Source organism: Phodopus roborovskii, unplaced genomic scaffold (assembly GCF_943737965.1).
Source record: "Phodopus roborovskii unplaced genomic scaffold, PHOROB, whole genome shotgun sequence".
Lineage (NCBI taxonomy): Eukaryota > Metazoa > Chordata > Mammalia > Rodentia > Cricetidae > Phodopus > Phodopus roborovskii.
This window is the reverse complement of record NW_026125391.1, coordinates 14,137,310-14,209,398: the sequence shown is the minus strand read 5'-3', so window position 1 is coordinate 14,209,398 and position 72,089 is coordinate 14,137,310. Positions and strand designations below refer to the sequence as shown.

General features: G+C 39.5%; 1 protein-coding gene across 1 annotated transcript; it reads left to right on the top strand.

The window, feature by feature from the left end:
* Positions 1–27,043: 27,043 nt before the first annotated feature.
* On the top strand, positions 27,044–44,817 carry Polr1f (RNA polymerase I subunit F). The gene is made up of 4 exons (XM_051175102.1): positions 27,044–27,332; positions 29,825–29,966; positions 43,367–43,575; positions 44,133–44,817. The coding sequence occupies exons 1-4, from the start codon at positions 27,079–27,081 to the stop codon at positions 44,515–44,517; spliced, it is 990 nt and encodes a 329-aa protein (XP_051031059.1). The 5' UTR covers positions 27,044–27,078; the 3' UTR covers positions 44,518–44,817.
* The last annotated feature ends 27,272 nt before the right edge of the window (positions 44,818–72,089 follow it).

Genomic DNA, 72,089 nt, shown 5'->3' with positions numbered 1-72,089 from the left:
GTCGTAGCCAATGAATTCCAGGACGGAGTCTCAGAGTGGGTGATGCACAGGTCTGCCTTAATGGACAACATGCCTAACTCAGTGTCTCTTTTCTGGACAACTGCATAAGTCATACAAGTAGTTACTTAAACTGCAGTTCAATTTGTCATACTTGTCAGTCTGAATTATGTTGAGGTTTTCCTTGTTCTCAGCTTAAACACCCTAAGATTTCTGAGCTCTTTTATTTTTTCTTGCTCACGCCCACTTTGGTGATACAACCTTGAACATTTTGTTATTGCCAGAGCATGAGAACAGTACTCATGGCCTGGGCTGAAGAGGTAGCAATGCTGGTGTTAGGGAGAACTATTTCTGTGTCTAGAGGCCCTGGACTTAGCAAAGTCTGTCGAAAGGTCGCCCATCTCACATGGCCTAGAGCTGAGCAAAAATTTCCTCCATGTAATTTCCTTGGGCCTGTTGAGAATTCATTTTCTTACAAAAGTGCTTCCCAAACTTAGAATAGTGCTAAGCAACTAAGTATTATCTTACACTAGAAAGAGCTCATTTAGAAAACAATGCATTTCCCAGAAACCCAAACAAAGTGCTTTAAATAAACAGTACATGGAAAAACTCTGGTGCTAACATCAGGCTTGCATCCAACTTCCTTCCTGCACATCCTCTCCTTTAAAGGTTGGACGTGATGGTCTTGAGGTATTCAGCAGGTATGACACTCAGATAACCTTTGAGCTTGTTCTGCAGCTGGTTTATGGGGAGGAAGCCCACTGAAAAGCTTATAAGAAATGGGTCTTTGTGGGGGGAAAAGCACAACAATAATTTCACAAGAGAATCTGTGGTTTTTCGATAATGTAGGTTTTAAATGCTATGAGGTTGAGGTACTATCTATTCAAAGTTCTGTTCCCCTTCCTGTGTGCTGAGACAGAGTGTCTGGGCCTTGAAGTATCATGTTGAGACCTTAAGGGGGCTTTTATCTTCACCAAAGGAATCAATTATGTTCATTCTCTGGTAGTGACTAGGGTAGTTAAGTAGACCAGTAGGTTTTATAGTAATTCCCTTCAAAGACTGAACCCGAATGACTTTCCTGTCTAATTCTAAAGGTAGCAGGAAATAGAAATTGGGCAGATGTTCACATTTTCTAAGTAGTCAGGGTTTCTGAGTCTTTGAGTCCTATTGCCTTTTCTTAGTTAAAGGAGTAGTAGTTTTTTTTTTTACTTTTGGCTGAGTAGTCCCAGATACATAGAAAAACATTTTATATGATTGATTCAGTAACACCATAACAAGTAAACCAGAAACCAACCCACTCATTCCAGGTGGTTCAGGATGCAGAATTTCTGAGCTCCACAAATAATCAACAAGTAGAAGATGCTTTCAGTTGTGTACTATGTCTCACAAGGACATTTCCAGGAAGAGGATGACAGACACCCCTGGTGCATTCATCTTGGCCCCTCAAGTAACTAGGCTAGTCTTGAACACATCAGACATCACTATGTAGAAGGTAGGTAGCTCTAGGGTAGTCCACAGCTTCAAAAATCAACCCATTATGTTGAATGTTAACAATTTTTTAATTTAAAATATTTTTATTTAATTAAAAACTTTTTTGTTTCTTTTTATTTACTTATTTATTTTATTTTATTTTACATGTTGATCCCAGCTCCCGTAGGAATAGAAGACAGAAAAGAGAGAGAGAGAGAGACAGAGAGAGAGAGAGAGAGAGAGAGAGAGAGAGAGAGAGAAGAGAGAGAGCATAAAAGAGGAAGCCATTATTGGTTTGAAGAGAAAACTGAACCTAAAGAAATGTCTAGAGACCTACAAGACTGACTTCAACTAACAATTTGAGCAATAGTGGAAAGGCTACCATAAATGCCCTTCCCTGATAATGAGATCAACAACTATTTTAAAAATTTTTATGTATGCAGGGCTGTGCATATGAATCCAGGTGGCTGCGGAGACCAGACACACTGCATTCCTCTGAAGCTGGAGCCCTGGATGATTTTGAGGAGTTACATGATGTGTGAATGCTAGGAATGAAATTCCAGTCCTCTGCTGGCCCATCTCTCCAGTACTAGGTTGCTCTACTTTTAATGCAGCTATGTGGCTCTTTAAGCCCCAGGTGAATAGCGCTGTTGACATCCTCAGGCTGATGGGAATTCCCCATCTTGGAGATCATACCATCTGCATTCTTTTTCCTGAGCTGGACAGCCTATAGCCAATGACTGATGGATTCAGATAGTTAAATGTTTATTCACCATCAGACAAGTGCATATTAGACCATTATATTTATTTATTAATACATGCAAGCTGTTTTCAATTTTGTCTGCTGGGTGGAATTAGGCATAATAACTTAAAATTATAGATTTAACCAAATTATAGATTTGAATTAAAGGCAACTGCTTCTAAAATTCAAGTTGAACTCCAGGCCATCAGAATTTTCAACAAAGAAATAACATTGATAATGCTGGGCTAACACTTCAGATGTTCTTATTCTATTAGTAGGCAAGGAGGACCAACAAAAGTCCCCAACTTTGCTTCTTCTTCCTCCCTTGAATCCCTTTCCCCCCCTGTCCTCCCCTAAGATGAAAAATGGCACTGAAGACAAAATATCTCTTATGTGTTTTGATTCTTCTGGAGTCACCCATACTCCTGTAAATAAACCCTCACCCATACTCTCATAAAATAAGATCAATAACTCAAGCTGGACTTGGGTATAGAATTTTATTGGAGTAAAGTTCTAAGGTTAGCATGTAAAGTTGAATGGGTAGACAAGAGTCCACTGTACTATCTTTGTGTATAGCTATTTACAGAAATAATTCTTCCTTTAAAAATATATACTTATAGGATAATATAGTAATATTTCTACTTCAGTTCAAAAACTATGGTCTAGAGAACCATTTTAGGCTGTTCAGTGTTCTATTGAATACAATTAAAAATGTAGATGTGGTAATTTTTCAAAAAAAAGCAAAATGATCTCTGGATGGAAGGACTTTGAATGGCTCAAAGATTTAAAATAAAAAGGGAAAGGACTCATTTGTTTTCTGCCCATAAGTCTTGCCTTATGGCTGTAGTAGACATGGGAATGGTATTCTTAAGTCAATGCAACAGAATGTAGAACCAGGAATAGATTAATATGGCCCACTAACTCTTAGGGGCAAAGGTAAATTCATTGAAGAAGGATGGCCTTTTCTGTACATGCTGCCAGAATAGTGAGACATCCCTAGGCAAAAACATGAGCAGCAACTACAATGCCACACTTTACAAATACATTGGGTCAGGGACTTAAATTGAAGCTGTGAAATTACAGTAAGAACACAGGAGAAAACCTTGAGTCTTAGGAACTGACAGTGGAAGGATAATCCACAAACACAAAACCTAGGAAATGAGACTGATAAAAACTAATAACTTGCTTTGAGAATCCCTGAAGAGGTGAAAAGGTAGCCAAAGACAGGGTGAACAGGACTCCAAACCACATGGAATATACAGCTCCTCTGCCTAGGATGTTTGAAGAGCTCATATTGCTCAACATTAAAAAATAAACGTGAGAGACTGGAGAGATGCTCAGTGGGTAAGTATGCCTGGTAACAGTCACTACAACATGAGTTGAGATCTTAGCATCCATATGAAAAGGTGGGAGTGCCTGTGTGTGCCACTGTAACCCTGGTGTGTTCCAACTTCCTCCTGTCTCACCTCACCACCTCTCTCTCTCTCCCACCCTCCTCCCCCACATCTTTGTGTAGAAAGGAAGATTGCTGGGATTTTCTGGCTACAACCTTGCCCCAGTTTCAGTGAGAGACCCTGGCTCAAAGGTATAAGGGAGACAGAGATAGAGAAGGGCTCTAACAGCCTCCTCCTGCCTCAGTTCATGAACAGATACATGCACCTGCACACACACATATACACCCCCCAACACACATATGCCACACACACACACACACACACACACACACACACACACACACTAGAGCTGGGGGCATAACTCAGTGACAGAGCATTTACCTATTGAGTGGCTTTGACCCTTAGTACTGTAATAGTAGCGAAAGAAAGCAAAAAGGAAGGAAATCCAACAAAACAATAGAACCAATTAAGAAAACAATTGATGTGACAGATATTTCCCTGAGGAAGATGTGCGGATGGTAAATAAGCACATTTCAGCTGTTAAAGAAGTGAAAGCAAAAATAACAATAAAGTATTATACATCTGTCAAAACAGATAGAATAAATACAGTGATGGCCTAGATGTTCAATGAGGAAATGGGAAAAAACTGGGTCCCTTGCACATTGCTGGTGGGAATATGAAGTGTTTACAGGTGCTCTGGTGAAAGGTTTCTTACAAAACTGTGGTTACATTTTTGTGTATCTACCCTGGAGAAACTGTAATTTATGCTCACACAAAAACCTTTATGTAAACACCCATGACATCTGTATTTGTGATAGTCAAAAAGCTGGAAATAATGTTCTTTAGTGGGTAAATGGTTTGCATTATCTGTCAGGACTCATGAAAAGAAGTCCATACCATCTTGCTGAGGGCTCTTAGAGCTCAAATCTGTCTTATTGTCCATAAGACATCAGCTTGGCAGCTACAAGATGTTCTGGCCTTGGTAGGGAATGTCTCTTATCTAAATAACAATAGGTTTGGGCCTTTGTGTGGTTACTCTTGACCCTGAAGGCTGGATGACAGGTGTGGCTACACAATACCTGGAAGATTAAGGGAAGTAAGTCTCTTTGCCCCTTATACATGATGATAGAAGTCTTCTGCCGTTTGTCCTCACTGTTGGTTGAATACATAAAATAGGGTATGAATAAACTTGGGGCACATTCAGTATGGATTGAATCTGCCCTCCTGACAGCTACCTTGTGTCTGTTCTTAACCCTTTTTAGCTAGCCATTCTCTCATCCACACATCCCCACTCAGGTATGAACCTGGGGCAGCTCGGCTGGCTCTGATTACAGTCCCGCTTCTGACATATGGCGCCTGAATGTGGGATTGAGTACTGGGGGCAGAAGTGATGGACACTTCAGAGGAATAGACACGTCAGGTGTACAAGTGTGAAGAGAGTGCTTAGAGAAAAGAAGTGAAGTGTGGTAAGTGAACGTTGTAAGTCAGGAGTAAAATTGTATATAATTGTAGAAATAGGACACAGATAATTGTATGAAGCAGGAAAATATTAGTCAGATGATAAAGAAGTGAAATGTGGTGAGTTAGCCTCTGTAATAAAAATGCATAGAATTGTAGATGTGAAACAGAGAATTATTAGCCAGATGATAAAGAAGTGAGTGAGTTAACCTTGAGAGTAAAAATGTATGTATATATATGTGTGTGTGTGTGTGTGTGTGTGTGTGTGTAGATATGAGACAGAAAATTATTAGTCAGATGGTTGTATATTTACTTCGGTGTATTAATAGCCAGGAGAGCTGGAGTAAAGCAGAAGCAAATACAGAAATTTTTAGAATTTTAAGTTTTACAAGGATTCTTCCCCCTTGCAGAAGTCACCGCCTCAGCTGTCTCAGAGCTGCCCTGGGGCTTGCGAAAGCTAAGGTGCAGCTCTGAATATGTGATAGGTCAGCAGGACCTGTGGGTGCCAAGAACTCAGAGTTGCTGCAATGGTGGTTGTTGGCTTTTCAAGCAGCTGCAGCCACAAGTGATCTGGGGTGGGCCAGCCCTGGCCCAGGGGGCAAAGGTGAGTCAAGGCCTCTAGAGGGCCCAGTCCCTGGAGGGAAGGGCCAAGCCTAGACACCCTCAGTCTTAGGAGCTGCTACTGTGGCTGATGCCAGCCAGGTGTATGGAAAATGCAGATTAATGTAGCCAGTCAGAAACTGTTTTAAGACCTTATGGAAAAAAAAAGGTGACATAGATAAAATTGGAGTTCAGATTTTGGATGCTCATATACTCATAGGTGAGCTATAGCTGCTGTATTACAAGAGATTTTAGTTTAGGACATTTCATTTCAACAAACTAATCATGGCCCAGGGAAAAGGAGAGCTGAAAGATGTATGTATGCTTTATATGTATGGCATGGCCACATGTGTGTATGAAGTGTGATAGTGAATGCATGAATCCTAACAAAAGGAACTACTTGAATTGCTTTGGATATAGTCAAAAAGGGCACATGGTCAGACAGTACCTTAACAGGAAAGGTTGGTGCACAGCTGGCTCCCAGAGCGGGTTGGCGGGAAATGGTGTAAGTCAGCATGGCCTAGAGCCAAAGGAGTCTGTATGGATGGTTCAACAGAGTTTAGCAGAGGAGACCATACAGAGATTCTCTTACTTTTGTGATTAAAAAGAAATCAGGGAAATGAAAATTAATACAATGATTTGAGAAAAGTTATTGAGAAGAAGCCTCAGGGAACTGCATCCCTATTAGGCCCCACCTAGAAAGGTGTCTGTGTAAATGCAAGTAAGACCATGCCAGTTAATGAAAGCTTTACAGGTAGGATTAGAAAAGACTATTCACAAACTTTAAGTGATTTTCAAAAGTTATTTGGGACATATGTTATATTCTAAAGAAATTAAGCCTCAAATATTAGAAATTAGGAAAGATAGCTTCAATCTTTGAATGATTTTCAGAAGTTATTGGAAGATTTTCAGTGTTTATATACTTTTTTTAAAAGCATTTACTGAAGATTTGAAACCTTTATGCAAAAGGAGACAGTGATCCCAATTCACCTAGACAATTAACTAATGCGGGTAGACAAGATCTCCTACAGTTGGAGAATGCAATCCAGCATCAGAAAATATGCTATATTGACTATGCAAAACCATAGGAGGCTTATATACTTCCCATGTAGCACAGCCTGACTTCTGACTTATGGCAAGGGGACCATTATTATGGTTGCACCTACCTGTTTCCCCAGCCAAAGTGGGTAAACATCCTTATTATGAAGCAGTAGCTTGTATGCTACAGAAGTGCTGTGTGGAATCTAGGAGATATTTTGACAGAGAACCAAGAATAATACATGTTCCCTATACCAAACAACAAGCTGATTTCAAAACAGTGGTTCATAGGCAATTGCTTTTGCTCAATTTCGGGAGAAAACTGATAGACTGTTACAATTTGCACTAATGCATGCTTTTATAGTCCCTAAAACTGTAAGGAGTAATCCTGTAAAAATGCTATGTTAGTTTTTAGTGATAGTTCTTCTAATGGGAAAGTGGCTTATGTTATTGATGGTAGAGATTATGTAGTACAGACAGCTCCAGCTTCAGCTCAAATAGTCGAGTTATGATATTTTTTTCAGCTTCTAGTGAATGATTCATTTAACATATATGGTAGTCATTATGTTTTTAGAGCTCTTCAAGCAATACAGACAGTTCCATACATTGGAACTAGTAATGATCAGGTTAGAATACTGTTTGAGCAAATTCAAAATGCCATTCATCAAAGAAAATCACCTGCTTACTGGCCCACTGACTGAAGATAATGAGTCTGCTGATAGATTAACAAAAATGGTCGCTCTATCGCAGGTAGAACTAGCTCAGCAGTCAGATAATTTTCATCAACAAAAGTCTAAGAAAGCGATTCAATTTAACTAGAGAGAGAGCTCATCAAATTGTCAAACAATGTGATGTGTGCCCACAATATTTACCTATTACTATTTTGGAGTAAATCCATGAGGCCTGCTTCCTAATCATTTATGGCAAGTGGATATTACTCATTGCAGAATTTGGTAAATTAAAATATATACACGTGGCAGCACCTATTCAGGCTGCTTAATGGCCACTGCACAAACTGGAGAAGCCACTAAGCATGTTATAAGTCACTATTTAAAATGTTTTGCTTAAGTGGAAGTTCCAAAAATTATAAAAATAGGCAATGGATCTGGTTATACTTGTAAAGCATTTCAGCAATTTTTCTCCCAATGGAAAATTGATCTCAAAGCAGGCATTCCTTATAATCCTCAAGGACAAGGAATTGTGGAGCGTGCCCATAGCTCCTTGAAAACACAAATTTAAAATATAAGGAAAGGGGAGTTGTGCCCCAGTCTCCACATAATGCACTAAATCATGCACTCTTCATTTAAAATTTTTTGAATATGGATGCATGTGACCAACCTGCTGGCATGATGAACTCGAGCCAGATGGAGGGATCCTTGCACTGGATTATGGAAAGGACCAGACCCTGTGTTAATATGGGGTGGAGGGCATCTTTGTGTCTTCTCAAGGAAGAAAATGAGGCTTGGTGGCTGCCAGAATGACTGTGAGGTATGTGGAGCAGAGGAATGACAGACCTGTGACTACCAGAGCCTGCCCAAGTGAGTCCAAGTGAGAGGTTAATTGAAATTATGAGAATTGTAATTCAATAAAATAGACAAACCTTTATCCAAACTAACCAAAGACAGAGAAAAAAAAAACCTTCAAATTAACAAAATCAGAAATGAAAGGGGGCATGCAACAATAGACACTGAGGAAATTTAAAGACTCATCAGCTCATAACAAAAACCTGTACTCCACAAAATTGGAAAACTTTAAGGAGATGGACAATGTTTCTAGATAAGTAACACATACCAAAATTAAATCAAGAATAGGTAAACAACTTAAATATACCTGTAACCCATAAGGAAATAAAAACAGTTATCAATAGTCTCCCAACCAACAAAAGCCCAAGCCCAGATGGATTCAGTGCAGAATTCTACCAGATGTTCAAAGATCTAATACCAATACTCACTAGAGTGCTCCACACAATAGAAACAGAAGGAACATTGCCAAACACTGGTCATGAGGCTATAGTTACCTTGACACTCAAACCACACAAAGACACAACTGAAAAAGTGAATTACAGACCAATTTTCCTTTTGAACATAGACGCAAAAATGCTCAATAAAATACTGGCAAACCAATTCAAGAACAAATCAGAAAAATCATCCACCATGACTAAGCAGGATTCATCCCAGAGATGCAGGGATGGTTCAACATACGAAAATCCATCAATGTAATCCACCATGTAAATAAACAGAAAAAGAAAAACCATATGATCATCTCATTAGATGCTGAAAAAGCCTTTGACAAAATTTAATAACCCTTCATGATAAAGGTCTTGGAGAGATCAGGGACACAAGGAACACACCTAAACATAATAAAGGCAATATACAGTAACCCAATAGCCAACATCAAACTAAATGGAGAGAAACTCAAAGCAATCCCACTGAAATCAGGAACAAGACAAGGCTGTCCACTCTCACCATATTTATTCAACACAGTACTCGAAGTTCTAGCTAGAGCAATAGGACAACGAAAGGAGATCAAAGGGCTACAAATTTTTAAAAGAAGAAGTCAAACTCTTGCTATTTACTGATGATATGATAGTTTACATAAGTGACCCCAAAAATTCTACCAGAGCACTCCAAAACTTATAAACACCTTCAGTAACATAGCAGGATATAAGATTAATTAAAACAAAACAACAACAACAACAACAACAAAAAACAGTAGCCATTCTATATACAGATGACAAATGGACTGAGAAGGAAATCAGAGAGACATCACTCTTTACAATAGCCACAAACAGAATAAAATATCTTGGGTGTAGCTGTAACCAAACAAGTTAAAGACCTGTATGACAAGAACTTCACATGTTTAAAGAAAGAAACTTAAGAAGATAATCAGAAAATGGAAAGATCTCCCATGTTCTTGGATAGGTAAGATCAACATAGTAAAAATAGAAATCTTACTAAAAGTAATCTACAGATTCATTGCAATCCCCATCAAAATCCCAGCACAATTCTTCATAGACCTTGAAAGAACTTCATATGGGAAACAACAACAACAACAAAACCCCAGCATAGCCAAAACACTGGGGGCATCACCATCGCTGACTTCATACTTCATACTCTACTATAGAGCTATAGCAATGAAAATAGCTTGGTATTAGCAAAAAAAAAAAAAAAAAAAAAAAAAAAAAAAAAAAAGACAGGTAAACCAATGGAATCGAATTGAAGACCCTGATATCAACAAACACACCTATGAACACTTAATTTTTGACAAAGAAGCTGAAAATATAAAATGAAAAAAAAATCACTTAATTATCCTCTGAATGAGAAGGCAAGTAATTCTGATACTCCAAGATAACACACTCATCTATCTACTCTCAGATGCTTTCTCCTTGAGGCATGAAAATTTATGTTGAATTTTATTTCAGAAGACAAGCGCAAAGAGGAATGGGCTTAATATGAAAAATAATTACCATGCTTAAAAACATCTCTATTCAGATTTTTCAGTTACAAAATTAAAAGAGAATGCCCACGGGCTCATTTCACACTGAATGGATTTCTTTCTCTTATCCTGACCTCTCAAATCACAGAGTAATAAATCTTTGCTTTCTCTAAAGCACTTAACTCTCCACATGAGCTGTTCTATGGATCTAGTAATTTTGCAGCACAGAACATATGTGAATAAATCATGGATTCTTCAGCTTATAATATGATATAATGTCTACAAAGTTTCTGAATGTCAGCTTGAATAAGGAATTGTCTTTTCTCAACCTCATTCACAGATGATTATAAAAGAAAACTACTAATTTCTTTCTTTGAGATGCTGTGTGAAGAAATTTAATTCTATAAAAGACTTTTGTGGTACTATAGATGGGCTGTGAGTTTTCCTTTTTATTCATTTAAAAGCTCAAGTCTTATGTCCTTTTGTTTCCTGAACTTGGTACCTAGAACCAATAGCTATCTACAGAAGACTTTTGGGTGACTGTCCAAGCAGTGAGATGTCTCTGTCAATTCTAGAGTTTATATATTACCCTTCTGTGGTCTTTGATGAAGTTGAAGACAGATAGTTATGGTTTCATTAGTTATGATAAAGATAAGTTACATATAAAAGTTTAGACTCACAAAGATAGGATAGATGATAGAACATTTTCTTAATATTTTGCCAAATGTTAATGGATTAAATATTAACTATAGTTTTTACTTGACAACTTTTGTTACATATAATTTTACTATGTTAAACTAAAAACCTTTATTTTTATTTAGACAGAAAAGAGGAGATGTCCTTCTGTAAATATGTTTCTCTTATTAGTTGATAAATAAAACACTATTTGGGCCAGTAGCCAGACAGGAAGGATAGGCAGGACTACTAGACCAGGAGAAGAGGAAGGCAGAGAAAGGCCTTGAAGAGATGCCATGCTGCCCAAGGAGTAACATGCAGGATGATGGGTAACCCACAGACTCGTGGCAATACATAGATTTATAGAAATGGGTTAATAATTAAGGCAGAGCTAGCCAATAAGAAGCCTAAGCCACCAGCTACCAGTTTAATAATTAATATGCCTCCGTGTGCTTATTTGGGGCTAATCAGCTATGGGGCCTGGTGGCCCAGAAACCTCCATCTTCACCTCTGTCATCACTATGGGAATGAACTTTTCTGTATTGCCCTGGTGAGTTCACCCATTGCAGCAGTGAGCAAGGGGCTGAACCAGTTCTCCTGCTTTCATGTCCTCAGGATAGAACCTGTCACACCTACACCTCCAGGGTCAAGTCTACTGTGTTGCCCAGTCATGGCGTAGGGACCATTCTTCTGAGTGCTGCAGCTGATGAGGGGCAAGGCTAGCTTTCCCACTCTTATGACCTCAGGACCAGCATGTGAGAAGCTGTCATATACTCTAGAATTCCTTTCAGAGTTTGAGAGGGTGACAATGCACAATGAGTGTCCACATTTAGCTATCATGGGTGACAAAAGAAAGCAATGTTCTCACTTTGCATATAATTTCCCAAACATGGGAAATGTAATGATTTCTTCCCTTTTTCTTCTTCAGTCAGAATCTTGACAGTGTTTGGATAGGCTTCATGTTAATATAAATTTCCATAATCAAACTACCAACCAGAATGCCCACACTGAAGATGGGTTGGTAATCTTCATCAGGAGTTTAACCCTAGGCAAAGTAGGAGATTAGGTTTTGATCGAGGATAGCATTAACTCTGTAATTTATCTAAAAATGCTGTGAAGAAAAGTCACGCCATGCAGCAAGGCTCACATAGGAGGTTAATTTGAAGAGGAAAGAGAAAGGGGCAGAAAGGAGGGCAGAGAGCAGTCCCTGGGGGGAAAGTGGCAGAAAAGAAAGAGAAGGAGAAAAGAGGAGAGAGAGAGAGAGACAGAGAGAGAGAGAGGGAGAGAGAGAGAGAGAGAGAGAGAGAGAGAGAGAGAGAGAGAGAGAGAGAGAGAGAGAGAGAGAGAGAGAGAAGTAAGGTCCACCTTTTAAAAATCACAGGTGGTGCTCTTAGTGGCTGCAGCTGAGGATATAACGTGTCAGGACCCCAAGGGCAGGCCAGTACAGATGCCTGAATACTAACAGTTAAGAACTTAAGACCTATAGTGAGGCTTTTTCTGACTGGTGTAACTTAGTTTTAGTTTTGGTGTAATTTATGTTTTCCTCCTGGTGTGAGGTAGTCCCTGATCCACAAAGGATCTTACAGTAACCATAGATTGGCCTGAACCTTGTCTTGTGTAAGGGTCAGAGGCTGCGGGAGGGTGGCATCATCCTTAGTGGTTTCTTCTCATTTTAGTCGTGGTTTAGTTCTAGATGAGGACATCCAAGGCAGCTATAAAAGAGTTCTCTGTCTCTCTCTCCTTTCATCTCTCTCTTTTCTTTCTTTTTACCCCTCCTTCATTTAAAAAAATTATCTGATACTAAATCGAAGCCTCCACATCCTGGAATGTAGACTGAATTAAGGGCCCCAGATGGCTTGTGTCTCTCTTCCACCCAGCCTGTAGCTCACTTTCCAAGGCAATTTCCAGCAGAAAAGAAATGAATCCTCAGCATCTGGAGCTGTCCTTCTGTTCTCCATTACCACATATGCAATGAGAAAATTACCTCAGGGTTTTGAAATGTTGAAATTAAGTGGCAGAATTCTCAAAGTTCACTGCTCTGAAGAAATTCAGCATGGAGATTTTCAGGGAAGGCTTGAAGTAATTCAGTTATGACAGTATCCAAAGGCAGTGTTCTGCAGAAGTCAGGATCAAAGGGAATAATTGTTGGGAACGTCTTTTCTATTATTATTCTCAGCTTATTAAATACAGCAGAGGCACCAAGAATTTGGCCCTTAGTTTAGACCTTATGCTTTCTTAGAATAAGAGACTTTTTTCATGAGAAGAAGTCTTGCTTTACAAAACATCACTAGGAACAGTGACATATTCAAAGTGAAGTTGTCTTAAAAATTAAATGTATTGTATGTGCAAATTAAAAAACTGAATATACCTCTGTCTCATCAAAGTTCAGTGAACTTCAAGGAAGAGGGGCTAGAAAGGTTTTTTAGAACTGCAGGCTGTTGATAACTACAAGGAAACAGTGATTTCTAGACACAGTGGGACAGTGTCACATATGAACTCCCAGTTGTCCTGAAAGCATGCATAAGACCTGTGTAATCACAAGCTAGACAAAATCCCAGCATGTAGAGGGGAGTTGGAAATGAATTTCCACCTCTAACTGAGAAGCTATTAGCATTTGATGGCTGCTAGGATAGGGAGAGTTGGTTTTCTTTAATGGTGTGACCCCTAGAAGGTCAACCACAGCCAAGAGTATTTAAACAACACAGATTGGACTCAATGGGTTTAAAAATAAAAATTATGGAGAACAGGAGATTAGGTGGGTAGGAAGGTGGGGTGGATCTGAGAGGAGTTGTAGAAGAGATGATGAATATGACCAAAATACATAAATGTTTTGAAAAAGCAATAAAATATTTTTTAAAGCTGAAACTAGCTGGGCAGAGGAGGTACAAACCTTTTATTCCAGCACTCCGGAGGCAGAGGCAGGTGGATCTCTGTGAGTTTGAGGACAGCCTGGTTTACAGAGCAACTTCCAGGACAGATAAAGCTGTTACACAGAGAAACATGTCTCAAAAACCAAAAATCAGAACACAGTCAATGAATCTAAAACTATTTGCTTTTATTTTGGCTCCTGACTTTACTTACAAGGGGTGATTGAAATAGTCATGTGTGCATATGAAGGAGATATGTGCACATTTCTCTAGTTATTTGACATAAGTATACACAAAGTAGCTATGAAAATACACCTATAGCACAGAAAAATGAGTGGGCATACTTAAAGTACATTTCTACTAAATAGTTTAGGACAATGATTTTGACAGTTAAAACTTACCAACATGCAGGAAAAGGATCAGTTGAAATTGAATTATTCCATTAGTGAAAGATTAAATTTAATTATTCTAGAGTTTAAAATGTCTAAAGTCAGTTACAGAATCAGTCATGAACATCATCATACATGACTTACAAGCTTTCAGATTTGTCTAGTGGCTTTTACCAAAAATTCTGCAGGGCACAGTTCCTTAAAAAAAATTAAACACATCCCAATCTCCCCCCCCCATGCCCTCTGCTTGAGGCGAGTCTGGGGCCAGCTCAGGTCCAACACCACCATCATTTCCTTGGAACTTCCTTGGTTGGCTCTGCATCTTGTTTCCCTCTACACCCTCTGCTTGAGTGGACCCTCTGTAGGACCGTCTGGAGCCTGCACTCCTCTCAGTTTTGGCCCACCTAGGTCATCTGCTTGAGTCTTGGCCCCCTTAACCCTCCACCTGAGAGAGAGCTCAGACCATCCAAAGTTACTGATATTGAAGTACTTCCTGACCCACCTACACACACCTGGAAAGGAGAGTAGAGACAGAGACCACACCTGCACCCACTGGAAGAAGGGATGGGAAGACTACAGCACAAGAACACATTCAACCATAGAAATACCAATATGACACCACCAGAATCTAGGAACTCTACACTAACAAGACCTGAACATACCAACACAGATGAAGCAGAAGAGAATGACCTTAAAAACAATTTAATGAAAATGATAGAGGCCCCCAAGGAGGATATGAGACAACCCCTTAAAGAAATGAAAGAAAAAAACATACAAAATTTGGAAGAAATAGAGGAAAAGACAAACGTTAAAAAAAAAAAAAACTGCAAGAAATCAACAAATTTCTTAAACAAAGCAAGGAGAGCCAAAAAAAAAAAAAAAAAAAAAAAAAAAAAAAAAAACCCAAACAAAAAAACAAACAAACAAAAAAACCCCAACCAACCAACCAACCAAACAAACAAACAAAAAACCAAACATATAAAGGAAACAATTCAATCAGTTCAAGACCTGAAAACTGAAATAAATAGATACAATAAAGAAAACACAAACAGAAGGAATACTGGAAATAGAAAAGCTGGGTAGATGATTAGGAACTGTAGATGTAAAAACCAACAGAATACAAGAGATGGAAAAGAAAATCTCAAGCACTGAAGATAAACTAGAGGAAATATATTCAATAACCAAAGAAAATCTTAAATCTAACAAATCCTTAACATAAAATATCCAGAAAATGTGGAACAACATTAAAAGACCAATAATAAGAATAATAACTTTAAAAGAATGCAAAGAAGCCAAACTCAAAGGTGCAGAAAACATATTCAACAAAATTATAGAAGAAAACTTTCCCAACCTGAACAAGGACATGCTTTTGAAAGTACAAGAAGCTTACCAAACACCAAACTGGACCAAAATAATAATAATAATGATAATAATAATAATAATAATAATAATAATAATAATAATAAATAAAAATGTCCCTTTGCCATATAATAATCAAAACACCAAACATACAGAATAAAAAAAGAATATTAAGGGCACCAAAGGAAAAGACCAAGTAACATGTAAAGGCAAGTAAGACCTAACAGAATTACACCTGACTTCTCCATGGAAACTCCGAAAGCCGGAAGGTCCAGGATAGATGTTCTACAAACACTAAGAGGTCATGGATGCCATCCCAGACTTCTTTACCCAGCCAAACTCTCAATCACTATAGATGGAGAAAACAAAATATTCCATGAGAAAACCAGATTTACACAATACATATTCACAAATTCAGTCCTACAGAAAGTTCTGGAAGGAAAATTCCAACCCAATTGAAGCTAACTACACTCACAAAACATAGGCAATAGATAATCCCACTTTACCAACACCCAAAAGAAAAAGCAGTTTAAATCTACTCATAATACCACTAGCTTAGCGCAGCTGTCTCTATGGGTGTCTTTGTCATGATCTTGACCTTCCTTCATTCATATAATTCCTCTACCCTCCCTTCAAATGGGCACCTGGAGCTCCACCATCAATAAATCCAAAACAAACAAGAATTAACAATAAATGGTCCTTTATTTCCTTCAGTATTAATGGTCTTACCTTGCTTATAAAAAGACACTTGCTTATAAAAAAAAAAGGTTAGCTGAATGCATAGGATGAAAGAAGCCATCCTTCTGCTGTATACAAGAAACACATCTCATCTTCAAAGGCAGAATCTATCTCAGAATAAAGGGTTGGGAAAAGATCAAATGAACCCAAGAAACAAGATGGTGTATCTATCTGATATCTAACAAGTTAGATTTCATGCTAAAATCAATAAAAAGACATTAAAAAAGGTTATTTCATATTCCTCACAGGAAAAAAAATCTATCAGGATGAAGTCTCAATTTTGATATCTATACCCCAAATATAAAGGCACCCACATTTGTAAAAGAAACATTATTAAAACTCAAATGTCACATAAAATCTCTTACACATTTACAGTGGGAGACTTCTACACCCCACTCTCACCATTAAACAGGACTACCAAACAGAAACTTAACAAAGAAACAAAAGAACTAACAGAAGTTATAACTCAACTGAGTTTAATACACATTTAAACACAAAAGAATATACCTCTTCTCAACTCCACATGGAACATTCTCTAAAATTGACCACATTCTCGGCAACATAGCTAACCTCAACAGATTAAAAAAAAAAAAGAAAAAAATACTAGAATAACCCCCTGTATCTTATCAGACCACCATGCTTTAAAGTTAGTATTCAATAACAACACAGATTGCAGAAACCCTACATGGAAACTGAACAATGCAAAATTGCACCATTCATGGGTCAAGGAAGAAATAAAGAAAGAATTAAAGACTTCCTAGAATTCAATGAGAATGAAGACATAACATACCCAAACTTAAGGGACACTACGAAAGCACTACATAGAGCAAAGTTCATAGCACTAAGGGCCCCACATGAAGAAACTGGATGATAGTCACATTAGTAATTAACACCACAACTGAAAGCTCTAGAACAAAAAGAAGCAAACTCACCCCAGAGTAGTAAACTTAGGAAATGATCAAATTGAGGGCTGAAATCAATAAAGTAGAAAGAAAGAAAATAACACAAAGAATCAATGTAACAAAGAGTTGATTCTTCCAGAAAATCGACAAGATAGACAAACCTTTATGCAAACTAACCAAAAAGCAGAGAGAGAACATGCAAATTAGCAAAACTAGAAATGAAAAGGGAAATAACAACGGACACTGAGGAAATTCAGAGAATCTTCAGGTCATACTTTGAAAACCTCTACTACACAAAATTTGAAATTTAAAGGAAATGAACAAATTTCTTGATAGCTATCACCAAAACTAAATCAAGAATAGATAAACAATTTAAATAGACCTATAACCTCTAATGAAATAGAAGCAGACATCAAAAGTCCCCCCGCCCCAGTCCCCCAAAAAAGCTCAGGGCAAGATGGCTTCAGTGCTGAATTCTACCAGAAATTCAAAGAAGAGCTAAAACCAATAGTCCTCAAAATTTTCCACACAATAGAAGCAGAAGGTTTATTGCCAAACTTTTTACAAGGCTACAATTACCTTGGTACTCAAGCTACACAAAGACACAACTAAAAGATAACTACAAACCAATATTCCTCATGAACATTGATGCAAAAATACTCAATAAAATACTGGCAAATCTAATCCAAGAACACATCAGAGGAATCATCCACCATGATTAAGTAGGTTTCATCCCAGGGATGCAGGGATGATTCAACACACAAAAATCTATCAATGTAATCCACCATATAAACAAACTGAAAAAGAAAAATCATATGATCAAAAAAATCCATCATCCTTTTATGATAAAGGTGTTGGAGATCAGGGATAACAGGAACATACCTACACATAATAAAAGCAATATACAGCAAATCAACAGACAACATCAAACTAGATGGAAAGAAACACAAGGCAATCCTCTAAAATCAAGAACAAGGCAAGGATGTCCACTCTGCATATCTCTTCAATATTTACTTGAAGTTCTAGCTAGAGCAATAAGAAAACAAAAACAGATCAAGGGGACACAAATTGGAAAGCAAGAAGTCATACTATTTGCAGATGATATGATAGTTTAAATAAGTGACCCAAAAAACTCTACCAGGGAAATCCTACAGCTGAGAAACACCTTCAGCAAAGTGGCAGGATACAAGATTAACTCAAAGAAATCAGTAGCCCTACGATATATAGGTGATAAATGGGCTGAAAAAGAAATCAGAGAAACATCTCCCTTTACAATAGCCACAAACAACAGAAAATAATGCTAACCAAACAAATGAAATACATGTATAGCAAGAATTTTAGTCTTTAAGAAAGAAATTAAAGAAGATACCAGAAAATGGAAATATCTTCCATGCTCTTGAAAAGGTAGGATCAACATAGTAAAAATGGTAGTCTTGCCAAAAGCAATCTGCAGATTCAATGCAATACCCTTCAAAATCCCAGAACAATTCTTCACAGACCTTGAAAGGACAATACTCAACTTTATATAGAAAAATAACAGATCCAGGATAGCCAAAACAATAAACAAACTTCCAGAGGCATCACCATCCCCGACTTCAAGCTCTACTATAGAGCTATAGTCCTGAAAACATCTTGGTGTTGGCACAAAAATAGACAGATAGACCAATGGAATCAAATTGAAAACCCTGTTATTAACCCACACATATGAACACGTGATTTTTGACTAAGCAGCTAAAATTATAAAATGGAAAAAAGAAAGTATCTTCAAACAATGGTACTGGTGTAGCTGGATGCTGGCCTGTAGAAGACTGCAGATAGATCCATATATATTGTTATGCCCAAAACTTAAATTCAAGTGGATCAAATGCCACAACATAAATCCAGCCACCTTGACCCTCTTAGAGAGAAAGTGGGAGGTACTGTTGAACAAATTGGTACAGGAGACTACTTCCTGAACATAACACCAGTAGCACAGACACTGAAATCATCAATTAATAAATGGGACCTCCTGAAACAGAGAAGCTCCTGTAAGGTGGACACAGTCAACAAGACAAAAACAGCAGCCCCCAGAATGGGAAAAGATCTTCATCAACTTCATTCTTATTATCATGTGCCTGCACAAGTGGCAATATTAAATATCATGTACAAGCAGGGTAAGAAGTACTGTATTTTTTTTTCACTTTTAAAGCAATCTTATTTCAGTTCCCTCTCCCTCCCACCCTTTCATTCCTCCCACCATCTCCCTACCAAACTACCCCCCCCATCCACTCCCCAGAAAGGGTGAGGCCTCCAATGGGGAGTCATCAAAGTCTGTTGCATCATTTGGGGCAGGACTAAGGCCCTCCACCATATCTAGGCTGAACAAGGTATGCTTCCATAGGGAATGGGCTCCTAGGTCATGCACTAGGGATAATTATTGCTTCCACTGCCAGTGGCCCCACAAACTGCCTAAGCCCCCCAATTGTCACTCACATCCAGGGTACCTAGTTAGATCTTATGCAGGTTCCCAAGCTGTCAATCTGGAGTCAGTGAGCTCCCACTTGCCAGGTCAGCTGTTTCTATGGGTTTCCCCAACATAGTCCTATCCCCTTTGCTCATCACTCCTTCCTCTCTACAACTGGACTCCAGGAGTTTGGCCCAGTGCTTAGCTGTGGGTCTCTGAATCTGCTTCTATCAGTTGCTGGATGAAGGTTCTATGATGGCAATTAAGGTAGTCATCAATCTCATTATCAGGCAAAGGTAAAGTACTCTTGCCACTATTGCTTAGATTCTTACCTGGGGTCATCCTTATGGATTCCTAAGAATGGCCCTAGTGCCAGGTTTCTCATTAACCCCATAATGACACCCTCTATCAAGGAATCACTTTCATTGCTCTCCCTCTCTGTCCTTCCTCCAACTAAATCTTTCTAATCCCCCATGTTCTCCTCCCTTCTCCCTTTCTCCCCTACTTACCCTTCTACTTCCCCCTGCCCCCCCCCACACACTCCAAATTTACTCAGGAGCTCTTGTCTATTTCTCTTTCTTGGGAGTCAGGGTCCATGTATGTCTCTCTTAGGGTTTTCCTTGCTTCTTGGGGTTGAGGATTGTAGGCAGGTTATTCTTTGCTCTATGTCTAATATCCACTTATGAATTAAGACATGTTTTTCTTTCAATTTCTGGGTTACCTCACTTAGGACGTTTTCCCCTAATTCCATTCATTTGCTTGCATATTTCAGGTTTTTTTAATTTACTGCTGAGTAGTACTCCATTGTGTACATTACCACATTTTCTTTATCCATTCTTCAGTTGAGGGACATCTAGGTTGTTTCCAGGCTGTTACCAGTAATGCTGCTATGAATACAGTTGAGCTAATTTCCTTGTGGTATGAGAGTGCATCCTTGGGCCATACTCCCAAGAGTGGTATTTCTGGTTCTTGAGATAGATTGATTCCCATTTTTCTGAGAAACCGCCCTCCTGATTTCCAAAGTGACTTTACAAGTTTGCACTTCCACCATCAATGAATGAGTGTTCCCCTTACTCTGCATCTTCTCCACAAGCTGTCATTAGTATTGTTGACAGTATTCTGACAGATATAAGATGGTATCTCAGAGTTATTTTGATTTGCATTTCCCTGGTGGTTAAGGATGTTGAGCAATTCCTTAAGTGTCTTTCAGCCATTTGAGATTCTTCTGTTGATAATTCTGTTTAGATCCGTATCCAATTTAAAAAAAAAAACTGGATTATTTGACATTTTGATGTCTAGTGTCTTGAGTTCTTTGCATATTTTAGTGATCAGCCCCCATCAGATGTGGAGTTGGCTAAGATCTTTTCCCATTCTGCAGGCTGCTATTTTTCTTATTGACTATGTCGTTTGCCTTACAGAAGCTTTAAGTTTCAGGTGGCCCCATTCATTAATTATTGCTCTCAATGTCTATGCTGCTGGTGTTATAGTTAGGAAGTGGTCTCCTGTGCCCATGAGTTCAAGGCTATTTCCCACTTTCTCTTCTGTGAGGTTCAGTGTGGCTGGATTTATGTTGAGGTCTTTGAACAATTTGGACTCGAGTTTTATGCATGGGGATAGATATAGATCTGTTTGCTTTCTTCTACATTTCAACAACCATTTATGCCAGCACCATTTGTTGAAGATGCTGGCCTTCCCCTGTAATGAGATTGATGGCTACCTGAAATATTATCATAGAACCTTCATCCAGTAACTGATGGAAGCAGATGCAGAGATTCATAGCTAAGCACTGGGACCAGCTCCCAGAGTCCAGTTGAAGAGAGGAAGGAGCAATAATATGACCAACTCAGTCAAGATCATTTGGGGGGGGGTTGTCTATGACCTGAGCTAGTGGGAGCTCACTGACTCTGAACTGACAGTTGGGAAACCTGCATAGGCCCTTGGAATGTGGGTGACACTTGATTGGCTTTGGCAGTTTGTGGGGTCACTGGCAGTGTGATGGGGATTTATCCCTAGTGTTTGAATTGGTCTTTTGGAGACCATTCTCTTTGGAGGGATTCCTTGATCAACCTAAATATAGTGGGGAGGCCTTTGTCATGCCTCAAAAGAGATGTGCCAGACTTTATTGATTCTTAATGAGATGCCTTACCCTCTCTAAGGAGTGGATAGGGTTGGGGTCAGGGAAGGGTGGGGAAAATAAGAGGAGGGGAGTGAGTGAGAGCTGGGATTGGTATGTAAAATGAGAAAAGATTGTTTTAAAATAAAAAATGAAAAAAAAAAGTAGAACAAGGATGTGTCACAAAGTTAAACACACCAATTTCTATTGAGGAGTCACATAGACTGTGGCTTAAGTTAATGATTAAGAAAAACAACTGAGAGAGAAAGGGACAAGATCTCCTAAACAAACTGAAGGCATGGGGTAGGAGGGAAGAGGAGAGAGAAAGGGAAAAAAAGAGGAGGGGAGTGGAGGAGGGGTAAGAGAATATGAGGGATCAGGAAGACTGAATAGGGAGATGAATACAGGAGAGCAAGAAAAGAGACACATCAATAGAGGGAGCCATTATAGGTTTAAAGAGAAATCTGGCACTAGGGAAATATACAGAGATCCACAAGGATGACCCCAACTAGGAAACTAAGCAATAGTGGAGAGGCTACCTTAAATGCCCTTCCCTGATAATGAGAATAATGGCTACCTTAAATGCCATCCTAGAGCCTTCATCCAGTAGCTGATGGAAGCAAAAGCAGAGATCCACAACTAAGCACTGAGCCAAACTCCTGGAATCCAGTTGTAGAGAGGGAGGAGTGATAAACAAAGAGGTCAAGACTACACTGGGAAAACCCACAGAAACAGTTGACCTGAGCAAGTGGGAACTCATGGACCCCAGTCTGACAGCTGGGGAACCTACATAGGACCAAACCAGGTCTGCTGAATGTGAATGTTAGCTAGGAGGATTGGGTAGTCTATGGGGCCTCTGACAGTGGAACCAAGATGTATCCCTAGTGCATGAATGGACTTTGGGAGCTCATTTTCCATGGAGGGATACCCTAGACACATGGGGAAGGGCCTAGGCCCTACCTCAAATGACTTGACAGATTTTGATGATCCCTCATGGAAGGCCTCTCCCTCCCTGGGGAGTGGATGGGGGATGGGATGGGGGAGTCATTGGGAGCATGGGAGGATGGGAGAAAGAGGGAACTGGGATTGATATGTAAAATAAGATTGTTTCTAATTTAAATAAAATTAATAATAATAATAATAATAATAATAATAATAATAATAATAAAGAAAAACAACTGAGTCCCAGTAGCCCAGCTAGCTTAAATTTCTTTAACCTTAATGTTGGGAGATGTGTTCACAGGTCACAGGTCTAGGAGTACATCATAGCTGAAACAAAGTGTTGAAAATATCTTAAGTTTATATTGAGATGATTTTGTTAAATAGTTTTGAGGTGAGGAACCCAAGAAGATAATCTAAAGTTTTAGAAAAGTACATAGTCGAGTGAGGAGTTCATTAAGGTTAGGGAACAAGAACAATGTAGCCCAAGTATTAGTAGCTGGCATGCCTTACTTGCTAGGATGAGTTGCTGACCAAAGGTGATGACTAATTCCTTGTACCCATTCCTGTCCTTAGCTTACTAATAGAGTAAAGTATTGAGAAATGGGCATACACCCCAAAGATTAGAGAGTACTGATTGTTTTTCATATACAAAAATTTAGATCTGTGATGCCTTTAAGAGTCTTTTTAAGATTACCTTTTAAGATAAGTAATAAAATGATTGGTCCTTTCTTTGAACACAAAATGCAGTCTGCTAGCAAAAGAACTGGCTGGGAAAAATACCCTTACTTGCTCACTCTCTGTTAATCTATAACAAGTTTCTCGGTCATGAATGTATATGGATTCTCTGGACAACTTGCTTTTCACCTGTAATATGTAAAATGTTTAATCATCTAAGGAATATGGAAAACATGTTATTTTTTTTTTACTGGTATTTCTTATAGTCATTCAACTGAAAAATAGAATGTAACAACATTGTAATTTTATAATCCTTGAAGATTTTCCTGGGGTACATAAGCTGTAAGGGAAAAAATAAAGTTAGAAGGAAAACATCAAGATGAGAAGGAAAACACCAGGAGAGATATAGAAGAAAAATAAGGAGACAGAATAAAAAAGAAGTCATCAGGAGTGTGTGTGTCTTTCTCCTGACTTCCTCAGATACAAAAGTCTTAGTTTGCCAATTCCGTGATATCCAGGACAACTACCCAAGCTGCTATATGATATCCTGCCTTCTTGGAGTGCAGGAACATCATATCCAGGACTGATTTCTATCTGGCGATAATATATCCATGCCTGCTTCCCATATGGACACATGAAATCCAGGTCTGCCTTCCATCCATTACATTACTAACTGATTGTCAGGGCTATACATGATTTCCATGCCTTTTCCCCAAACATGGTAATAGTATCTAGGACAGCACCCAAAGGTCTTACATGATATAGAGGACTGATTCCAATGCAGTTCCAATAAATCCATGACTGCTTATCTCTGGGCATATGATATCCAGAACTGCTTGTTGGGGGGGTGGTTACAGAAATCTTGACCTGATTCTTAAATGGGTAGAACTGCTTCCCATGTGGATACATGATAACCAGTATTGCTTCTCATGTGGCAATATGAAACCAAGGGCTGCTTGCCACGTGGGTTCATGATATCCAGAATTGATTGCCAAGCAGATACATAATATCCTGGATGGCTTCCCATGTGGGTAAATGATATCCAACACCGTTTCCCATGATTTTATATGTTACCCAGACTGTTTCCTGTAAGTGCCAGTGTTTACTAGCCAGACAAATATTACATGATATGGCTGATGAGAAATGAAAACCAGGCTGGAATGGAGGGACCACAGCAGGACTGAGCTGTGACAAATATATTTCATGCAATCAGACTTTTCATCCTTTTATCAGAAACAGAATACAATGGTGGTTGCCAAGAGCAATAATATATATATATATATATATATATATATATATTACATTAATGTCTAAGACTAATTGTCAAACTTCAATATGCTTTGTTGACTTCTAGGGAATGCAGAGAAACAGGCCACCTGAATGCTTCACTGCCTGAGGGAGTGTCTCCGTTTCTGAGGAACCGAAAGGCACTCAGTGCCTCAAGAGCCATGGACTCTAACCCAAAAAACCTATGATGCATATCTCTCAAGGCAGCGAGGCCAGGCCAACCCCACAGTTCTTGGCAATTTCCCATGAAGGTACACGATATCCAGGACTGTTTTCAATGTGGGAACATGACATCAAGGACTGCTTTTCAGGCAGGTACAGGATATCCAGACTCCATCAAAGTGGTTATGGGATATCCAGAACTGGGGCCCATGCTTTTATATAATATACAGGAGGGCTCCCAGTGTGGTTCCAACAAATTCTGGATGCTTAACATCCAGGTACATGGTATCCAGAAATTGTTCCTATGTGGGTACATAATGTCCATATACTTACATGGGACTTGCTGTGCATGGCTGCTTCTTATATGGGTACAACATGCTGAGGATTGCTTACCATGGGTGAACAACAAATCCATGCCTGCCTGACTGCCATGTATGTAAAATATGTGTGGGACTGCTTCCACTGTATGTACTACATATTTAGAACCCCTTCCTGTGTAAGTACACGATACTCAGAACCAATTCCCCAGGTATAAGGTATCTATGGTACAAGATTTCTATACCTTTTTTCCTAGGTGGATACATCATATCTAGGATGTGTGTATAACTTATTTAGGTCTCATTCCCATGGGGGCATGGTATTCAGGACTGTTTCCCATGCTGGTGAATGACGTCACAGACATAGGCCTGTGCATGATATCCTTGCCTCGATACTCAGGACTGCTTTTATACAATATGCAGGACTGCTTCCAATGTGGTTCCAGCAGATCCTGCAGCGATTATCATGAGGGTACAAGATATCCTGGACCTCTGAATTGAAGATTAAGAAGCTAGAACCCCAAATCACACACAAGTTGTCCAATGTGCCAGAGCTATGGTCTATACTCATGCCACCTGATGCTAAATCTTGGCTTCTATAATTCACATTGGCAAGACCACTAATACTCATGTTTTGGCTAAAATCAGGATCTTTGTAGTAGAAGCTAAAGGCCACTGAATGTCTTGTTAGTGGACTTGAAATGTCTATCATTGTACTTTAAGAGCAATTTGACCCCATTTTATTTGAAATAAAAAAATCATAAAGGATATTGCATTGGTTGGTGTTGTGTGTCATCAAAAAGGAAGGAGTCCCAGTTGAGGAAATGCATCTATGACATTTGTAAGCCATTTTCTCAATTAATGATTCATGGGGGATGACTCACCCCATTGTGGGTGGTGCCATCTCTGGGCTGGTAGTTCTGGGCTCCTTAAGAAAACTATCCATCACAAGGTAGGGTTGTGGATCCTAGTTTAAATTGGTACATTTATAGTACAATTCCACACCCAAGGCTTAGGGGTCATTGCTGAAGAAGGTGAGGGATTGTAAGAGCCAGATGAACAATAGGGGTCATTGTTGAAAAAAGTGGGGGGTTGTAGGAACCAAAGAACTGTTGAGTTGGGCTGTTGGACAGTGCTGACCAAATGGAGCATTGCTTCCTCTTTGAGTCCTCCTGCTGATTTGACTGATGTCTGGGTGTACAACAAAGACCCAAGGTCGGTAGCTGGGCTTAGCCACGTGAAAAGCATGGCATGACACCCTCACTGTGATTTAGCAGAAAGAAGAGGGAAGCAAGATATAGTGGTTTTGAGATTCGTGGTTTCTGTGTAGGTCTGGGTTCACCATAGGAAATATACTCCACTACTGTTTCCTATTCCTTATCGAACAGCTTCAGATCATAAACAATTGTCAGGCAACAATGCGACTGATAAGGGACACTCCTGTTAAAGCTCTTACTAAATCCAGTAAAGAAAATACTTAACCAGGAGAAGTGGCACGTGCCTTTCATCCCAGCTCTCCTGAGGCAGAGGCTGCCAGATGTCTAAGAGATCTAAATCAGCCTGTGATTTTCAAGTGGGCTTCAACACAGTGACTTTCAGGCCAGTCAGAGATACACGGAGAGACACTGTCTAAAAGCAAAAAAGCGAAAACACGCAAAGAGAAAATATTACTTTACTAGACCTTGGCCCAGCGTTAAAAGCAACTGAAGAGATTTAAAAAAAAAAATCAGGTTATATTGAGCCTCTGCCTTTTTTAGGTCCGAGTGCACAGATCAATACAATCAAACTTCTCCCCATAACAGCACACTTGGCAGTGAGGAATGTTCTACACAGGCCTCTGGGTTTGCATGCTCAGTGGGTTACTAAGGCCTCCGTGTTTTATCTATATTTGGGAACGAGCAGCTGCCCTCTGCTGCTCACACCTGTACAATGCAGCCTTAGGAAAGAAGAAGAAGAAGAAAAAAAAATCCTCCGGCCAGGGCGGGTCGCTGATTGATGATGTCATCTGGGCGTCGGAGGCGGGGCGCAGGTGCTGACGTCAGTCGTGCGCGCCCCTGAAGTACCCAGCTGGCCGCATGGCTGCGGGCTGTGTGGCGTCTCAGAGGCCCAGGGCGGCCTCGGAGAGGCCCGTGGCGGGTCAGACCGGGGTTCTGCCCTGCCTGGAGCTGCCGAGCTACGCCGCGGCGTGTGCGCTGGTGAGCAGCCGCTACTCCTGCCTGGTGGCCGCCCCGCACCGCAGGCACATCGCCCTGTCGCCCCGCTACCTGAGCAGGAAGCGCACGGGCATCCGCGAGCAGCTGGACGCCGAGCTCCTGCGCTACTCCGAGAGGTATGGTCTCTCCGGCTCTTGTCGTCCGGCAGCTCCGACGTTGCCTGCCGCCCCTTCTCAGCTGGGGAATGGGCCGTGGCTTCGTGATCCCCCTGCGCTGCGGAAGTACAGTCGCACGAGCTTCTGAGACTGAGGTCTCAGGGGTCCACAGTCGCCATCCACAAAGTGGTGGCCCAGCTCCTGGGAACCAAGCTGACAGCAATGTGAGCGGCCGCGGTGGCAGCGCAAAGAGCATTACCAACGTGGAGACTAGTCGTGCACAGTGTCTAGAGACCCAGTAGGCTGAGCCTTGTAAAAGTTTCATTTAGCCACTTCCGGGTGTGTTCTCATTAGTAGTGAAAGTTTGATGTTAGTACTAATTTCTTTCGTTCTTGGAAGACAGCATATAAACAAGTCGTTTCATTGTAAAACATAGGCGGGTTTGTTGTTTGCTTAGGCTATTTCCCGAGGTTTCCTTTTGTAGGGCCCAATTGGAGGCGCATGATAAATATCAACTTTTGCCTAGTTTTGTTTGTAGGAACAGTTCTCTAGACACAAGCATTCACAAGATGTATTTATGTGCAAGAGTGTTTTGCCTACTTGTTTGTGTGTGCACCATGTGCATGCCTGGAGCCCTCAGAAATTAGAATTATGGATGGTTGTGAACCACCAAGTGGGTGCTGGGAACAGAACGTGGGTACTTTGCAAGAACAGCAAGTCCTCTTAACCACTGAAGCATCTTTCCAGTCCCATGCTTTTGATTCTTACAGTACAGTTGTTTTATCCACTTATTAGACTCCAACTGAGACGTGGCACTCCCTTGAGAGGAATAGTGCATGTCTACAGTCCCCGGGACATGGTCATATCTGCAGTTTAAGAAACAAATTCGAATTAGATGATATTTTAAATAGAGTGAGGCAGTAGATGGAGATTAATTAGCAAATTTTGTAATTATTTTAGGAAAATGATTAGAAGTTCGAGGATTTAATAATATATAAGGTGATCATTAAATATGGAAATTCAGGCAGTTATGTAGTATTTCCACTAGGGGAAAATATTTAGAGATATATAATAGAAGTGATTCTTATAACCTGATAATTTCTGTAACAGAATTGTTTAATGCACCTGTGTAGAATAGAATATACTCTTAAATTTATCTGGATTCCGCTTAATGAAACCTTTTTTTTTTTTTTTTCAGTGCAGATTAGGTTTCAGTATTATTTGAGTATTAAGCATTAATAAAGCAAGGAAGGGACAAAATATTGAAAATGTTGGTAATTGTATTATAATATTAATTAACCATTTGTCCTGTTTAGTTTATGTTTTCAGACTTGTGGACAATCCTCTAACATGAGTAGGTCTGTATGCTTTTCTTTAAATTGAGAGTGAGAGAGAGAGAATTGTGATTCCTCCCAGACTCCCCTGTTTGCTTAAGTCATCTCACCATCATTTCCTACTTGACAGACTTAACCCTTTTTTCAGTGGCAGGATTTTTAAAAAAGTTATCCCATTTCAACTGTGCACTGTTTTCTTAGGGAAAGTAAGTAGTGTTCTAAAAATCACATTATAACTTTTAAGATGAACCTGTAAGAGGCCAGTTGTGGGGGAAATGAAATAAAACAAAGCCCATTCTTTTCCATTTTGCATCCTTGGATTATTTAAAGATATCAAATGTATTCTCTCCTAGTAGTTCCAAAGAAGTCTTAAATGCTCAAATCTTCCTTTCAATGAAGCTTGGTTACGAGTAGTACTAAATTATTACATGTGGTAGAGGAGTGATTTCTTTGGGAGTCAGGGAAATTTCTTCAGGAAGTATTTGATGTGGGAGATAAAAAAGTAGTAAAGTGTTGGTCAGTTCCTAAATGATATAGTTTTATATACATGACATTTCACTAGACAAAGTTTTGGTTTAGTATTTTTCTTTATTAAGCCATTGGATCCAGAGATTAGAGGCTGTAGCTTAAACAGTAATGCTTCCTTTGTTATGTATCGTCAGGCATAGAACCTCGGTAATGATAGTGTCAAAATTTCCCATTTCACTCATATGGATACCTAGATGTTTTTCCTCGCTTAGTCCCATTAATTCTCCTAGTATGACTGAGACACATAGATAGCATATAAGGAAGTGTCATTTTATTGCCAGTGCAGAGTTCTGAAGACCCATATTGATAGATATTTTAGCAAGACGTTGCTAACCAAGACATTGGGATTTTTGGGTCAAGTGTAAGTAATTGCTATGATCTGATACTGTTAGCTTATAAGACCAAGTGATGCCATGATACCATTACTTTTTGGGAATTACTGGGAGATATAGCAGATCAATGTGGATATCTTTGTTTTGTTTTGTTTTTTCTTGTGACAAGGTTTCTCTGTGCAACTCTGGCTGGACTTCATATGTAGATCAGGCTGGCCTCGAACTCAGAGATCCACCTGCCTCTGCCTCCTGCCACCATTGCCTGGCTCCAGCATGACTATTTTTAGAAAGGATTAACTTTCTTTTTTTTCTTTAACAGCCTTTTGGGTGTCCCTATTGCATATGATAACATCAGAGTTGTGGGTGAATTGGGAGATATTTATGATGATCAAGGACATATTCATCTTAACATTGAAGCAGATTTTGTTATTTTCTGCCCTGAACCAGGACAGAAGTTAATGGTATGTACATCATTTTTTTCCTCACTTTTGTTATATAGATTTCTCTCTATGTGTCCCTATCCTGACCTAGCACTCTTTCCACGCCCTAGTAATCATTATTTTACTTCATTACTTTTAAAAATGAATTTTAGTTTCCACATGGAAGAAAACCTGAACTTGCCTTTCTTTCAGTGCCTGATTTCTTTTAACATGATGCACTCCAGTTCTCTTCATGCTGCAAATTGCAGGAATTCATTCTTCTTTGTGGATATGTTTATTTCATAGTATTGTGCTGTGTATACAAACCATAATTATTCATCCTTGACAGAGATCCTTGATTCTGTGTCTTAGCTATTGTGAACAGTGCTGTGTAAACGTGGGTGAACAGGCATTTCTTTTCTGTGCTGATTTTATATCTATTGCTTGTTATCATCATATGGTAACACTCCCTTTGTTTCTATCCTCCTTCCCATAATGTCTGTTAATTTACATTGACAACAGGAGCTTGGATGAGTTCTTTGCTCTCATATCTTTCTAGCATGTAATTTTTGTTGTTATTCACTGTTGGATGTTCAGTATTGAGTAATCTTCTTGTGCTATGACAAAATACCTGGCAGAAACAGCTTGAGGGAGGAAAGATTTTGTTTGGTTTGTGCTTTATTTGGCAAGGGGCGCAGAGTACAGAGTTTGCATTCTGCTGGGCCAAGAAGCAGGGAGAAATGCTGGTACCTAACAAAATTCCTACTTTTCTCCTCTTACGCTCTCTGAGCCCTGCCCCTGTTCAGCTCCTCTTCAGGGCTGTTTGTTAATCTTCTTTGGAAATGTCTCATAGACACACCCAGTAGGGTCCCACAGTCTACAGGTATCTCATTGAAATTGTGACTTATATTTCCCTTGTGAGCATTTACCTCATGTTTATTGGCCCTTTCTGCTGCTTCTTTTGGGGTGTGTCAAATCAGATCATTTGCCCATTTTTAATCGACTTACTTTTCAGTTCTTTTTCTTTATATTCTGGATATTCTTTATATTCTGTCACATGAACAACTAGCAAACATTTCCCCTATCTTCCATGTTGTTTCTTTAACTCTTGGCTGTTTCCTTTGTTGGGCAGAAGCATTTTAGTTTATATAATCTCACTTCAATTACAGTGTTCTAAGTGTTTTGTTTGCTTTTGTTTCTTTTGTTTTGGTTGTCCTGTATAGAAAAATCCTTTATTTCTGTCTTGACATATTTCTTCTGTTTGCTGGTAGAGTCAGACTTTTGTGTATGGCACTAAGATCTTTCATCCACTTAGAGTTGATTTTCATGCAGTTGTCAAGGTTCAGTCTTCTAACTAAGATCTAAAATCCAGTTTTGTCAGGAGAGGCTGTTTTGGAACCTGTTAAAATATGCCAGCTGCAATGCCTGAGTTTATTTTCTGGTTCTCTGTTTCCCATTAAACTGTGTATCTGTTTTCATGACAGTATCATACTATTGGGGTTTCTTGTATTCTGCAGTGTGACTTGAAATAGAATATTGTGTCTTAGCGAGCTTTGTTCCTCCTTTAAAGGATTGCTTTCGCTGTTCTTTGTCTTTTGTGCTTCAATATGTATGAAGGATTTCGTTTTCTAATTCTATGAAGAATATTATTTGTCTTTTGGATATCACTCTATTTAGATTGCTTTTAGGCGTATGGACATTAATGGTATTGGGTCTTCTAAATGTGAACTTGGGATACCTTTTTTTTTTTTTTGGTCTTTGCTTTCTTTCAGTGAGTTTTATTTTACATTGTAGAAGTCTTTCATTTTCTTAATGAAGTTTATCACTGAGTATTTTTGGTGTCGGGCTAGTGTGAATAGGGTTAATTTGACCATTTTCTAATAAATTTATTATACTATTTAGAAAAGCTACTGAATTTGTGTTTTTAATTTTATATGTGCTACTTAGCTGAATACACTTGTCAGTTCTAAGATATTTTGGTGGAATACTTGTTCTTTGTGTGTGTGTGTGTGTGTGTATTGAATCATCCTGCCTATGCATGGGGATAATTAAGACTTTCCTGTCAGTCTGCCTTCCGTTTCATTGTAATACCTACTTGCTCTGTCTAGTTTCCAGTACTGAATTTAAGGAGGGCAGTGAGAATAGATAATTTGTATTAGTTGAGGTTTAATAGGAAGTGCTGTTTCCCCTTCCAATATGTTGTTGGCTCTTAGTTGACATTCATAAGTCTTCATAAGTCTTTATTGTGTTACGTTCTTTCTTCTTAAGGGCTTTTATCAAGAAGGAATGTTGAAAATTATCAAATGCTGTGTTTTCATCTATTAAAATGATTGTCTGATTTTAATCCTTCATTCTATTTGAGCAATTGTTATATTTAACTGATTTGTGTATGTTGTGTATGAATGTCATGCAATTCTTAAGTTCCCATAAAGAAACTGGTTAACTTGACAATATTACATGAGTTTTTGATAACACTGTTATCTTCAGTTACCATTATTTTAAGTTTTTTTTTTTTTTTTTTTTTTTTTTTTTAGTCTGTTCACCAGGAATATGGAATTACTAGATTTCATTTTATATCATTTTCAGGTTTTGTAATAAGGTTATATGCACAGAATGAATATCCTCATTTTTAGTAATACAGCAAAGCTAGAGAAGCACTGTGGTCGTTCTCACTCAAAAGTAAGAACTTTTTGGAAAAATTAAGTGATGGAGCCATATGATCATAGTCTTTTCTTCATATGGGGCTTTTTTTTTTTTTTTTTTTTTTTTTTTTAATTACCAGTTCAGTGTCATTGTTATAGGTCTATTCCAGTGGACTTGGTTCAGCTAAGCTATGTCATATGTGTACAGAAATATGTTCCTTTCTTTTAGATTTTCCAATATGTTCACACACACTATTTATTTAGAAATTATCTCTAACAGTCTTCTAATTTCTGTACAACCAGTTGGAATATAACTTTGTTTTTCACTTTATTTGCTGCTACCCCCATTTCCTGTACAGCTTTACCAATCTTGCTTACTTTTCCTGAGAACTAGTTCTACTCTCCCGTCTTTGCTCTCCATTGTCTCTTCATTTGTCTTAGTGGCATTGGGAGCTGCTGTGTATCATGCAGTATATATACCCTTTTGTTCAAACAGTGTTCCTTTCAGATGTTCATTATGTAATGTGTCATTGGTCAGGTTCAAGGCCTCTAGCCTCCGTCACACCATCACCTCCACAGAAACTCCCCAGACATCCTGTTGTTGTTCCGAGAAATGTAGACAATTTGGTCATGGCTCTGCAGGACCAGTCCTTTCACATACTGTAGCAGGTCGTAGGTGGAGTAGGGGTGTGCCAGCTCAAAGCCCTGGATGTGTACCAGGTTGCTGCTGAGTTGATCAGTATGGGCAACCTCCGACCACTCCCCTCAGGGAGGAGTGGGGCCATCTTTCCCAAATATGATTGGCCAACTCTCTTATTAGGGGTGGGGCCCAGCTTTCCCTTGCCAGGGTGATCAGGATCTGTTACTGCAGGGCTGGCAAGGGATGGGTCAGCTCTCCATGGCCAGTGAGTAGTGGGGCCGGCTTAGCAGTCCCTTGTACTTCAGCTCCTGGTTCAACACATGGTTCATATGGTGACATGGACAGTTGATATTGCCACAGAAGTGGAAATCAGCACAGACCATAGCTATGTCAGGACCATGAACCCAGACATGGCCATCAGCAGCAGCTTGGACGTAGATGTCACCGTGGACCCTGGTGGCAGTGTATGCCTCTCACATCTGCTTGGATCCAGCAGCAGTATGGTTGTTGGACTCTAACATGTCCCAGGTGGCGATAGAGATCCCAAGCAGTTGCATTGCCTCTGATGACAACAGGCACCACATACCTCAACACAGACCCAAACCTGACCCTGGGTGGCAGCATAGGCCACCCCAGTCTTCATGGCCCTGATGACAGCATGATCCTCGGGCACCTATGTGGTCTTAGGTATTGGCTCAGACCCTGGTCATCTGTACTGTCTTCAGTGGTAACTTGAGCCATGAACATCAATGCTATTCCTGGCAGTGGTGGGGCCAAGGACCTAGACATGGCCCCCTGCAGCAACCTGACCTACTCCATGGTCATGGTGGTAGCACTGGGCACTCAGGTTGGCATGGCCCCAGAAGCTGCACATCCTTCAGTCCCCGACATGGTCACAGGTGGTGACCTAGAGCCTGGACATCCTTGTGGTCTTTGGTGGTGACACAGGCTATGAACATCAACACAGACCCCGGATGCGGTAGGCTTTATAGACATCAGCTGCAGCCTGGGTTCTGATGCCATCATGGCCCCTGGTGGCAGGCTACTCAGATTATTATTCCAAATGCAGGGTGGCCCACAGACACCAATATAACCCCAAATAGGAGCCCAGACCTACAATATTCTACCCTTCCTTTGGCTTTTACATTCTTTCCACTCCCTCTTTCTCAGTGTTTTCCTGAGTCTTGGAAGAGGGTAATATAGATGTCCCATTTATGACTGAGACCATTCTCATCACTTTGACAAGTTAACAATCGCTGCTGTCTCACTACAAAAAGTATCTTCTCTGACAAAGCCAATAGCAGCACTAGCCATGAGAAAAATTACAACTACTTAGAAGTCATTTTGATGGTTGTATCATGTCTATTTAGCAAAAACAAGAGCAGTGTTTTCACCATTAGGGCCTGTGACCTCCCCAGCCATGGGCTTTTGAGCAGGATTACATATCAGGTGTGAATCCTCACATGTTGGACAAGCCTTAAATTCAGTCATAATTTTCCAGTGCCAATATTAATGGACACTTGGGACACTTCCCCCAAGAAGCCTGCCTAGCACTTCCAAGCTCTAGGGTTTGCCCGGGGGCGGGGGGGGGGGTAGCCTTCAGTTCAGTAACAGTTTGATGACTCTGTTCCCTGCTACCAGAGCATGTGGATCCCCAGCAACTTGGGGGGGTTGTCTAAAGTCTTATTGTGGTAGAAGACCCAACAGCAGGGGTAATTGTACATGTTATTTAAGGGGAGGGGAGCTATCTCAGCAGCCTCTGGGACCAGCATGTAGGGAGGTATAACCTGGACAAGGGGATGAGAAAAGAAAGAAGACAGGAAAGCTATGGTAAAGTCTTGCACAAGCTGTATCTTAGGCCATGCAAATTTATTAAGTGTAGTTTTCAAGGAAAAAAATGGGACAGAGTCAGGAGGAAGCTAATCAAGCAGTGTTGCAGAGAGAGAACATTGTTAGAAGTAGTTTACCCTGCCGTTCAGGTCCCACTACCGCGCCTGCCCCAAATAATACACACAGAGATGTTTAGATATAATTCTTTTGGCCAGTTACTAGTTTCTTGTCAGCTAGCTCTGTCTTAAGTATTAACCCATTTTTATTAATCTAAGTATTTCCACATGGTCTCCTCTTACTGGAGAGAAGAAGATCTTCTCTCTCCATCCTCCATCTTGGAACTCGTCCCTCTGTCCTCCATCTTGGAACTCTTCCCTACCACTTCAGGAATCCTCCTTGTCTTCTAGTTCCGCCTATCTTCCTTTCCTATTGGCCAACAATGCTTTATTCATTAACCAACAAGAGAAACATATTTACAGAATGACATCTCCCATCAGAACATAGGATATATCAAGTATGTCACAAACTGAACACACTTGGGACTAATAGCTCCCATCTCTGCTGGGGATGTAGGGCGAGTGGCCAGGTTCCAGCCCCATACCAGATCTTGCCAAGTCTGCCCCTCAGCAAGGTCACATATAATTAGCTTTCTCTTTTCATCAAGGGCCTAGTGAGAAGGTCTTGGACAGTCTGGCTTGCAACTGACAAAAATTTACTGTTTCTGTTTATCCAATAGATTTAGATATCTTGTGTTTCTATTTCCACTTGTTTGGTGAAGTTTATAATACCTTTCAAATTTAAAATACTCTTCACCATACCTTCCTTGACTCATTGGTTGTTCAAAGTAAGTTTTCTAGAAGCTGGTGAATGGCTTAGTGAAGTGCCTGCTGCACAAACATGAAAACCTGAGGTTTGATCCCAAATTCTCACATGAAAACTATGTGGTGACAAACACCTGTGACTCAAGCACTCCGGGTAATGGAGACAGGCAGGTAAGTGCCTTATATTCATTAACTAGCTAGTGTAGCCCAATCAGTGAGCTCTAGACCTGGTGAGACATTGTCTCAGAAAAGTTAAGGTGGAGAACAATTGAGGAAGACACTCAATGTGTAACTCTTGCCTCTAAACACACATGTACATCACCTGAACACAAAAATATTCACACATAAACTAAGTTGTCTAATCTCCTTTTTTGTATAGTTTTCCCCTCCCCGCCTTTGCTTTTTCCAAACAGAGTTTCTCTGTGTCTTTTGTATTCAAAGCTTCTTACAGTTTTTCATTTCTGACTTCATTTAGTTGTAGGCAGAAAACATGATTTCATTTTCAAAAAAATTTCTGTTAATTCCTTGAGAATTTCATACAATGTGTTTTGATTATAACCGTCTCGACGCCCCACTCTTTCAGCTCTTACCAGATCTATTCCCACTTCCCTACCCACCCGGTTTCATATTTCCTTTTTTATTTTATTTCTTAGCCCCTGAAGTCTAATTTGTGTTGCCCAAATAGTTTTGGGTGAGAGGCCTTCCCTGGAGTATGGTAAATCTATCAGTTATCTCACCTGTGAAGAAAACTGAATCTCCCTTTCCATCAGCTATCTAATACCAAAAGCTCCTCAGGTAGTGGTGGAACTTCCTTCCCACTTCATCCTCCTCCATGTTTACTTTTATCTGGCTTTAGCTTGGCCTAGTCTTACTCATAATGTCAATAATCACACGAGTTCATATGTGCTGCTTCTTTCATTGTATCATCCACCAACTGTGGTTCTTAACAATCTCTTCACCTCTTCTGGGAAGATGAGTTAGTCTTGCAGGAAGAGATGTGATATGTATATATTATTTAGGGCCTAGCACTTCTGTATGTTGACAAGTTGTGCATTTCTGAAATTGCCATCTATCTTGCTTCAAGAAGACATTTCTTTGACAATGGTTGAGAGATGAACTGATCTATTGGTATAGCAATAAGCCACTGGGATCTATATTATACTATGTTCAGTTAGCATGGGTTTCATCTTTTGGAATTGAATCGGAAACTAAGTGGCTACTCCCATAACATTCATTTACACTGTGACACCAGTGGCCATATTTGGCTGAGGCAGTAGTTGTTATAGCTCATAGGAGTTTGCAGCTAGATAAAATGAATGGTTACTTTTCTTTTCTGGTAGTATGCACAGCACTGTGAAGAATTTTCCAGGTCAGTATTCACTTGATTTCTCCATGTTTTGTGACTCAAGTATGTGTATCTTCACCGATAGGGCCTACCATCAAGTTCTGGAGGGAAACTGTGAGCATTGACGATATGTTTGTGTACCCATTGGACTCTGCTGGCCAACAATTCAGAAAGAAGTAATCCACTCTTGGTACTTTTCCCTGAATAGCTCCATCTGTCTTTATACATCAAAAACATGTTTTTCCATACTAACAAGTTTTTCTCAACCACCAATGTTACCCTCCAGCAAAATCAATCATGTCAAAATTTTCCAACTTTTACATCAGATTATTTTTAAACCAAAACACTTACCGTTTTGCCTGCTTGGCCAGATATTGAGGCAGGTATATCCATCCAGTCTTTACAAAATTAAAAAGTGATTGGCATAGGGCACATATTTTCAAGAATAAAAATTCCATTCAAAACATATTTACAGAAATAGGGGTGATCTGCCCCTTATCCTGTCAGCACTGAATCAGAACAGCTCCTGGGGTTTGAAGTGACAGCTGGTATCTTCAGACAAGAAGAGAAGCATCAGCTTCCAAAGAATGTTAGGGGGACATTATTGGAGAGAAATGGGGTTTCCAGGAATGATCACATCTGTCTCATACACTATTGACAAAATGACACTGAAACCACCAAGGGAATGATCAATATTAAGAGAGAGAAGAGGGCATGCTTGCCACATGGTCCCAGTAATATTTTGTGCTTCCCATAGTTCACAGGTCCTTGCCGAGTGAGACTTTCCCCATGGGCTTTTGCCTCATCTGGAGACCCATTGTATAAGCACTCATATACTGGCCTGAAATTAGGCTGCTAATAGTGTTCGTTCTTTTCTTTTAAATATGTATACATATGCATATATCTATATTTTCTACAGTAGCAGGTTTCCATATGCCTTTTACAAAGAGTCTTTAATATTAACTCTCCCCATAATCATATTTACTCTAGCAGACCCATCCATTTCCTCCTCAATTTAAACTTTCCTATTGCTTTATTCCCTTTTAGCCTGTGCACCACTGTAATCTGTCCTCCCTCTTTTGAAAGTTTGCCCCCCACCCCCTTCCTTGGCTCCTTAACTAATTTCCTGACATCTATGGGTATTCTAAATGCAACACAAATATCTACATAGTCAAGCCCTGGTGTTTTTTTTTTTTTTTTTTTTTTTTGGTTTGTTTGTTTTTTGTTTTTGTTTGTTTTATATCTTTTGATGAAAAGTTCTGAGATTATATATTCCTTATGCCCTCTTTGGTATGTTAAATCTCTTCAGACTGAAGTGTATCTTCTAATATTCTCTGTAGAGTGGGTTTGTGGACATAAATTTCTTGTCTATTTTTGTTGTGTAAAGTTTTTTTTTTTTTTTCTCCATTGATTACAACCGATAGTTTTGCTGGGTATGGTGTTTGTTGGTCTCTTAGAACTTGTAGTCCTCCTGGCTTTCAAGGTTTCCATTGAGAAGTCAGGTATTCTGATGAGCCTGCCTTTATTGTTGAATTGGTCTTTCTCTCTTGGTGCTTTCAATGTTCTTTCTGTTTTGTGAGTTGACTGTCTTGGGAACTTTTCTAGTCTTTTCTAGAGGTATTTTGTTAACCTTATGGGTCTTACCAGGCATCCCTTTGCTTAGATAAGAAACTTTTCTTCTGTGATTTTGTTGAGAATATTTTCTTCTTCTTGTGTTCTTAGTATTCATAAATTTGTTCTTTACAGTAACCTAGATTTTCTACATGTCCCATTTCTGGGTTTTGTTAGGTTTTCTTTGACTGATGTGTTCTTGTACCTAGTCTGTGGCACTTAGAAGTCTCTTCTGTTTAAAATAGTTCCTCTGAGCTCTTTGCTGACTTCTTGAGTTCAAGTTTTATTTCATTTTTGGTTTTTCTTTAGAGTTTCTTTTTATTAAATCATATTCTCATATCTTGAATTGCTTTATTTCATTCAACTGGTTTTACTCATAGTCTTTGTTTAGAAATTTGTTCATACCGTCTTTCAATTCCTTGAACATATTTATAATTGCTGTTTTGAAAACATTGTCCTGCGCATTAGCAGAGATTCTTTTCTCAGGGAACATTACAATGGGGACACTCGTTATTCATGTGACCCAGTGACCTAGGGTCCTATGGAGTTAGTGTTTCTTGTTGTGACTCTCTGGCCTCATGTTTCTTGAATGGTTGTTTGGCTCCTGGTTTGCTTTCACCCCAGCTTGTCAGCTTATGCTTGATGAATGGTGTTTGACCATTCTGTGTTGGTACATGGATGAAATGTCTAAAGTGGTGCTGGTTCAGGACAGGCTCCAAAGCAATACAGAGAAACCCTGTCTTGAAAAACCAAAATAAATAGATAAACAAACAAACAAATAAATAAATGAAGTGTTCCTGGTTCAGCAAGAGACAGGTGCAGCTTCTGAGCCTAGGAGATAACTTGTGTAAGTTTAGAAGATTTTGTCTGCTGACTATCAGATCTTAGTAGAGGGCTCTCCATGCTCTGTTAGTAGTACTTGGAAAATGGGCCAAGTGCTGCTAGTGCATATTGGGGTCTGATTTGTTGGTGGGTGTGGGTATGGATTCAGGTGACCTACCTGGAGTTCTGGGGAAGACTCCATGAGGTGCCAGATCCAGGACCAGGTGGGGGTGATGGAATGGGGTGATTGAGAGGCAAGTGGGTAGGAGGATGGGTTCAGAAATCTACTTGGATTTCTGGGGAGAGGTGGATGGCTGGATGACTGATGGGCAAAGGAATGATGACCTGCGTGAAGTTCTGGGACAGACACTACATTGTTTTGGTTTAGGCTGGGTAGTACATGGGTGGGGATCGGAGTGACTGATAAGCAGGCTGCTTGGAGAGTGGGTCTGAATGATACATGTCTTGTTGTTAATATTTCTTTATATGTTCTTCTCAAGTCCTTTGACACCAGTAGTCTGAATATTTGCTCTTTATATACTTTCTTGGGGTTCCTTTAAGCTTTCTGTATTCTTCCTCATTTCTTTGTGCACTTTAAATAAGCTTACTTTGCCCTAGTGGTCCTTTGAGCTCACTTATTTTTTTCTCCTGTTAATCTGTCCTACTGGTGCCTCTGACATGTTGTAAGTTTTACTGTGTGCAGTTTTACAACTCAAAATTGCTTTCGTCTCTTAAGTTTCCCCAAAGTTTACTTTAATGTTTAAGTTCCTTTTCCAAATGGTGACGAGTACCTGGTCAGATTCTTGACACTGTAGTTTGAGCACTCAGTAAAGTCAGTGCCTAAACTGAGTAAACTCAGTAAAGCTAGTGGTGTGTGTTGGCATGTAGTGCATTTAGTCCAGCTTCCTAAGCAGTGTGTTTCATCCAAACCTGTGATCATTTCCACTATTTCAGAACTAGATAGCACCCAGGTCCTGATTAGCCCAAAGTCTGGTGTTAGTATGTTGTCACTACTTCAGTATTTGAGGGTCATTCAAACCAGGTTTTATTCCAGATAGTCTATCAGCGTATTATTTAGAAAGAAATAGAAGGATATTTAAAGTGTAGTCTGTTTCTAGAAGTGTGTGCTGGGACTAGAATGAGATTCAGTGTCTCCATTACAATAACTGGCCTGTGATCAAACACTAGGCTTTTGCCTGCTTTAGACAAGAGTCACTGTGGATGGATCAGTCCTAGGCTCTTAAGTCATTTGTGGCATCAAAGCCAACAATATATCGATCAATCATACCATGGACGCAGGATCAACATTTTTGTGGGTGGCCTGTTGCTATGGTAGATTTATGACCAGCATTGCCACAGCCAGTCACAGGTGATGCTATCTTTAGTACAGTCCGAGAAGACTGGCCTTGTGTATGTTCCTGTCACTAGAGCTTATCTGTAATCTCTGCACAGGCTTTCCCCAGCAAATATGGTTTTGTATCATTCTTTGCTGCTCAAGGTTAGGGGAGTGTTAGTGTAGGCAGGTCCTTGGCCAGCTGTACTGGTACTGAGGTAAGTCATACCTGAACCACAGAACTACAAGGACCTACACAATTTCAGTGGTGCACTGAAGTGCACATTTTAGAGTTAATTAGATTACCAAACCACAAGTCTCACAAAGGGACACCGTTTTCCTCCTGCTGTCAAGGTATGTTCTAAGCCGTCATTTGTAAGCACTGTCCTAGCAGTAGTTCTACCACCCTACATTAGGATTCAGGTGGTAGGACAATGCAGTCCATTGGACATCAGAGCTGTGCTAAACTGGACCTTGTTCATAACTGACAGCTACAGGCACCTGCACAGTTAAAGGAAGAGAATGGGAGTTCCGCAGACCAACACCAACTGAAGTAGCTAAGACTCAGGTCTGTGTACCAGGTATATTGGTCTGTGTACCAGGTATGCTGGTCTCCTGTTGCAGACTGGTATCTGTAGGCTTACTCTAGACTGTGTACTGAAAGCATATTTTCTACTGGGTATTTGTTCTTACTGCAGCAGGCCTATCACTGGGTTCCAAGATAGTTCTGTGCTCTCTTTCATGTCTTGCTTCTATTTTGTTGGCTATAGTTGGAAGAGTAGTCAGTAAAGCTTTCTCTTTTCTGCCTGTCTGGCACAGGTTCAGCAATTCACTTCTAAGGGTACTAGCCTGGATTTCAGTAGGATTGTGAGACTTCACTGTGGCAGACCTAGCTCAAGGTTTCTCATTCTGGTATTCTGGTTTATGAATAGCCATCTATAGGGAGAGATTGCCAGAGAATGTTAATCAGTTGCTATCCTGATCCGCTTTCCATAAAGTTCAAAGCTTATATTAGAGTTCAGTCTTCAAGCTGTGCATTCCTTAGGTTTTCACAAATATATTGTGCTGTTTAGCATCATATAAAATACTTGGACTGCCCTGGAATTTCCCTGTGCACTACCTCCTAATATCCACTGTTTACATCAGTTCCTGACTATCATTGCTCGTTTCCCCATCCTATAGTGTTGCCTTGTCTAAGATGCTACTAGCTACTTGTTTTTAATTACACTTATTTGTTATGTGTGCTTGCACATGTCACAGTGCATGCAAGTCAGAGTACAACTTGCAGAGAGTCAGTTATCTCCTTTCACCACAAGGGTTCTAGGGATCAAATTCAGGTCATTAGGCTAGGGAGCAAGTGCCTGTACTGACTAAGCTATATGAGAGATTTGCCCCATGAAGCAAGTATTCTTTTCAGATTAGCTTACTCATTTAGCAGTGTGCATTCAAGATTCATTTCTTCATGTTTGAAGCTTGATACCTTGTTTTCCTTTCTTCCCCCTCCCTTTCTTTTCCTCCCCCCCTCCCCCAATGCTGAAATGCCTCATTCTGTGGATATACCATAGTTTGTTGTGTTTAGAGACCATCAGAAGTTAAGGTTGGGGCCATCGGACACCTGGTCATGACAGATAAGGAAGCTTCCTATTCTGTCACATTCCCTAACAGTTTGTATTATACGCATATACACATTATGTTCTGTGCTTCAGAAAATGCATCTTTTAAACTAATACATGTTATGCGCATTGACTCCTGAAGGAAAATTAAAACTAAATTTCATGGAAAGCAAAGTTTTAAAATCACATAATACTTGTAAGTTATTCTGACTTAGTCAAGAATCTGTGTTCCAGGTTGATAAAGAATAAACTATGTCCTAATAGAATTGTTTATATCATGTTAATTTGAATTGGTAAAACATATAATTATGAGCTTTGAAATTCAGTCTTTTATAGGAAGATTAATCTGTTCCCAGTTGCACATGCTTCTTGCCTTGTGCTTTTCACAGATTATACATGCGTATCACAATGTATTCTTTCTTGATTTCAGTGTGGTCATAGAGTTTTCTACTACCTGCAATGGGAACTCAGTCTTTATCCTGTCTCCACCTCTAAACACACACACCTTTAGGTGGAACTGGCTTAGTTGATGCTTATCCAGTTATAATGGACAATGTAATTATTTAATGAAGTTTAAAGTCTCTAAGTTTTCTAAAATTATGCGTTGCTATGACATAGTAAGTTGTTAGTTTTTTTTTTTTTTTTGTTGTTGTTGTTGTTGTTTTGGTAAACTTTTTCGTTATGAGAACATCACTAATCTGATACTTTCTCTTTTTGGAGATGAATTTATAAAGTTGACTCTCTCAGGTCTCTTCTTGATATTGTTTCTTTTCTCTCTTTTACAGGGTATTGTTAATAAAGTATCTTCTAGTCATATTGGCTGTTTAGTGCATGGGTGTTTTAATGCCTCTATCCCTAAACCTGAGCAGATGTCATATGAGGAGTGGCAGAGCTTGGAGATAAATGTAGGTGATGAACTAGAATTTGATGTATTTCGCTTAGATTCAGATTCTGCTGGAGTATTCTGCATTCGAGGAAAACTAAATACCACAAGGTTAGTGTATAATGGTTGAAATACTAAATAGGAGACTAAACAGGAGACTCTATTGCTTTGGTATATACTGGAAGTAAATACTTTTTTTTTTTTTTTTAATCAAATGCCCCTGGTTTAGGTAAGTAGACTAGATTTAATGTTTAATGGCTAGGAATTTCTTAACCAACCCCCAAAGTCTGAAGCTGTTTGAGCTTCTGTAGAAGGACAGTTTAAGAAGAAAAAACAAGAACAAAAAATGTTATTGTAAATTTGGGTCAGGTATAGTGCCAGTAATCCCAGCATTCTGAAGGCTTGGACAGGAATGTCCTGAGTTGGAGACCAGCCTGTCACAGGGAGAAATAACAAAGATCAAAAAGTAGCTGGGTAATTTTACCATTGACAACTTGTAGAATTCAGTGGCCTGAGTAATAATAAGATAGAACATTTGCAGTCAGAGCCACACTACCTTATATACTTTTGTTGTGCAAAAACCATAGTCTATCGGAATTATATTGGCCCTATTTTTCCAGTCTTCTTGCTCATTGCTGTTAATATTTTTAAAATCTGCTCATTTACAGTTTGCCATTTAAGAGCTCTGTAGTTTCTGAAGATGTAGCAGAAATTGGCATTGAAGAGGCTGCTGAAAAAATTTCAAAGAAGAAAAAGAAGAAGAAGAAGGACCCAGGAACACACACAGCAGTCGATGGTGTCACAGAGCTAGCAAATGGTGCAGATGTCACTCCAAAGGAAGAAACAGACCCACTATGTGGTGGTTCTGTGAGTGACCTCTGTGAAGAAGAGCCGAAGAAGAGAAAGAAGAAGAAGAAAAGGCACCAGGAAGATCAGGACCCTGTTTTCCAAGCCAGTGACTCCAGTGGCTACCAAAGTGATCATAAGAAGAAAAAAAAGAAAAGGAAACACAAAGAAGAGATTGACTCTGTGTCACCGAAGAAGAGACAGTGACTGTCTTTTCCATTGTTGACAAACTTACATACAGTATAGATGAAAGGATGTTGTGTAAGGTAGGAAATGCTTAGATATATGGAAAAGTCACAAACACTTGTTAGTAATTGGAGAGTTTTATACTAAAATCATACATGTGACTATGTAAATTTTAGATAATACTGGTAGTATTAAAGCATCATTTTATTACACAGTATAAAATGTTAACAACTGCTTTCATTCTTGTCTCTCCATGAAATTCTACATTCTCAGTATTTGCCAAAGAACTTTGTAATACTTTGAATTTTTTTCCGATAATAAATTTTGCCCTTATTTAGAACATGTTATTTTTACTACTTTTAAATTCTCCATAAATAGTATTTCTATTTTATTGAACATGTACAGGTAAAGAATATCTAGAACACTTCTGTTCCCTGTGGCTTTCAGTGTTGAATGTGTGGTGGGTGGGAAACTGAAACTCATCCTCTCCCAGAATTTGTTTGTATGTGGGGGCGTGGCGTGTGTGGGTGTGCGCGCACGCGCGCGGCGTGCTCTAGCCCTGAGACTAATGGGAAAGGCTGTTAACTTCGAACTCATGTCTCTACCTATTCCTTTTGTTATGTATGGATCATGAGCAAGATGAAGATGAATAAATGTGGTTCTTACTAGTTGAAAATGATTTTAATTATTAGGGTTGGGCTACTAACATTACTTTGAAGAGGAGACAACCATTATTACTTTTATTGATAGAAATGTGGAACTCATTGTGAATAACCAGAAGGTGGTTACAAGAGGGTAAGCTGATTAAGGCTCACAATCAATCTATAGCCATGCATTTATAGACATTTAATTCTGTAATGTATTTTATTTAGAGACAAGGATATGAAGTCAATTGTAATGTAGTTCTTCTTCCATTAAACAACATGGGAGAAACACTTGTGTGTGCATAGCCTAAGTAAGGAACTAGAAGAGGTTAGTAATTGTAGTAAATACCATGAAGAAACCACTGACAACTCTTCAGTTAGTATCTGTACATATACAGGATGGGGCTGATCTCCTTGCTGTACCTAACTGGGTGGCAGACATAGTATGAGCATTGATGTTTAATAAAGAGTAAATTTTGCCAATTTGTGTGTGTGTGTGTGAGAGAGAGAGTGATATATATATATATATATATATATATATATATATATATATATAACAATCTTATTTTGTACACCAATCCCAGTTCCTTCTCTGTCCCAACCTCCCATGCCTCCCACTGTGCCATCCACTCCCCAGGAAGGTTAAGGCCTCCCATGAGGGATCATCAATGTCTGTCACATCATTTGGGGCAGGACCTAGGTCCTTCCCCATGTATCTAGGCTGGGAGAGTATCCCTTCATAGGGAATGGGCTCCCAAAGCCCATTTGTGCACTAAGGATAAATATTGGTTCCATTGCCAGGGGCCACATAGACTGCCCAGGCCTCCCAACTGACAGCCATGTTCAGGAGCCTGGTTTGGTCCTGTGCTGGTTCTCCATTTGTTGGACTGGGGTCCGTGAACTTCTGCTTGCTCAGGTTGGCTGTTTCTATGGGTTTCCTTAGCATAGTCTTGACCCTTTGTTCATCACTCTTTCCTCTATAACTGGATTTCAGGAGTTCAGCTCAGTTTTTAGCTGTAAATCTCTGCTTCTGCTTCCATCAGTTATTGGATAAAGTCTCTATGTTGGCATTAATCCATGGTACATAGAGTCTAAGGAATGAAAGCAACTTAGTGTGTGCAGATAGATATAACTGACAAGGGAAAGGTACAAGCTATCATCTTGCAGGTAGCTTTCAGGTGGTTCTCTGAACCATGACTATTCCAAATTGGCATGTGTTGTCAGTATAAAACAGTAGATTTTAAAGATGTACCAGAAAAAAAAAAACAACAAACAAAAACAAAAAACCCAACAAAACAAAACAAAAACCCCAAAGATTATAAAGTGTCTCAGTATTTATATTGGTGGAATTTTAATATTTTTGCTACTTTTATGCTTAACATTTTTGCTATGATGATTTAAGTAAAATACCAACTTTGGCTGTTTCCAGTTTCCAGTTTATTTTTTCCTAAAAGAATTGTAAAAGTTTTATATTACCTTTCTTTGGACAGTACTATTTAAATGGATATGTGAGTTGAAAAGGGTTTGAAATAAGTTTTATTGTTAGGATTTGATGTAACAAATCTGGAAAATGTTTGTGTCATATTTTAGGGGTTGAATATATAGTTGTAATTTTGTTTGATTCAGATAATTAATTTTGTCAGGTAATTCAAGCTTTCCATATATTTCCAAGAAAATGTGTCAAGTTTATGCTCTTGATGAAAAAAAAGTGCATTACAGATTAGTAAAATAACTAAAGTCCCACATTATTTTTATTTTGTCTCAAATGATACTCTTGAGTTTTAAAAACATTTTCTTGAAGAAGAGGTGGCCCCTGAAACATCTTCCTCACCATCATGAAGAATTTTCTCTGAATGATTGTTATGTTACACCAAGGATCTAAGTGGATGTAGCCTAATCACAATAGCCCCTTGAAACAAAAGTTTGCTGCACCTGATGGCTAAAGAGGAATTGAGAGAAATACAGTCATGACAAAAACTTGAGAGATCTCTCTGACTGTAGATGACCCAAGAGTAAGGAACTAATACATGCCCCTGGTCAGCAGTCAGTGGGGGAATTGGTCCTACATCCACAAACAACTAAATTTTGGCAGGGGCAAGAATGAATCACAAAGTAGAACATCTTGTCCTAGGTTCTTGAGTTAAACACTCACTAGACCTTGATGTATGTGGGTCAAGAACCAGCCTGTACCTTGTAGACTTCTTATGTGTGCTTTGTGTGTTCCTGCATGTGTACATGCAGAAGCCAGGGGTTAACTGGGTATCTTCCTCAGTCTCTTGCTTATTGTTTGAGATGATCTCCCTGAATCTTGAGATCAGATATTCATCTAGGCAGGCTGTCCAGTGAGCTCCAGGGACCTTCCTGTCCCCATATTCCAGTTGCTGGGATTCTGGGTATTTGCAGCTCCTAGCTTTCTTTCTTGGACTGCTGGGGGTCAAGCTGAAGTCCTTATGTTGAATAGCAGTTACTTAAGGGATGAATCATCATCTCTCTAGCCCTACCTGTCTCAAAAAAAAAAAAAAAAAATCTATAAAATGATTAGTTCTCCTAATCATTTTAGCTTGCTTTGTGTAGTAACACTAAATTTTTTATCTATTATAACCATTCTAACCATTAAGTCTTGTTTTAGGGAGTTTGTTTCATGTTTTGACCCATTAAATATTTTTGGAAATGTCCTAATTGGTCCTTATATATTACAAAGTTTCTGATTTTGTACATTAACACATTAAACCAGTTAGCCTCAAATTGCTGTTAATTTTAATTGTTAATTTCATGTGCTTTGATTTTTTTTTTTTTTTACTTGTTCTACAGTGGTGTTCTTTATTCCTTCAGAATATCAAGGGCATGGAAATTCCAATACATTAGAAACTCTGGCAAGAGGACTGCATTATCTCACAGGACCTTTGTCAGCCAACTAGGGAAGAGAAGCCACCAATTTAAGTCATCTAAAGATAATATGGGAATTACCCAAAGTCATACAGTGAGCTAGAGGCATGCACTGATATCAACTCTATATGCTGGAGCATCTGCCACATAATGTCTACCCTATTTCCTTTTTTGCATATCGATCCCAGTTCCCTCTCCCTCCTTCCCTCCCTCCCTCTGTCTCTTTCTTCCCCCCCTCATATGCACCCCGACCACCCTCCCCCCCCCCACTCCACATGTAGGGTGATGCCCATCCAGGAGGGCTCATCTAAATCTGTCAAGTCATTTGAAGTAGGGACTAGGACTTCTCTCCTGTCTCTATGTTAAGGGAGTATCCTTCCATGGGAGATGTGCCCGGAAGGTCCTTTTGTGCACCAGGAATACATCCTGGTTCCACTGTCTGAGGTCCCTTAGGCTGCTCAGGCCTTCTGGCTGAGACCCATATGCAGGGGGTCTCAGTCAGTCCCATGCTGGATTCCCAGCAATCAGTCTGGGGGGGGGGGGGCATTAGCTCCTCCTTGTTCAGGTCTGCTGTCTATGTGTTTTCGCAGCATGGTCTTGTTCTCCCTCTCTGCATCTGGATTCTAGTTTGACTCAGTGTTTAGTTGTGGGTGTTTGCTTCTGTTTCCAACAGGTACTAGATGAGGGCTCCATGATGGTGGATAAGTTAGTCGTTCTGTACCCCATTTTTTAATAGGGTTATTTGGTGTTTTGTTGACTAGTTTCTTTAATCCTAACTAAGGAAAACTATAACCATAACTATCTGTCTTCAACTCCTTCAAAGACCACAGAAGGATAATATATAAACTCTAGAAATGAGAGAGACAGCTCGCTGCCTGGTCAGTCACCTGAAGTTCTTCAGTAATGTTCCATCTTCAGTGCATAGACCATAGTGTGTCTGGCAGATTCCTCAGCAAAGCAGGAAACTTTAAGCTTTCCACCTGTTTTGGCAGTTTGTCAGTCACTTTTCTCTGTGTCCCGCAGACTGTCTGGCAGACTCTTCTATGAAGCAGGATCCCTGTAGCAATGTCCATCTTGTATCAGCAGTCACTTTCCTGTGGGCCCTGCATGTCCAGTTTATACAGCATAAAGTCAAACAGTCCAGACAAGAGCAGTATCTTGCTCAAATGGCTAGTCTCTCTCTCTCGATGGTACTCCCCACGTGGGCTTAGGTGGGTCAGAGGTTTGATGTCTGTAGCTCTGGGTGGTCCAAGCTCTCTAGGAGGTCTCTCCACAGGCAGGGGCCTGGCAATGGGGGTCAAAAATCTGGAAGGCTGGGACTCAGGATATTAAGTGTGCAAATAGATGGATCTAGCTTGAGCCTGGCACTCTCCAGCTGAGGCTTCTTCAGCAGAAGCTCAGTGATGGGGGTCAAGGATCCAGTTCGCAGGGGCTCAGGATGGCCTAAAGGGGATAAGCAGATCTCTGGGAGGGGCCCAGAACTATAGTAGACGACAGAAGGTGGGGGTCAGAGACCAGGCAGGTGGGGATTATGGGTGGTCATGTGTGGATAAGCAGGTCAGGATAAGCAGGATAAGTGTGCTCAGAACAGCTCCAGGAAGTTCTACGAAGTTGTCAAGATTGTTGGCTTCACCCTTTGTCCCAGTGCTCAACCAGAGGGGTGGGACAGTGGGCAGGGTAGGGGAGGGCAGGCTCTTGGTGTGGGTGGGTGGGTGTGTATCAGAGCACCAGGAACACTCTTGATGGGGACAGGACACAGGGGGAGCAAGATCTGGGGCCTATCCAAGGAGTTCCCAGGGAAGGGTGTGTGGGGGGGGGATTCCACCCGAATTGGTCCCAGACACACCTCTAGCAGAGGCCTAGTGGTGAGGGTCAAAGATTAGGCTGAGATTTAGGATGTTTCCATGATGATAGGCGGATCTAGCTGGGGCCTGGCACTCTCCAGCTGAGGCCTCTTAAGTGGAGGCCAGGCCATGGGGGTCAAGGATCTAGCAGCAGGGACTGTTCTATTGTTTCTTCTTCTTTACTAACTCCTATAATACACTTCTCCCTTCACCTTTCCTGGGCTTCATAAGTTAAATGCTTTTTATTTAATTTCTAGCATTAGTAATAGAAATATTTGACCCTAAAATGTTCCAGTTTTTATTGTGTATGTCCTCTAAGTTTCCACAAAACAGTATTCATTGTATTACTGGAATTCTACCTTTGAACTTTTTTTTTTTTACCCAAGGCTCATTTTAGAAGTATAATTAACCCCCTGATATTCTGTTAACCTGTTTATGTATCTCACACTAATCTGGAAATCAGATGAGCCCAGATTTGTCTTTAATTCAAGACCTCCTACATGACTGCTAACTTTTAATTGCTCAGTTTCTTTTATAGCATGCACTGTATTCTACAATGTAAGGTCTGATTTCTACTTTTAGAAATTGAGATAATTGTTGCTACTAGTACACAGTAAAGACTACCTTTTTAAAACTACACGAAGTTCTGGCATAAAAAAAGCAGACTTTAGGGCAGAAGAGGTGATTCTGCGGTCAAGAGGACTTAACAGCCACCCTTCTGGAGGACCTGAGTTCAGCCCCCAGCATCCATGTCAGGGGTTTACAAGTGCCTGTAACTCCACCTCCAGAGTATCTAGCATGGCCTCCTGATATGCTTGGGGACTGCACACACATGCACATACCCAAACAATTAATGAACCCAATTAAACAAAATAAAGCTACCTTTTTACAGCTATCTCTGTATTCCTGATACCCCTCCACATCAACCCAGAACCCTGTGGCCACTTGCCAGGAACTGCCACCTCCTTCCTAGCCCCACTTCTTTCCTTTGAGATTCCCAGTTCCCAGCTTACTACCCACCAGTGACTCCAGCCATCACACATAGCCTGGAGACCGAGGTGGGTTACCTGAACCTACCTCTCCAGTCTTCCATTCTGGTTGTTCCAACCCACACATCAATTTCCAGAGACCACAGCCTCTTCCTGGCACCTCTGTCTTCGTCCAAGGTTCCCTGCTAGCTGCCTGACTGGGACCCTCCATTTTGCCCCATCTGGCTAGAGATCTAAGACCAAGCCACACTGCCAAGGAAAACTTCAAGCTCGGCCAAGCCACTGAAATCACCGTACTATTGCTGACAAAAGACCTGGAACCAAGAATGTTTCCCTAAATGGAGACAAAATCAACATCCCAACCCTGCTATAAGCTAGTTTCCTTCTGAATGTTGTAAATACCTTAGCCAAAAGAAAGGTTTCTTGAACAAAATAACTACCAAATTCCAGATAAAGATTATAACAAATAAAAGTATGGAAATCCAAAGTAAACATCTCATATATATATATATATATATATATATATATATATATATATATGCATGCTACAGTAATAACTCTTAATGAGAATGGCATGGAAGAAATTCCTTATGAACAATTCAAATAATGGTTATAACTATATTCAAACAAGAAAGAAGACTGGAATAGAGAAGTCAACCTAAGACATGAAAATAGAATTTTCTATCACCCTTTTACTATCCTCTACCAGAAATCACGCCATTGGCCCTCATTCTTAAACTAATACCCAGTGTCCTGGGTCTTGCAGAGATTCTAAGACTTAGACTTTCCAGTCTCTGTAATCAAGTAAGCCTGCTTCTTAATCTCGGTACCTGTCTATCTCCATCTACCCTTTGCCCTTTCCCTGTGAATGACTCCTGTCTCTGGGAAATGGTGTTTAATTTTTTTGCTGTAGGGCATGGCACAAAATATCACTATAATCACAAAGCTAGGGGATTCTGCTAGGACATCTTAAAGGAACCATTCATTTCAAAGTCCTGCCTTTCACAGTGGTACACTGTTATGTTGAGTTCAGTTTTAGAGTTGTGACGCGAAGTTGCAGGATTTAGGAAATATAGATAGCAGTAGGAAAAAAGGGGTCAGGACATTTCATGATCATTCAGTTTTGTGGATTACAGGAATATCTTAGATTGGCTGGAAGTGGTATAACAAAGCCTCATCCTGAAAGGAAACATGGCAGCAAGGTATCCTAGGGTAGAAGTCTTATCTCCTGAGAATCCACCGCTATTGTTAAGACCTTCTGCATTCACTTTCTATGTAATTCCAGGAAAAGGATTTGTAAAATAGTCATTCTGATAACCTTTAGAGATATCTGGTCTAACTTCTTATAAATTTGTAAACCATAAGCTAGGGAAGCAAACAAACAAACAAACAAACAAAACAAAACATGATGGGTCAAAGATGACAAAGAGGAGGATACTAAATTCATAGCAAATACATAGGGAATATCTTCAGTAAAATCAGATGTTGACTAACAGAGAGATTCACTCACAAATGGTCAAGATGCAGATGACAAGAAGCCATGACAGTTCTAAAGGGACTTCTGTATTGAATTCCTTCCCTCAGGTTTCACAGATCATTGAGAAAGAGCAGGCACAAAGATTGTAAGAGCTGGAGGAGTGGACAATTACAATGAAACAATGTTTTCTGAACACAACATGGAAGTTGCATAGTTTTGACAGTATTCACAGACCTGTGTAAATACAAGGCAGACAAATTCACAGCATGTAAAGGGAAAATGTGCTCAAAATGCCACACATAGCTGATGACATAATAGGAATTGGTGGCTTCCAGGAAAGACTCAGTTTTCTTTAAGGGTGCAGCCTCTTGAGGTTCTATCACAGTCTAATTTCTGTGGTCAGTACAAATTGAACTTGGATTTTGTTGTTTTTGTTCATTCCTTAACCATTAGGTAGAGAAGGAGGATGGATTGTAGGGTAGTAAACTTGAACAAAACATAGTGTGCAAAAATTCTCAAATAGCTAATATATATATTTTTAAGTAAGAAGAAAGATTTACAAAGGCCATAGCCCAGAGATGCTGTGGCCTTAAGTATGTCTCTTATTTGAATTGCCTTTGCATTTATCCCAAATGGCTGCTTATAATATTTCTATGTTGCAGATAATAAACTGAGGTAAACCTTAAGAAGAAAAATTAATCTTAAAATATTTTATAATCCATAAAGTAAGAACAAAATTGAAAATATAAGGAATTCTGAATTTGACCCTGTTTTCTTTGCATTTCTCTGGGAATCTCAATCATAGTTCTACTACCCCTTACTTTAGTATATCATTTAGTATGTCTTTATTAAAAGCAAAGGTGGTGAGGTTTTGATCTACACTCTTCCTTAAACATTTGCCTCTGCATCAATAATATATTTCATTAAACTGTTGTTTTGTACTTACAAATTAATATTTGGCACAGTATATCATTTTATGACATTAGAATGCCAACCCTCTTATACACTCATTGAATAATTATCTTTGAATATATTTGTGAGAAAAGTTAGAATAAAAAGCATTAGAGTAAGAAAGGAAACAGAATCACAATGACAAAATTGCCACAAGGATTTTAATAGCAAATATGTGTAGCCTGTATAGTTGTAACTAGTTCCTGGTTGATTTGGATATAATTAGAAAATGCCTAGTCCTCACTGACTTGCAAAATAACTAGCACAAATTAAATCCCTTGCCAGGTTTTGTCTTTGTGGATGAAATAGAAAGCAAGTGATCTATCAAAGAAGATCATAGTCTTGAAAATAAAGTTGGAATGTATTAATGAATGACAAAAGTCCATGATGGGAATGAAACAGTGAAGATAAATAGATGGGTCTAATACAGAAAAGAAGTTCTTTAAATTCTGCATATTACTGAGTACTGTTACAGCCAATATCCTTGTCTGTAGGCAAGATCATTAGTTGAAGAGGATCTTAAAGTAATAATGAAAAACCCACCATGTTCTTGTAAGAACACCATACATTCTTGTATAAGAACACCATAAAAATCTAGATGTGAAAGTGTAAAGGGTTTCAATGCTTGGTTTTATTTATTTATTTTTTAAGTCCTGACTGCAGTTTCCCTTCCCTCCCATTCCCCCTCTCCTCTCCACCTCACTCCACTATTCAGAAAAGGGCAGGCCTCCCATGAGTATCTACAAAAGTTGGCATATCAAGTTGCAGTAAGACTAAGTACCTCCTCTTGTATTAAGACTGGGCAATGCAACCCAGAATGAGGAATAGGTTCCCAAAAATTTTAAGATATTTTTAGGTTCCCAAGGTTTTAAGATATTCATACCTACCTTACTGCTTTTAACATTTGCATAACACTGGTTCAGCCCCACAGGTAGAGCTTCTTTTCTTTGCCGGTCTAGCATATGTTTCTTTGTGTGGACAGTGAGAAAATTTCTTTGGGAACCAGGTAATGTAAATGTTACTTTCAGTCACAAAATTCTGTAAGTTGCTGTTGACTGTGATGTAAAGCATATTATGCTCTTGGAATCTTATTTCACTTAATTTTGTCTCCACTAAGAACTGTGCCATGAGCTAAATGAGAGATCAAACTTTCAGGTCAAAGACAAAGAGCTTTTATCACTTACTGGTCATCACACAATATGATCTTCACTTTTATCCAGGTTTATTCTTGCCTTTGAGTCCTACAGGAACAATGTAGAGGGATATGTTCTGTGTATGAAGTATGTTTTTGCCACAGTTGAGAAATCTATTATTCAGGAACTTTGTGTCAGTCAACATTCTGTTCCATGTAAGAAATACACGAGCAAACTCAACTTAGAAAGAGGAAAAGTTGATTTTGACCCACTTTTGGAATTTCTACCTAAGGTTTGGGGCTCATCACTTAAAGGAGGAAGCCCATGCTGACTGGGAAGTGAGAGGGAGGGGCTGGACTCCCAGCATCCTCTGAAGGGTACAACTCCAGTGACTTAACTTTCTCTCATTAGATATCATTGCTTACAGGCTTTATCCAGTATTACCTCGGAATGGTGGCCAGGCCTTAGTGGTCCTTAACCATAGTAAACACTATTTATACTGGGCTGCAAACATCCTGAATGTTGTACTTTGTAAATGCTGAATTTTACTTCTAAAGCTCTTGTGTTGAAGTCTTGGTCGCCACCTGGTGGTGGACTGAATCATTGAAAGGTGACTGAATTTTGAGACTTATGACCTAACCTGTAACACGAATAAATAAAAGACCCAGAGACTGATATTGGGTTTCAGACTTCAAGCTGAATATCATAAAAGCAAAACAGCGAGCCACTAGCTTCTTAACTCTACCTCAGGATGAATGGGCTGATCCTGTCTCCATGAACTCTCACCAAGCCTCACACTGTAAATTTTCCTCACTGTGGCTGGAGAATGAATGCCTCATATTGACTCTTGCTCCTGTCTTATATATCCCTCTAGTGTTGGGATTAAAGGTATGTGATTTGTTACTCTTTTAGACTGATTCAATCTCATGTATCCCTGGGTGGTCTAGAACTCAATGAGATACCTCTATCTCTTAATCCAGAGTCCTAGGATTAAAGATGTACCACCACCTCCTAGCTTCTGGTTATTGTAATTTAAGAAAAGTGTCGTGTGAGAGAAAGACAGCATGTGACAGGGTTCAGCAGAGGAGTTTTTCATTAGCGAAAGAGATCATAAAATGGGGAAAGGGAAGAGGGGGAGCTGGCCTCTGGAGACAGGAGCAGCAGGAAGATGAGAGAGGAAAGATGGGGAGAGAGAGGTGTACCCTGTCAGAACCCCAAGGATAGACCAGTGCAGATGCCTGAATACTAACACTGGCTGTTGGGATTAAAGGTGTGTATCACCACTGCCTGATCTCTATAGCTTTTCTGAATCCTCAGTCAAGCTTTAATAACTCAAAAATAATATATCACTACGCTAACCAATGGGCTCATTTGTTAACAGTATCACAGTGTAATATTAGAGAATGGAGTCTGTGTTGTGGAAGATGCCTGGAATGATACTTTTTTTTTAACTCTACACTTTCTCTGCTTTTTAGCCATCTAAGGCCATATTCTCCTTCACCATAGCCTAGAAACAGTGAGGCCGCTGACCATGAACTGAAAGTAAGCCAGAATAAACCTTTAACCCTTTTAGATTGCTTTAGCCAGGTATTTTGTCATGGTGACAGAAATTATACATACTTTTCCAAACACTGCCCCCAGACAATTATTAGCTTCTGCTGTGGAAAGTGGTAGTATTTTTGCTTTCCAAAGTTTTAAGTATATTAATGTCATTGCACAATTAGTCTGGAACAAAAGCTACGAGTCTGTCTGCTCACAAGATGTGAAATAATTGTGTAACATATTTTCTCCAAGTATCACCTCATTTTCTCCGAAGACAGACAGTATACTTCCCATAGATTATTACAGTTTATTTAAATACAAGGTGTTATATAAGTACAGAACCTTTTATTTTGTATTTACCATGAAATAACTTCCCAATGACTTTTTAAGGGCTTATTGGAAAGTGTAACTTGTTATGTGCTTATTGTTGGAAAAGCTGCCATCAAATCAGCTGCTTGTTTTAAAAATGGAGCACTAGATAGGCCCGGTGATCCAGGCCTGTTTCTACATTTACTTAGGATGCTGAGGCAGGAGGATTGTAAGCTCAGTAATTGGGTGAAATAGAGAGGGAGCTGAAGACAAACCTGGGAAACTTAGCAAAATCCTGTTTCAAAATTAAGAAAAAAATTCCAAGTGTTGGGAAGATAGAGCTCAGTGGGAGGTAGGATGCTTGCCTGCTATGTTCAAGGCTCCAAGTTCAATCTATAGTACCAAAAATAAAAAAATAGAAAAGAATTATGTACCATTAAATAAATACCATCTCACTGCACCACAAACATCTGTAGGTATTCTAACATAGTTGTATAAACCGTCTTTCCTCTACTGCACAAATTCACCATGGAGTCTTGGGTCTCCCTGTGCCCTTATCCCAAGAATCACAGTTTTGAAATGGCCATGTGATTTATGAATAAAGAACAAACAGCAGCAAGAAAAGTGTTAACTTTGTTCTTGTTCTCCCCTCTCAATTTATTCAAATGCAGCGAGAATCTACATCACAGACACTTGAAGCAAGCAGCGTAATTAGCAGCAGTCTTCACATTTCCATCAAGGCAGCTTCCTAGCTATTGTTCAGCACATAACACAGATATGAAAGCAAGACTCCTTTAATGACCAGACTAACTTGAAGACTAACTCCAAATGTTCCTATAGGGTACATAGCAACACAGAATGTTAGTCCCTCTCAATTTCCTTCAAACTTGCACTGTGCACTCATATCTCCTTGTGCTTTCCAATGCACATTTTGCCTAATGTAATTTTTGCATGTTGAGGTGTTTGCTTTTCAGAGGACTTGACTGACATGGATCACTAAGTGATATAAGATCCAAAGGTGACTGTAACTGTTTTGGCTGTCATATGGAATGAGTTGAAAATCAAGAAAATAGGTCACAGAAGTCAGAGAAGTAATGAAGTTGACAGTGTGTGAATTCCTTAAAGTCAGTTTCTAGTTGTGTTTTACAGGTCATAAATGAAAATCTCCCCCTACATGAAAGCAGGAACATATAGTATCTAAGTACTTCTGAATCCCTAGCATGAATACTTTTCTGGCCATATAGAAAGCACACAATATTCCCTGCCCTCACCCGCCAAGCACATACTGTATAGGTGATTCCTATTTCTTACATAAACTGCTAACTTCACACACTCCTGTACCCGCTAACTGCTTTACTACTAGGTCATAGTAATGTGCAAAGTCTGTCCAGGGTACTAAAGGAATGCATTTACCCATTAGCTCCCTCAGCAGCTCTTCATTCTGTCTCTTTTGGAATGGAGCAAAGGAGTCTAAGTAATCCATCCTCAAAGAAGAAACCCTCTTAAGCCTATTTAAAATGAGGAAAAGTCACTCTTTCTGACCTGAGGTGCCACTATTAACAACACCAACATGGGCTGCCCCGACACCAAAGAGGGGGTGTCCAAATACCAAGCTGTCTCACTCTCTGTTTCAGAACCAGGTTCTTTTATTTCATCAAATGAACATTTCCACCCAGGATGAATGACTTGACTCTTCTTCTTCCTCTTCCTCTTCTCCTCCCCCTCCTCCTCCTCTTTATCCTCCTTCTCTTTCCCCTTTCTCCTCCTCCTCCTCTTCTTTCTCCTCCTCCTCTTCAACAGATAGTGATTTTACAAGCACAGGCAAAACAATGGAGTACCTACCTCCATGCAATCCTAAATTTTAAATTTAGAATGCTTTGCTGCCAAACAAAACCCACAGGAACTTAATTAACAATGGTAAGAAACAAACAACAAAACATCAACAACAATAAAAGTGAGCAAATAAACACAAAATTTTCTATGGAACTTCAGGCCACTCTAGGAACTTGGAACAAGAAAGCAGCTGCTCTTGGAAAGTACACATTGATGCAAAGTGTCAAGCCATCCTGGGCATGCTTCAAAGTCATTATAAGGCCCAAATGTAGGGACACTAATGTTTAGTCCCAACACAAGGTCTGGGTCAGTGTGAGAATGGTGTCTGTACATTCCTGGCATTACTGAATTACTGCCAATAGTAGGCTCATGAAAAGGGCTAAAAGCAAGAATAATTATAAACAATAAAGACTGTCTAGCAGCATTATTAACTGACTTTATTCATTATTATTGTTAATAATTATTAACTAACACATACTACAAAAGGTGACTTTAAGACCAGGTATTACTTATGATTTATTAAAGCTGTCCAAGGATTCAGAAAGCAAATCCAGCCTCAAGCTATAGAGATCATGCAGTGGTGATAACACCTTTAATCCCAGGACTCAGGATTAAGAGGTAGATGGATCTCTGAGTCCAAGACCATCCTGGTTTACCAGAGAGTGAGTTAGAGCTCATACCTTTAATACCAGGATTTGAGAAGTATAAAAGGTAGAGGCATGCAGTCTGAGAATTAGTCTGTAGCCACATTGAGGAGAACATAGCAGTCTGAAGAGCAGTGAGTCAGGAGCAGTATGAAGATTGCCCCTTTAGTCTGAGAATAAGTAGAGGTAAGAACTGACTGCTATCTTTTCTGGTCTTTGGCTTGAAGCTTGAATCCCAATATCAGTTGTTGGGTCTTTTATTTATCATGCTACAAACAGTCAGGTACCCCAAAACCATTGCAATTCATGCTAATTAACATTTTCTTTTTGTATTTTTTTCTTTCACCAAAGAGCTACATCTTCTGTTAATGAATTAGAAGTAACAACCTCACTTTACATGTGAGACATGTGAGTGGAGAATGGCCCTGAGACATACCTTAGTACCTGGGCTTATCAGTAAGTCTCAAGCTGTAGTGGTAGCTAAATTTATTCATAAGTTTGGGAATATCAACTTCAAAAAGGCATACATTCTAATTTTAGTAGCTCAAAGGGAATTTGTCGGGTGTGTGTATGTGTGTAGAGTGTTTAGTTCTAGAAAATTTTATTTTTGTAGTTTGACAAACATAGCTCATCCGTTTCTTCCTTTCAGAAACAATAAATTAAAAGACAAGGAAGGAAGTTACTTATTTCTTAAATTACTCATGAGAACTGAGGCAGCAGGATTTGTTCTAGTCTTCCCATCCAGTTGTTGGAATTTCCCCAGAGACTAGAGCTTGTCCTTCTGAAACACTATTGCTTCTTCTGAGATGAACAGAAGACTTCCAAAGTGCCTGGGCTGTGGGTGTAGTTAGCATGTTAAATGAGTGAGACATTGTGCTCATCCATCCCAAGGCTAAAGATTCCACTACTGTGCATTTTATTAACCCATGGGGCACACTGAGAAAGTCTTTATGCTCACAGCCAAATGTGGCTTCCTTCATTAAGTGGACCTTCATCTGAGTTTACCCTACTTCAAAATGTGAAGAAACCTATACAGCCAGGACACGTTAGTAACAAATGGTGGAAGTATTCCTAGTTCCTTAAAATGAATACTTCCAGTGAACCAGTGGGCTAGAGATGTCAGGGTATGGAGAGGAAGAACTGTTACCAGATTTATTCTTGACACATCATTGTCTTGAAAGGAATTAGGAAATGCAATATTTGCATTAGCTAGCATTATGCAATGCAGACAGAAATAATAAAACAAATCTACATATATTAACAGAAATTTTTAATGTTTTCCAAGTAGAGTTTGGAGATTAAAACAAATAAAATCATAAACACAACTGTTCAAACTCCAAAGGCAAAATTTCCTGGCTCTATAAACCATTGCCAAAGAGCTTCTGTCAGTTTTTCTCTGGGACATCTTTTTAATGCCAATAGAATTGAAGGGTTTTGCATGTACTTTGTCATTCAAGTCGGTATGGTATTGTTGGAGGAAGTGTCACTGGTGGTGGGCTTGGAAGTTTCAGATACTCAAGCCATGCCAAGCATGTCTCCTCTTCCTGCTGCCTGCTAATCTAGATGTAATATAGAATTCTCAGCTACCTCTCCAGCACCATACTTGACTGCATGCCACTATGCTTCCCACTATGATCATAATGGACTAAACCTCTTAATTATGAGCCAGTCCCAATGAAATGTTTTCCTTTACAAGAGTTGCTGTGGTCACAGTGTTTCTTCACAGCAATAGAAACCAGCACTAGCATCAAGTATCTGAATTTACGATATGAGCATTAGTGAACACTTTGTCAGTTGTTTTGCTTTATGTATTTTTTTTAATAATGTAAATCTTGACCAACTCCAAAACCTGAAAAGAAGAAGATCTAGGGCTAGGGAGACGGATGCCAATGAGCAGAATGCTTACTATGTATATGGGGGGAATGTCCTTCTGTATGCTGTAAATATGTTTCTCTTATTGGTTGATGAATAAAGCTGTTCTAGCCAATAGGTGGACAGGATTTATCCAGCCCCCCCAAATCAAAACAGGGATAGAGAAAGGTAGAAAGCAGAGTCAGGGAGATGCCATGTAGTTATTGTGTAGTTAGAATGCCTGGGCATTCTCCAGTAAACCAAGACCACATAGAGATACATAGATTAATAGAAATGGGCATTCTTATCTCTTAATGCTTCTTAATTTCTCATATCCTTCCAAGTGCACATTTGAAATAATATATGAAATTCTGCACACCCTCCTTTCCCTTAATTTCCCATTATTACATCTTTATGTGTGTATATTTTTAGTACTAGAAAGAATGATTCCTGTTACAGTAACACAGTTTCTGTGACAAAATGACTAAAAAATTAAAGACGGTGAGATTCACTTTAGCTTACCAGGGGTTGTTGCTTTTGAGCTTGTGGTAAGTTATGCATGCCCACTAGAGGAAGTCTGTTGGGTAGTAGTCAGAATTCAAGGAGGGACAGAGTGGGGCTACAGTCATAGCATCACTTTCTAGGGTACCCCTACCAAATGACCTAACTTCTAAATAAGCATAGGCTGGTGTCACCTCACAACAGCACTGCATTTTTGGCAGTCAAGTCTTTAGCATAAGAACTTCGGAGACAGCTAAGATCCAACCTCTAATATTCCATTCTTGGTCCTCAAAGGATCCTGTCTGTGTGTCTTGATCATTGTTCAGTCATTATGAAGAGACACTACAACTTTGGGACCTCTTATAAAAAGAAAGCATTTAATTGGGGCTGGCTTACAGCTTCAGAGGCTTAGTTCATTGTCATCTTGACAGGGAGCATGGTAGCACATATGGTGCTAGAATGGTAGCAGGAAGCTTTATATCCTGATCCTAAGGCTGATGTGGGGTGGTACCCAAGCAAGCACCTGGGGCTGTTGTGATGTTTTGAAACCTCAAAGCCCATCCCCAGTAACACACTTCCCTTAGACTTAACAATGGCAGCATGTTTTAAGAGGCCAAGCCCAAAATCAGTTGTTTGCTATGTACCCATTTTTTTTTAAAGTAAAGAAACACAAATTTTATGCTTCCAAAATACAATTGCAGAGGGTAAATTTTCCCATTGGGAATCAGAAAGAATAAGGAAAAAGGAGACACTGCAATAAGCATTAAATCCTGCAGTTCTATCATTGGCATCTGGGTCAAATAGTAGTGGGATGTAGATAATTCTCTCACTTATTGGATGCACTCCACACAGCCTCAGTCTTGAGCTAACAATGCTCAATGCCTGTGGTGCCTACAGTAACTATTCTTCATTCCCGATATCGCAGTAACCTGCTTATGTTCATTTGTACAGATTCCTTTACCTCTATTTCTTGCCTGATTTCAAGGGCTCTGATGGCACCACTCACCTCTTATATCCTCCTAAGACTTTCTTTGAAATTTTAGTGGATGCTTCTATAACTCCATAACTCTTGCATTCTACATGCCTGTGCTACTCAGCTTTCTTTTGCTGTGATAAAAAATTAAGGACAATATTTTTTATTTTTCTTTTAAAATTTTTATTCATTTTACGTATCAACCACATTTCCCCTACCACCACTCCACTCACTCCCTCCCCACCTGCCCCCATCTACCCTCTATCCATTCCTCAGAAATGGTAAGGTCTCTCATGGGGAGTCAACAAAACCTGACATACCAAATTGAGGCAGGATCAAGTTCCTCCTCGCTGCATCAAGGCAGAACAAGGCATCCCACCATGGGGATGAGCTTGAAAAGCCAGCTCATGCACCAGGGGTAGATCTTGGTCCTACTGTCAGGGGCCCCACAAACATAAGAAGACACACAACCGTCACCCACAATCAGAAGGCCTAGTTCGGTGGCATGCATCCTCCTCAGCTGTTAGACCAGAGTCCATGATCTCCCACTAGCTCCAGTCAGCTGTCTCTGTGTGTTTCCCCATCATTATCTTGACCTCTTGCTCATATAATTCTTCCTCCCTCTCTTTGAGTGGACTCTAGGAGCTCCATCCAGTGCTTAGCTGTGGATCTCTGCATCTGCTTCTATCAGTTACTAGATGAAGGTTCTATGATGACTGTAGTACTATATTGTTTTTACTCTAACAAATAAAGCTTACCTGAAGATCAGAGGGCAGAGCTAGCTACTAGTTAACCATAGAGGTGTGGAGGTCTGTACAGCCAGACAGGAAGTGACATGGCTGGGCAGAGAGAGGAAGTGATAAGGCAGGAGAATAGAGGAGCTCAGTCTCTCTTTAGCTGGGAAGTTGAGGAGGTAACATGCAGTTATGGCTTGCTCCTATATCTCACTGATCTTTCAGCATTTAACCCTATATCTGACTCTGGGCTTAATTATTATTTTTTAAAATTAATTTTTATTTAAATTAAAAACAATTCTATTTTACATACTAATCCCAGTTACCTCTCCTTCTCATCCTCCCATTTCCTCAACCAACCCCCATCCCAACCCCCATCCCATCCCCCATCTACTCCTCAGGGATAGTGAGGCCTTCCATGGGGAATCATCAAAGTCTGACACATCATTTGGGGCAGGGCCTAGGCCCGCCCCCATGTATCTAGGATAAGAGAGTATCCCTCCATAGGGAATGGGGCTCCCAAAGATCGTTCGTGTACTAGGGATAAGTACTGCTTCCACTGCCAGAGTCCCTATGGGCTGCCCAAGCCCCACAACTGACACCCAGATTCAGGGCACCTGGTTTGGTCTTAAGCTGGTTCTCCAGCTATCAGACTGGAATCCATGAGCTCCCACTTACTCAGGACAGCTGTTTCTGTGGGTTTCCCAGCATGGTCTTGATATCTTTGCTCATCACTCCTTCCTCTCAACAACTGGATTCCAGGAATTTGGCTCAGTGCTTAGCTATGAGTCTCTGCTTCTGCTACCAAGAGCTATCGGATGAAGCCTCTATGACAGCATTTAAGGTAGTAAATCTTATTATAGGGGAAGGGTATTTAAGGTAGCCTCTCCACTATTGCTTAGATTCTTAATTGGGGTCATCCTTGTGGATCCCTGGAGATTTCCCTAGTGCCAGATTTCTCGTTTAGGTGTGCTTTAATTATTAAGTCCTATTAGAACTCAGAACTCATTCTACAGATGACAATTAGGGTAGTCAACAATTTGATTACAGAGAAAGCTAGTTCAGGCACCCTCTCCACTATTTTTAGGAGTCTGAGCTAGGGTCATCCTTGTGGATTCCTGGGAGTTTCCCTAGCACCAGGTTTCTCCCTAATCCCATAATGACTTCCTCTATCAAGATATCTATTTCATTGTTCTCCCTCTCTGGCCATCCCCCAGTTGGATCATTCTGATAACTAATGTTCCCATCCCTATTCCCTCCCATCTATTGCCCCAGTTTACAAAGGAGATCTTATCTCCTTCCTCTTCCTAGGGTGAACCATGCATCCCTCTTAGGGTTCTCTGTGTTACCTAGCTTCTCTGGAGCTGTGGATTATAGCCTGGTTATTATTTGCTGTACATCTAATATCCACTTGTGTGTGAGTTCATACTGTGTTTGTCTTTCTAGGTCTGAGTTTCCTCACTCAGCATGGTTTTTTATAGTTCCATCCATTTGTCTCCAAATTTCATGATGCCATTGTATATTTTTATCAGTGAGTAATACTCCATGTGTAAATGTATAGTTTTATCCATTCTTTAGTTGAGGGGTATCTAGGCTGTTTCCAGGTTCTGGCTGTTACAATAATGCAGATATGAACATAATTGAGCAAATGTCCTTGTGGTATGGTAGATCATCCTTTGGGTATATGACCAAGAATAGTATTACTGGGTCTTGAGGTAAATTGATTTCCTGTTTTCTGAGAAACTGCCATATTGATTTCCAAAGTGTCTGTTACAAGTTTACACTCTCAATAGCTGTAGAGGAGTGTTCCCCTTACTTCATACTTTCCAACATAAGCTGTCATCAGTGTTTTTTATCTTAGCCATTCTGACAGGTATAAGATGGTATCTCAGAGTCATTTTGATTTGCATTTCCCTGATGACTAAGGATGTTGAACAATTCTTTAAGTGTCTTTCTGCCATTTGAGATTCTTCTGTTGAGAATTCTGTTTAAACTGAATTATTTGGTATTTTGATGTCTATTTTCTTAAGTTCTTTATATATATATATTTGAGATCAGTCCTCTGTCTAATGTGGGGATCTTTTCCCATTGTATAGGCTTCTGTTTTAAAGACAATCAATTTTAACTCATAGTTTTAGGGGCTCAGTCCATAGTTGCCTGGCTTTAAGAATTTAAAACTGTGGCAGGGCAAAACACAATGACAAAGAATAATAAAAGAGAACATGGCCCCTCCCCATAATCCCCTCCCCCCCCACCACAAAAGTATAGTTCTTGCAAATAAGCCTTTTGCAGTCATTTCCATCACTTCCCAACAATGCCATCAGCAGGGGACCAAACATGCAACATTGGACTCTGGATAATATTTAAGATCCAAACCATTTCAGTACTTATAAAACCAGCATCACTTGGATAATGTCATGGTTTATTGTCAACCTAGGCTATACCTGGGCTGTCTTGAGCCATGGTTGTATATCCTCTTAGTATCTGGGCTCCTGAACATAGGGGAATAGATTACAAACAAGGCATTTCCTTTGTGACTGTGGCACCAGCAAGAGCTTCCTTACTTTGTCTCTAGGAGTGATAGGATCTGATGATTCCTGGTAATCCCTCAACTCTTTCTTATCTTCCTCATTGTATTTTTTAGTGCCTCAAATAATGACTTTAAAAATTGCAACTCCTTAAATGTAACTTTAAACCTTGTCTCCTTTTATTTAAAAATGGAAATTGTTAGCAGCTGGAGAGATGGCTAAGCAGTTAAGAGCATTGGCAGCTCTTCCAGAGGTCCTGAGTTCAACTCCCAGCATCCACATGATGGCTCACAATCATCTATAATGGGATCTGATACCCTCTTCTGGCATGCAGACAGAGCAATTTGTACATAAAACAAAAAGTATACAAACATCATTAAAAGGAGGAAACTGTCCAAATCTCTGCTCTTTGTTCCTGATTCTCACTGTTAATCTTGCCTAGCGAATTCAGCACTGTCCATGCCATTATCTGATGTGCTGTCTGAAATTCTCCCCATCAGGTTAACTATTCAACCACCTTCCCATACTTATTTTAATCCTATAATATAATTCCATCATCTTTTCCCTCCCTCCAAGCCCCCTTTTCCCACCCCAGCCTTCTCATGCACCACTCCCCACCCTCCAACTCAGCACCCTCTCATATACCACCTCCATGCCCCATCCTAGCTCATTTCCAAATTCATGGCCTCTTTTACTTTAATTGTTTAATTTCCAAATATGGTTTGACCAGTTTGTATGTTATTGCTTGTCAGTATATACTTCCAGAGTTGACTATTGGTACTGGATAGACAGGTTGGTGTGCTCTTCCCTGGGAAAGATTATTTCTCCTATTCTTAGCATATCTTAGTTGCCTACAGTTCTTTGTCTGGGGTTGTGTGGTGATATATTATTTATGATTTAATAAAGTGGCTGGGGATCAAAATGCAAAGCTAGCCACAGCCACAGAGCCAGAAGATGGTGATACAAACCTTTAATTCCACGAGCCCCGGCAGTTAGCTATAGAAGATGGGCAGTTGTGGCCCATAGCTTTAATCCTAGGACTCAGGAAGAAAAAAGGCAGATGGATGTCTGAAAGTTCAAGGCAGCCCAGCGTTATATGAGAGTGAATCGGTATAAAAGAGAAACAGCTCACACAAAGAAGATCTCAGCACTTGGAATAATATGCTTTCAATCCCAAATCTAGAGAGGTATATAAGATAGGAGTGGGACATTTAGGATTTAATCTTAGAGATTTATTCTCCAGCCATGCTGAGGACAAGACAGACCTTTCAGCCTGAGGTAGATGTAAGAGCTGGGACCAGCTGCTTTGCCTCTCTAATCTTCAGCTTGAACTCCAATATCTGTCTCTGGGTTTTTATTATTCATGCTACAGGGTTGAGAACTTATAAACTTGCTCTTAACCACCTTAGCATATTATTTGTCTCATCTCATAAGACATGTAAAGTCTTAGAGCATTGACAAAAGATAATGCTACAGTGTAACACTAAAGCTCTCCAGTCCAATTCCCAGTAGAGTTTTCAATTCCTTTTCCATTCCTATCAGCATTATCTTTCCTGTCCACATTCCTGCCAACATTCTGATTGGAGCCTTAACTAGAGTTGCCTGTTAGGCATTCTGCCTACTTCTCCAAATGTTCAAAATTTCCCAGCCAATTCCAAAGGCTTATGAATCATATTATCAGATACAATCACATAAATAAATGCATTTGTCACTATCAATTATCTGTCAGCTTTCAGTTACTGTGACAAAATACCAAAGAGATATCCCTTTTGGTTCATAGGTTCCTGGGTTTCCATCCCTGGTAAGAGGACTCCATTGTTTGGGGGTTGTGTCTGTGGAGGGAAAACTTTCTAGAGAAGATATCATTACTGCATCTGACAGGGGATGGCTAGAGGCCCAATCATTTCTTCTAGACCCATTGCCCTAACTTCTAAAACTTCTACTTAAATGTCCCTAGGGGACATTTAAGACCCCAATTATAGCACCTATATCAGATAATATCTTTACATTTCCTAGTTTCCTTCTTTTCTAATATCCTGTCCATTAATTTAACTTTTCTCATAAAACTACTTAAAATATGAAAAGTAGAAATAATATAAATAATTAAAAACCCATCATCACTAGTATTAACATATTTGATGTGATTCCCTACCCTGTGTTTTATTTGGAAATTAATAGACAAATCATCTTTGTGCTTCTTTCATGTTATTTTTATTTGGATTACTTTTCAGCTCATAAGCCATTGTTTTCTGAATTATTAACAAGCTTGGAAATGCAATACAATACAGATTTGCTGAGTTCATCTCATTTTTAACTATGTCTGTCTCTGTCTTTTTTTTTCTTTAGAGTTATGAGACTTTAAAAAAAAAAAAAAGAGCTCAAAGTACACCCAACTTCTTCAGCAATGATATCACATTAAAATAAACATATCAGCTTTCCCATGGAGTCACATTTTTCAGTTGCAAAGGCCCCAGGTGATGATCAACAAGCTGCCTGCTCAGGTGTCAGAGCTCCTCAGTTATAAGAACTAGAGGTTGAAGGTAGTCATAGCTGCTCAGGGTGAAATATAGAGCACTGAGGGACTAAGAGTTCATGGCCAATCAGAGCATTGGGAGCCATGACAGGTCAATGCTGAGGCAGAGGAGAAAGTACACATTTTCTAGACTTCTGGGCAGAAAAATGATCAGATAATCATTTGACCTTTGTGTACAACATCCAACAAAAACTCCAAGAAAACTCCTGCATGAAAGGAGAGGAGGACAGAAAATGCCTGTTACCAGGGACTGATGGATACTTTAGCTGTGGACATGGTATCTGAAAGCTTTACTGCTTGTTTTATTGGAGGCTTGGGTTATTTCTGTATGTTATAGTAGATCTCTTTGCTAAGTAACAGATCTATCTTGGCATAACCTAGTACTGATGTAAAGTCTTCATCCTTTTATATTTCGTAGAAATTTAGTGAGTACACATTGTTTTCTTGTGCCTTTAGCTCAAACAATATGTATCAACATTGACTTACATTTTCCTAGGTCAGTTTAGAAAATTAATAATCTTATGAAGAAGTGTTAACTAATTTCTCAAAGGCAGGGGAGGGGCTCACCTGTGAAGATGGTAGTGAATACTTTTAACTTTCATGAAGCAAGAGCCTTAAAGAGGTTCATTCTGGCTAAGGCGAGAAGAATGAATGTCAGTCAGTATATTTGTTCAGGCTGTTGCTATTTTTAACATAACCAAAATTGCTAGATAATAGAATTAAAGAGCTTGTTACCATGGCACGATTAGTATACAGATAATCACTTAAAAGTAAAGACTTTTTAATGTATAAAATGTATTTTAAAATTTTAGATATAGTAGTTATTCTTATTTTTGTTGGCAAATGCATTGGGAAAGGAAACTAGAAATGAATATGCTAGGAATTGCTAGTTTCCCATTTCTGATTAAGACTTAAAATCAGACTGAGATCTTAGGAATGTGTACTCTGTGCAGACAAAAATACAAAAGAAACAAATATTTAACTGTAGGGTTCTATGGGTATGTTTTTTTGGAGAGTTTTTCTATTTTTTTATTTTAATGAAGTGTATTTTACCTGATTTTAAAATTAAAGTAATGCTGACTCCCTAGAATAAAATATGAAGAGTTGATTCTGGCTGCTTTTGAATACTATTATTATCCTTTACTTCAGTATTTGTTAAATCCCACCCGGAAAACACCCACACCTGGTGTTATCTTTTACACAGTTATTAATTTTTAGTTATATACTTAGCTATATCAAGATTTTTCAGTTATCTGTAGCTCTTGAGTGAGTTTTCTCAGTGCTTTTCAAGGAGTTTATTCCATTTGTCTAAGCTGTGGATACATGATTCTTCCCAGGATGAATTTATTCTTGTGACACTGTGTGATCTCTGGTGATAGGGCATCTTTATTTCTGATGTTGGTTATCTGTAATTTTTATTCTTTTTTAAGTTAGTGATCTGTGGATTTTATTACAAATTTCAAAATAAAAAGTTCAGTTTGTTTTATTTTATTTATAAATAACACTGGTTTAGCTCTAATTATTACTTTTATGTTAGGCTCATGTTTTTATTTAATTTTCTGAAGTGGAGAGGTATGCTACTGATTTTTGATATTTCTTTTGAATGTAGTAAAATATGCTATAAATTTCCTCTAAAAACTACATGGTCTGCAACCTACACAATTTGAAGGTTATATTTTTTAGTTCAATTAATGCAAATTAATTATTTTATATTTTCTCATTGGATGGGCCTTCATAACAGGTCCTAGTTGACTTGAAGGGCCTTCTGTTTGGAGTACATGCTTAAGATTACTGTATCTTCTCAGGAAATTAATTCCTTTATTAATATATGATCCACCTGCCTTCTTTTGCCTGTAAGGCTTTCTATTTTGGATCCTTATTGTATTAAATGAACATAGCTACTTAAGTTTTCTTTGCATAAGTGATAACATGATATGCCTTATTTCCTTCCTAATAACTCCATTTTTGTATTTCTGATGGACAGTATAAGTTGTGTCTTAGTTACTTACACTAACAATAGCTGTCTCATACGTGGGGTATTTCATTTGGCCTATCACTCATTGCATTTTCTATCCCCCCCCCTTCTCTGGTCTCAATTTTACACTTTAGATAAATACACTTTATCTTTCATTTTTGTGTAATTATACTTTCAAAATACTGCTTTCACATAGAAACCCCTAACTGGACAATGTGCAAAGAGAGACCTTGGAGCACTCAGTCCTAAATGGGATGTCTTCCTTAAAGCTCTCTTAAGGGTCAGGGATCTATGCAGAAGAGGAGGTGAAAAGTGCTAAGGGCAGAGGTGGTAGATGACTCCAAGAAAACAGCATTTCCCAGAAAGAACAGGGTACATGCACATTCGAACAACACACATGAAACCTGCACAAGTTATAGGCAGACAAAACCCTAACATGAAAAAAAGAAGTGGGCATAACATTTGGGGCAGGACTTAGGCCCCCCCCCCCCGTGTATCTAGGCTGAGAGAGGCCCCTCCATGGGGAATGGACTCCTGAAGTTCATTTGTGCCCTAGGAATAAATACTAGTTCCACTGCCAGTGGTCCCATAGATGGCCCAGGCCTCCTAACTGCTACTCACCTTCAGAAGGCTTGGTTCGATCCTATGGTTTCCCAGCTGTCTAACTGGAATACATGAGCTCCAGCTTGCTCAGATTAGCTATTTCTGTGGGTTTCTCTAGCATGGTTTTGAACCCTTTGCTCATTCCTCCCACCTCTCTACAACTGGATTCCAGGAGTTCAACTCAGGGCTTGGCTGTGGATCTCTGCTTCTGCTTCCATCCGCTACTGAATGAAGGCTCTAGGATGGCATTTAAGGTAGTCATCAATCTCATTATAGGGGAAGGGTATTTAAGGTAGCCTCTCCACTATTGCTTAGATTCTTAGTTGGGGTCATCCTTGTAGATCTCTGGACATTTCCAGAGTATCAGATTTCTCTTTGAACCTATAATGGCTCCCTCTATTAAGGTATCTCTTTTCTTGCTCTGCTCCATTCTTATCTAGACTCAATCTTCCTGATCCCTCATGTTCTCCTTCCCTCTCCTCTTCTCCCCTTCTCTTTCTGAAAACTCTCTCTCCTCTCCCCATGCTCCCAATTTGTTCAGGAGCTCTTGTCCCTTTTCCCTTTTCCAGGAGGAACATGTGTGTCTCTTTTAGGGTCCTTCTTGTTTCTATGGCAGTGTGGATTGTAGGCTGGTATTCCTTTGCTCTATGTTTAATATCCATATATGAATGAGTACATACCACATTTGTCTTTCTGTGTCTGGGTTACCTCACTCGGGATGATTTCTTCCAGTTTCATCCATTTGCCTGAGAATTTCAAGATTTCATTTTTTTTTTCCCTCACTGAGTAGTACTGCACTGTGATACCACATTTTCTTCATCCATTTATCCATTCTTTCATCGAGAGGCATCTAGGTTGCTTCCACATTCTGGTTATTACAAATAATGCTGCTGAGAACATAGTTGAACAGATGTCCTTATTGTATGAATGTGCATCTTGTGCGTATATGCCTAAGAGTGGAATTACTGGATCTTGAGGTAGACTGATTCTCGTTTTCCTGAGGAACCACCATACTGATTTCCAAAGTGGCTGTACAAGTTTGCATTTCCACCAGCAGTAGAAGAGTTTTCCCCTTTCTCCACATCCTCTCCAGCATAAACTGTCATTGGTGGTTTTAATTTTAGCCATTCTGAGAGGAGTATGATGGTCTCTCAGCGTTGTTTTGATTTGTATTTCCCTGATGGCCAAGGATGTTAAGCTCTTTCTTAAGTGTCTTTTAGCCATTTTAGATTCCTCTATTAAGAATTATCTATTTAGTTCTGTACCCCACTTTCTAATTGGCTTATTTGGTGTTTTGGTGACTAGCTTCTTGACTTCTTTGTATATTTTGGAAATCAGCCCTCTGTCAGATGTGGGGTTGGTGAAGATCTTTTCCTATTCCATGGGCTGCCGTTTGTCTTTATTGACTGTGCTTTACTTGTTGCTTTGCCTTACAGAAGTTTCTTAGTTTCAGGAGGTCCATTTATTAATTGTCTACCTGAGTGTCTGTGCTACTGGAGTTATGTTCAGGAAGTGGTCTCCTGTACCAGTTCATTCAAGGGTGCCTCCCACTTTCTGTTCTAAGAGGTTCAGTGTGGCTGAATTTATGTTGAGGTCTTTGATCCATTTGGACTTAAGTTTTATGCATGGCAATAGATATGGAT

Bases quoted from the DNA above. Each gene is read 5' to 3' on its own strand.
- Polr1f (XM_051175102.1), top strand. From the start codon at position 27,079: ATGGCTGCGGGCTGTGTGGCGTCTCAGAGGCCCAGGGCGGCCTCGGAG. The intron at 27,333-29,824 runs GTATGGTCTCTC...TTTCTTTAACAG, and splicing joins CTCCTGCGCTACTCCGAGAG to CCTTTTGGGTGTCCCTATTG. The intron at 29,967-43,366 runs GTATGTACATCA...TCTCTTTTACAG, and splicing joins AACCAGGACAGAAGTTAATG to GGTATTGTTAATAAAGTATC.